A 67745-nucleotide genomic window follows, 5' to 3' on the forward strand; every position below is an offset into this window, starting at 1 on the left:
GTCTGCTAATGTTTCTGCTCCGGAGATGTGTATAGTAATGTTTCTGCTAGCTGGCTATTTTTTTTTTTCAGGGAATACACTTGGATTGTAAAGGGATCCCAGTAATTTTTTTTTTGTAATGTCAGAAACACAAAAGTGTAAAGGTGTTTCCACAGAGGCTGCTGTTCTTCCTCATCCCCTTAGCAGAGAACCCCTCTATTGCCCCTGTGGTGCCTGCATCGGAGACTCGATTATTTGCATCAACACTATAACCTTTCTGTCCTTCGCTAGTATAAGTAATCTCTCATTCAGCTGCAAGTGTGTTGTACTATAACACATTCCTGGAAGGTATTTTATATTCTTGAAAACATATTTAAAACACAGAATATATTACATAAAGAGGTCATGTATTTTGCATGTGTATTGTGAATAATGGTTCTCACCTTGATCTTCATGGTGCTGGGTGCCAGGGCAGTGATCTCCTTCTGCATGCGGTCAGCGATACCAGGGTACATGGTGGTACCACCAGACAGCACGTTGTTGGCGTACAGGTCCTTGCGGATGTCAATGTCGCACTTCATAATGGAGTTGTAGGCGGTCTCATGGATACCAGCGGATTCCATACCTGTTCAACAATGAAGGGGAGGGAGGTGGTTCACTCACAGAGGAATAGAGCTGAAGGACTTGGGGGGGGGGGGGGGGGGCGGCGTAGCGGCTGCCCTGAGGGACAGAGGGAGGAAGGGAGGAGATGTGATCTAGTGGTTAGAGCTGAGGGATTGGGAGGGAGGGAGGCGGTGTGATCAAGTGGTTAGAGCTGAGGGATTGGGAGGGAGGGAGGCGGTGTGATCTAGGTGTTAGAGCTGAGGGATTGGGAGGGAGGCGGTGTGATCTAGTGGTTAGAGCTGAGGGATTGGGAGGGAGGGAAGCGGTGTGTCCTAGAGCTGTGAGGGCGGGCTGAAGGGTGAAGGCTGAAGCTGCTCACCGATGAAGGAAGGCTGGAAGAGGGTCTCGGGGCAGCGGAAACGCTCGTTTCCGATGGTGATGACCTGGCCGTCGGGAAGCTCGTAGCTCTTCTCCAGAGAGGAGGAGGAGGCGGCGGTGGCCATCTCATTCTCGAAGTCCAGAGCCACGTAGCACAGCTTTTCCTTGATGTCACGCACAATCTCACGCTCGGCTGAGGGGGGAGACGCGTTCACAATGAATTCAGCCGACTCGAACAAGAAAAAAGGCATCTGATAGCAAGTAAACCCGCCCTTTTAGGCGAGTGTGAGAGCTGACCCACCGGTGGTGACGAAGGAGTAGCCTCTCTCAGTCAGGATCTTCATCAGGTAGTCAGTCAGGTCTCTGCCGGCCAGATCCAAGCGCATGATGGCGTGGGGCAGGGCGTACCCCTCATAGATGGGCACGTTGTGGGTCACACCATCTCCAGAGTCCAGCACGATACCTGCAGGCACACACACAAGCCAAGTTAGACCATTACTGCCTGGACTGCAGCCGGGTGGCACCGTGGCTTCAAATCCAACGCCATCCCCCGAGCTTGGAGGTCCCAGTCTAATTCTGAGAGAGCGCTCCTTACATCTGCAGCGAGGTAGGGGATTATTATTATTATTATTATTATTATTATTATTAAAAAAACTGTAGCTGTTAATATCGATTCAGTTATATTTCTCATAAAGACTAAATTAAACCCTCTGTTGTGGACAGTGCCCAGTGCAGGGCGTGGTCAGTCTGGCAATCAGAGTGGTCTGGGATACTGACCGGTGGTACGGCCGGAGGCGTAGAGGGACAGCACAGCCTGGATGGCCACGTACATGGCGGGGACGTTGAAGGTCTCAAACATGATCTGAAACCAGAGAAAAAAAAGGCTTGAGAGCTGGGAGAGTGTGGAAGAGACCGCCGTCCTGTCAGAATCTATTCTAGATCTCTCAGATGAATTCTAGATCTCTCAGAAACAATTATAGACATGTCAACATACCTCTAAATGAACTGCAGCTATTACATTTGACTGGAAATAATTACTCAATTAAGTGATTATTAGCTGGCAGTTTCTTTTGTTTGGGAAGGTCTGCAGTGCCTGAGATCTAATCTAGCTTTGCGGCTGCTGTTTTTATTTTCCATTCAATTTGAAGTAAAGCATGACCTGACATGAAAGGACCTTCTAAAGCTGCGGCACCACTGCAAGAAGACGCGGGCTTTCAGCTCGGTGGCATTATTTTACATCTATATTGGTGGGCTTGGACTGGCGTGGAGATTTGAGATCCAGGTCTCGGTTTGTGGCTTTGTTTAGTTTGATTCTTTATTGTCGAAGGCACTTGTTTGGGTTTGGAATTCGTTTTGGTTTGTCCGAATGGAACAGGAGTTCATGACAGTAATGCTGGCATTGACTGCAGAATTGCATTTTGTTAAGAATTCTGGACCCCAAATGTGATCATTACAACATTACACCACGCTGGGAGGTCAGTTGTCATTTTGGGAAACTGTCCAGCTCTGGCCAAGTTTTGCATCGCCTAGAATTTTAGGATGAAGTCATAATTTATATAAAACTACAAAACGATGTCACAAAAGTCTACCGGAAGCTATAATAGCAGTACAATATTTCATGTTCGATTTCAAAATGTCACATTTTTTAATGGTTGTCAGTTTTTCGTGAAGTATCTGGAAAACTACAAAGCGGTGTGTAATTCAGTGTGTTAACGTAACGTTATTCTGCGAGTTTCATTCGACTTCACAAAGCTAAATCAGTTCTATGGGGTGATGCAAAACTTTTGTCCACAGCTGTAGACTGTGAACTAAATATCATCTCTTAATAAACTCCTGATTCCAGTATAATGACTATGATTTTTTTTTTCTAAAACCCATCTGTTCCACTGGTCCCTGAGGCGGAGTGGTCCCTTACCTGGGTCATCTTCTCTCTGTTGGCCTTGGGGTTGAGGGGGGCCTCGGTGAGCAGGGTGGGGTGCTCCTCAGGGGCGACTCTCAGCTCATTGTAGAAGGTGTGGTGCCAGATCTAGGGGAGAGAGAGAGGATTAGTAAAGCGAGCTGAACTCCAGACCCGCAGAGTGAAAAAGCACAGGGGTCCTGTTATTAAACCAGCAGGGGGAGTGAGCGCACTATACTGACCCTGCTACTGGACTGGAGTGAGGGCTCAGAGGGCTGGAGAGTAAGAGAGAGGGGGAGGGAGGGAGAGGACGAGACTCTAGCTCTGCTAACACTGCAGTATCTTGGATTTGGTATTACTGCGCAGTAGTACTGAGAATGACCTCTTCCTCTTGTGCAATGCTATTGCGTCGTGCTGCATTGAGAGAGAGTGCAGCAGAGGCGTGGCGATGCCCACCTTCTCCATGTCGTCCCAGTTGGTGATGATGCCGTGTTCAATGGGGTACTTCAGAGTCAGGATACCCCTCTTGCTCTGGGCCTCGTCTCCTACATAGCTGTCCTTCTGACCCATACCCACCATCACACCCTGTGAGAGAGAGGAGAGAGGGTCAGGATCCAGGAGCAACGACCCACAGCAATGCAATACTGTACAAAGTGTACCTGGTGTTCTATAGCAATGCTGTATAGAGTCTATCCAGTACCTGGTGTTCTATAGCAATGCTGTATAGAGTCTATCCAGTATCTGGTGTTCTATAGCAATGCTGTATAGAGTCTATCCAGTATCTGGTGTTCTATAGCAATGCTGTATAGAGTCTATCCAGTACCTGGTGTTCTATAGCAATGCTGTATAGAGTCTATCCAGTACCTGGTGTTCTATAGCAATGCTGTATAGAGTCTATCCAGTACCTGGTGTTCTATAGCAATGCTGTATAGAGTCTATCCAGTATCTGGTGTTCTATAGCAATGCTGTATAGAGTCTATCCAGTATCTGGTGTTCTATAGCAATGCTGTATAGAGTCTATCCAGTACCTGGTGTTCTATAGCAATGCTGTATAGAGTCTGTCCAGTATCTGGTGTTCTATAGCAATGCTGTATAGAGTCTATCCAGTACCTGGTGTTCTATAGCAATGCTGTATAGAGTCTATCCAGTACCTGGTGTTCTATAGCAATGCTGTATAGAGTCTATCCAGTACCTGGTGTTCTATAGCAATGCTGTATAGAGTCTATCCAGTACCTGGTGTTCTATAGCAATGCTGTATAGAGTCTATCCAGTATCTGGTGTTCTATAGCAATGCTGTATAGAGTCTATCCAGTACCTGGTGTTCTATAGCAATGCTGTATAGAGTTTCTACAGTACCTGGTGTCTGGGTCGGCCCACAATGGATGGGAAGACAGCACGGGGAGCGTCATCCCCAGCGAATCCAGCCTTGACCAATCCGGAGCCGTTGTCACACACAAGGGCGGTAGTCTCGTCTTCGTCGCACATGATTGGTCAGGGGGTGTGGTCTGGAGGAGGGGGGAGAGGCAGAGGGAAGAGTTTACTCCTTGCGTGCCAGCAGAAACGAGACACCTCCCACCCACCCCCGCAAACTGCTTTCTTTCAGCTGTTCTGGCTGACTGCCCCAGCTGTGAGCTTTCTAAATACAGCGCTGGCTTTCTCCGCTCTGTCTCTTCCAGCTCAATTTCAAACAAGGCAGCAAGATACAGTAATTCTCGCCGTCCGGCTCTCTCAGCACTAAAAGGGGGGACGGGAGACCAAATCCAACAGAAACCATGTGCAGATATTCCATCAGCAAACTTTGTAAAATCCCATTGCGATGCTAATGAATTACCCTGAAGAAGCCCTAGCTAGCAGAACCATCAGCAGGCCGCAGCATTCCCAGCCATGGCAACACAATGGAGATGAGATGCTGCACAGTGCAGTGGTCCTGATACAGGAGCCCGCTGCCTGGCTGGTACTGGTACCATGGCACTGCAATGGATCACCAGCTGTGTGGACTGTGTGCTCAAACCACTGTGATCCCCTTGCTATGTCAAAATGGTAGCAGGTCCCTGTTAGGTGGCCAGTCTATTGATGACAGCCTCATGCTGTAACATTGTAGCTGCACTGGTGAGGCCACTACTGCAATTGAAGCTGTAAAGATAACCATCGTTCTATCAAAAGCCATACATTCCACCAACAGTGATGATCCCTATAGAATCACATCAAACGCCGCTCTGTATCGCTCCAGAAGTAATCATTTTTCTTCAGATTTTAATTAGAGGAAACCAAAGTGCTGCCACTCACAAACCTGAAGAGAACTATGTTTCAGAAGCAGATGATCAAGATGAACATGAAAAACATGGACCCGATTCCCAAAGCTCTCTGGTTCACAGCCCGCTGAGGGCAGCAGCTGTTCTGAACTGTTATCGGTTTCATTAAGAAAAGAAGAACTGAACTAGCCTTAAATAACTCAGAGTTAAAGTTGAACAGAACCCAGTATTTCACAATATATATTTAAACTTTAAAAAAAAAAAAAGTTTCTCTTCCAATAAAACAGGCATTACCCCAGCTCCCCCCCCCCCCCCCCTCCTCTCTATCACAAAGACCTCCAGCCCTCTCTAACCCTAAGCATGGTTCATCCAGCCCAAACTCAAAGCACAAGTAGGCAGTCCAGACAGGCAGGCAAGTCAGGCAATCTTACTCCACAGCCAGAGAGACAAGTCACTCACCGAGTAGTATCGCACGAGAGAGAGAGAGAGAGAGAGAGAGATGCTTCAACTGGGGCACAACACAGAGGGCAGGGGTCTTTAAATACCCCCTGGAGCAGGGAGGCAGGGAGGCAGGGAGGCGGGCTCCCACACACCACACAAGCCCCTAAAAAGAGCGACGAGTGCAGCTGTGCGTGCTCCCGAGTCCCAAGTCCTTATAAGGTACCAGGCTGCCTGCCTCTGCCCTTGTGAAGCAGCTACGAAAAGGAGAGGGGGAGAGTTTAAAACATAGCAAAATAAAAGAAGCCAGAGACCGGCGTGCCTTATAAGTTAAACTTTGGATAGGGGAAGGGGGGGGTGTTTAAAACAAACCCTTTTTGGGTCCGAGGGGGTGGGGGTGAGTGTTAGACCTTAGAAATAGGAGTATTGTCGACGGTGGGACTTTGAGATTTTTTTAATGTATTAAGATCAGGGTTTTAAGAACACGTGCACTGCTTTTATTTACCCACATTCTGTACAAATAAGGGCATTTGTCTGTGTCTGACTTTGCAGAGGGTGTAGATCTTACACTCAGAGTGTCAGTGTTAAGACTGTCTCAGCTTTTAAACCACAACACAGTGTTATAAGAGCTTGTTGTTTGTTGTGAGGTTGATTTAATGACTTTTAATGCCTGTACAAGTATTTGGGGGCTTCCTGCCTCTAACTGAGAATGCATCTCTCTTGCAGGCTTTGCTTTGCAGGACACAGTGATTAGAGGTAGCCAAGACTTTTAAACATACAGGAAAATAAAGCATGGGAATGAATATTGCAACATGGAGAAATGACTTATCCTGGTGATATGCTGACTGCAAAAGAATAGTTTGCTGTCTGTGTAAAATATATAACACACACTCTCACACACACACAATCTGTGACGTGACGTGACTTGGGAGTCCAGTTTCCCATCAGGCATTTCAGCAATGGGCTGTTTGGGCCTGAGGCCAGTGCACAGACATACCAAAGAGAGAGGGAGAGGGAGAGACAAAATATCAGATTCCATGGACCAGAGAACACAGTTGGAACTCAAGTAGAGACTTACTGTAGGACAGAGGGATGGATACTCTTCTTCACGCAGACAGTGGTGAGGGGATGGAATGGGTTACCTAGTCATGTTGAAGGAGACTCTTCTTCACACAGAGACAGTGGTGAGGGGGTGGAATGGGTTACCTTGTCATGTTGCTGAAGGAGACTCTTCTTCACACAGAGAGTGGTGAGGGGATGGAATGGGTTACCTAGTCATGTTGCTGAAGGAGACTCTTCTTCACACAGAGAGTGGTGAGGGGATGGAATGGGTTACCTAGTCATGTTGCTGAAGGAGACTGTTCTTCACACAGAGACAGTGGTGAGGGGATGGAATGGGTTACCTAGTCATGTTGCTGAAGGAGACTCTTCTTCACACAGAGAGTGGGGAGGGGGTGGAATGGGTTACCTAGTCATGTTGCTGAAGGAGACTCTTCTTCACACAGAGACAGTGGTGAGGGGATGGAATGGGTTACCTAGTCATGTTGCTGAAGGAGACTCTTCTTCACACAGAGAGTGGTGAGGGGATGGAATGGGTTACCTAGTCATGTTGCTGAAGGAGACTCTTCTTCACACAGAGAGTGGTGAGGGGATGGAATGGGTTACCTAGTCATGTTGCTGAAGGAGACTCTTCTTCACACAGAGAGTGGTGAGGGGATGGAATGGGTTACCTAGTCATGTTGCTGAAGGAGACTCTTCTTCACACAGAGAGTGGTGAGGGGATGGAATGGGTTACCTAGTCATGTTGCTGAAGGAGACTTCTTCACACAGACAGTGTTGAGGGGATGGAATGGGTTACCTAGTCATGTTGTTGAAGGACACTCTTCTTCACACAGAGACAGTGGTGAGGGGATGGAATGGGTTACCTAGTCATGTTGCTGAAGGAGACTCTTCTTCACACAGAGACAGTGGTGAGGGGGTGGAATGGGTTACCTAGTCATGTTGAAGGAGACTCTTCTTCACACAGAGAGTGGTGAGAGGATGGAATGGGTTACCTAGTCATGTTGCTGAAGGACACTCTTCTTCACGCAGAGAGTGGTGAGGGGATGGAATGGGTTACCTAGTCATGTTGTTGATGCTGAATCACTGGGATCCTTTAGGAACTGACTTTGTTCTGAGATTAACCAGCTACTAGGAACTGGACGAGCACTGAATGGCCAAGTGGCCTCCTCTCATTTGTAAACTACGGCCTTCTAAGGGAACTTAAAAAATGCTCCTGTAAGCAAAGAGAGGAGCGGGGATAGAGGGGGAGGGGGGAACTGTTTTCTGAATTAAGAAAGAGATTGAGGGGAGGTGGTCTGACACGTGGTCTTTTGGCACCACCAAGGCATGACTGTGTTTTATTCTGTCGGCCTCATCCTGCTGTATTTGTCCCTTGTGCTGGCATTGGCGTTAGGAATAGTTCCACATGTTTGCCATGATCACACATTCATTCCAACCAGGAAGCCTCTTAATTAAGTGCTAGTGTCAGGGCAGGCTACTTTGTAATTTTTCTTTTTGGATCATTTTCAGCTGGCAAAACGAGCGGCTGCTTTAATGTTCTTTTTAACTTCATTGTTATGATAATTTCCTCCTAATTTTTTCAGGCGCACGTGCCAAATCTAAATGCAACGTATGAAATTACAAGCATACAGCTTTTAAAATTATTTTTCAATTATTTAGTACTTAAAAGGTTACGGTAAAGCCTCAAACATGTAGTTTTGAAAGAAACACGTGTTTTAGGAAACATATTTTCCTATTGATGATTCTTAGATGTTTTCATATTGATATTTCTTATGTATTTTTCATATTGATTATTCTTATGTATTTTTCATATTGAAACATGATATCTGGTTCTGCCTCACCCTTTCTCTGGCTTTCCTGTCAATAACTGATCAACTGCTATTCACACACACACACACACACACACACACACGCATGTTCATTCAGGGTTTTATACATCCAGTATTGAGCTCTTTGGTGTAAAGAGGCGACTGGCTTGCTCGTGGGATCGGAGGACTGACCTTCAGTGCTCCTAAACTGGGATTACTGCAGTGAAAAACAGGGCACAAAGATTAGGCAAAAATAAATAAATCAATAAATCCTGTACTGGAATATTTGAAATGGAGATTTACACCACCTACTGTTCCCAGATGAGGTACTTGAAGCAACCAAGACGAAAAAAAGACAAAGAATATATAATATAGAGAATACAAATCAAATCAGTTATAATATAGAGAATACAAATCAAATCAATTATAATGTAGAGAATACAGATTACAGTCACATTCGAGACCTGTCGCTCTCAGCCAGTATAATTATGTTTAATATGGTTAACAACTGTGTCCACATACTGTCATAAATAAAGCTTCTCTCAACCGGGGGTCAGCTGTACAGAGCATCCAGCATTAGTGTAGCGTCAAGACAGCGCTTTCATTATGTGACTACGAGATGATATAAGCCCATCCGTGCTCATCCGGTTCCTAATGCCTGATTGATCTCCAGACCTTCAAGATGGGTCTTAAAGGATCCCCCAGGATTCTGTGTCAATACGACTAGCTCACTCATTCCACCCCCTCACCACTCTCTGTGTGAAGAAGTGTCTCATAGCCTCTGTCCAAAATCTCCACTTCCAACTGTGTGGTCCTGGTTTCTGACCTGCGCTTAAAGTATTGGCTATGATCCTTTTAAGATTTTAAAGACAGCCAGTTCTTCATTGCTCTGGGCTGAAATAAATAAAGTCCTGATTGTTTTACACACAGTGGTAACACAGGTGTGCTGTTGTGTGTACAGGGAACGGTGAGACAGCTGCGGAACACACACTCGAACACAGAGGCACGCCCATCGCTGCCACTAGGGTCATGCTGGGAAAGGCCAAAGCAAGGACTATGCAAGCTTGCAATCTTTCTTTTTTTAGATCTTGCAGATTCCTTTTGTAATGCCTGCATAACCCTGACTCTGTTTTTTTATGAAAGCATGCATGAAATCCCTCCCTAATCTCATAGTCTTACCATTCAGTAACTTGTAACAGAGATGGTTCCTTTTGTTTTCAGAAAGGTAACGGAATGTGGTAACGCATTGGGAAAAAAATAACTTTGCTACTTTTAAAATTGCATTGGAATTATATCTATTAAATTTAAATTGGAATTATATACATTGGAATATATTGAAATATGTTGAGCTATGGCTGGAATTTAAATACAGGAATTTGCACTGAAAAATAATTATATTAATAATTAATATATTTACAAAATATTATAATATATATATATATATATTATATATATAGTATATAATATATATATATATATATATATATATATATATATCTGAATACTTTACAAGACTATATAAAAAGATATGTTGAAATATACTGTATAATATATTTATATCTTAAATCGACCAATAACTTCTGTATTTTAAAATATATTGTTCTATTTTGCAAGATATCACAATATATTTGCCCAAAATATATTAAAACACATGTCATTTCAATTCAATATCATACCTATTTAATTACCATAAGAGGTCGTGCTTTTTTAATGGGGGTGGTAAGCAGACATTACTTTTAGAAAGGAGACTTATAAGTTTAGCCTCAACTTTCTTAGTAGCGATGACTTATAAAGAGCTCTGGGTATTGAATGTCTGTCTATCGCACCCCCTCCAGGACACCTGTCTGTCTGTGTCACCTTATAAGGAGCCAGCTGGCTGAGCCAATCAGAGCCCTCCTGGACTATCCTAGCAGGCAGTGGGCGGGGGGGCATTCAGCTGGAGGGCTCAGCTGTGTGAAGCGTCTCCACTCGCATTCTTCTCCTCCCCCCGTCACTCCTGTATATTTATCCCTGCGTGCATTTCGAAGTGCACCACGCTAGAATGGGACAGAATCCTCCAGGGGTCTGTGTGCCATACGCTGTCGCAGAAGCGCCTGCTTTTAGACTCCAAATTCTGCTGGAAAGCACACTTCTGCGTTTTGAGGCTTGAGTTAACAGCATTAGTCGGTTTTCATGGACTGTAATTGAAGACCCTCTGAATGTGCCTGTGCTGGTACAGTATGCTCTAACTGGGGCCGCTGAGCAACACCTAAAGGTCCCTGAAGCTTTTCAGTTCTGTCCTGGTCCCCTCTCAAGCACTGACAGCTGCAGCACGCTTGAGACATGTTTAAACTTTAACTCGTGCTTTAACCCCCTCCCCTGTGTTGTTAAGAATGCTTGCCTCTGCTACCCTGTGCTGTGCTTTACTATGCTTTGCTATGCTACCTGGCAGCACAGTTACCCGCTAAAGGTTATTTCATTGCGTGGAGAGGGCTCTGTGATGCTCCAGTGTGTACAGTAAAGACAACAGGAGCTGGCTGGCAGCTGGATGCAGGTTTGAAGGTTTGAAGGTGCCAGGAAACATTCCTGTACCGAAAACATTCCCGGATAGCAAGGGAATGATCCTCTTTCTAAAAAGGCTGAGGAACAAAGTACACCCAAGTGTAAGAGGACTAGAGGGCGCCCTTGAGTCCAACACCGATGTCACAGGATCACTGCCACGCTGGCCAGTTCTCATCCCCAGCTCTGTGGAACCTTTTTGAGATCTTTGCCTTGGTTGTGGCTTCTCAACCTGTACCGGCATTTTGACTCCACGCTGGGAAAGGTCAGTTTCATCTTTGAAGGCATTAGCAGTCCTCGAGTTACCGTCCCGGACAGAAACGTGTCCAACAAACGCTTAGCGCATGCGCGCAAATCCCACTATAACCACAAGAAGCCGATGAAAACAGATTCGCTCTCTGTAGCGCTGGAGAAAACCGGACCAAACACTTAACACGTGATTCAGGCAAGGCTGGATTCATTCGAAACAATTCTGAACTAAACGTCAAATGCAAAACTATACACAGTCAGTACTACCCCAATACCAAACTATGTACCAATTCGAGAAGGGGATACTGGGTTCCTACTGGGTGAGGGTTAGCCCCCCTTCGCCAGAATACCGGGGTTAGGAATAGACTCGGGTGAGGATCTGCAACTCCGGCTCTGGCTGAGAGCTGTGCAGGTCTGGGCGGGACAGCGAGGGGAGGGGATCGACTCCAACTAGCTTTTAAAACAGGCAGGCTGGAACAGGTTTGAACAAACGAAGCAGAGACTTCAGTGTGAGGCATGGGTGATAGAGTGCCCCCTGCTGGCTTTTACACAGAAGTGCCTCTGGATCGAAAAAAAAAATATATATATTTTTCTTTCTTTCTTTCTTTCTTTTCTTTTTCTTTCTTTCTTTCTTTCTTTCTTTCTTTTCAATTCAACGTGGTTCTTAGTTTGGCTGAGTATTTTATTCACTTTTGCCAATATCATTGCTGTTGCACGGAGAATAACTGAGAAGCGAATTTGCAATCTGATAGTGACTCTAAGGTTAGAATTAAATGAAAGGCTTAGGGTAAAAAGATTATTATTATTATTATTATTATTATTATTATTATTTAATTATTATTATTATTATTATTATTATTATTATTATTACTTTGTAAATCTGAGTCTATTTTACAGAACAGAGATAGATCAAATGTCTTGTTTTATGAGTTGATATTTTATTATTATTATTATTATTATTATTATTATTATTATTATTATTATTATTATTATTATTAGCAGTAGTATTCATAGACTACCAATATTCTTCAAGAGGTCATCTGATTGTAGCATTCATCTTTAAAACACAGCTAATAACAACACCCGTTTAGAGATAGGAGGAGCGCATAAAACATTGGGGCAAGGACGCCAAGCGGGGACTGTGCTTGGAGTTAAATAAATAAATAAATAAAGTGTTAGGGCAAATGATTTTATTCACACAGCAGAAATCAGCAAAGTTAGTGTGCTGGAGCCGAGATGCGCGTCGTTAATGGACTGGTTTCCACAGCGTTCTCTGGATGTTTCGACGAGTCCAACACAGTGGATTGCATTTAATATCACCTTCAATTCGGAAGCCTTTATCGTTATCAGAAGCGGTAGAGACCCAGCCCTATACTGCGCCCTGGTAAGCCGAGTTTTTCGATCTCTGCACGCTCCGAGACAGAAACTTGTCTTTCAAACGCCTGTTGGAATATAAAACGACACTGTCTGTATGAATTCAGATAGACTATTGCCTGTGCATTGCTAATCTATACAGGTGCATTGCTGCTTCGTGTTCCTTGTGGGTGAATAGTATTGAATACAAGCGAGCTCCTGCTTAGAGACATATTTGAGACAGGGTCATGTTAAATGATTTGTATAGTGTTGCTGGAGGGTATTTGATTACAGAATACACTATTCTAAAAATTCTCTGTTAATATATAGCCAGGATTTAGATTTTAAAAACCGCATAGCATAGTGCAACAGGAACACAGATCGGCGGAACAGACCCGTTCAAAGAATCTCACCAGCGCAAATAAGGACGATACGAGTTGCAACGTAAAAAGATGCCATTCTGTATGCTGTACTTAAAACACTGACAAAACAAACAAGAATACAAGGGTGTTATAAACCTCGCTGACCGTCTGAGCCAATCGGGTTCCGAATAAATACCCTCTCAAGGGTAGATACCCGCTAAAATCGAACAGGACTTCAGAACCTTGGAACTCGCTTTTTTTTTACAGCTTTTTTCCCAAAAGAAAGAAGAACGACACCTTTCTTGTGGTATTCAAACCACTGAGAGATACTGCAGAGCGCTATGCATAACACATTCTAAATACAGAGAGTCCCGGGATAGTGCAGGAATACCCATGTGCCTACAAAGCGTTCCTTCTGCTGCCCTTGTTTACAGAGGTGCGGAGTATCAATCAATTTTCAACACGCGTATGCAGCTGGAATGTCTGTTCCTTCTGAAACTGATTATGAATGTATTAAATCACACCATTGCACCGAGGGGCTGTGGAATCGCTTTCGTTTCGCCCTACTGTAAACCAACGTTATTCGCTTGATTTTTTTCTTTCGGTTGTCGATTATATTTTGGGTCCCTGTCGGTTGGCTCAGAGAACTTATGAGCGCCTAACTGGGTCATACAGTATAAACAAGCTATTCACATTAGCAGTTAGCAGTTACTTTATACTGGAATTGTGATGCATTAAACACAGAGATCAAGTCAGTGAAATACATGCCCGATTCTATTTTTGTGTTATTTGGTGTTTTTTTTCAGTAGGACCCCAGGCAGGATGCACGTTCCCGGAGTGAATTTGTCAGAGGAGTGGGAGACGAACAAGACCCAGGAGCAGATGAGGAACATCACCCACCTGCCCTATTACCGGTACTCCTTTGCAGCGGCAGCTGGCTTAGCCCTCGCCTACCTGTTCATCTCGGTCCTGTGTTTGGGGGGCAATGGGCTGGTGTGCTACATCGTGCTGAAGAACCACAGGATGCGCTCCGTCACCAACCTCTTCATCCTGAACCTGGCCTTCAGCGACCTGCTGGTGGGAATCTTCTGCGTGCCGACCACGCTGGTGGACAGCCTCGTCACAGGTGGGCAGAGGTGTGCCCACACCTCCTCTTTATTGCTGAACAGCCAGATAATCATTGCTGATCCGTGCAGCTCCGGGGGCTCCGAGGGCTCCCATTGCTCTGCGGTGAGCGGTTTCCAGCGAGAGCAGTGCAAAGCGAGGACGGTGGCTTTCTCATCACCCTGTGCTGTTCTCTCTTTCAGGCTGGCCCTTCAGCCAGACGGTCTGCACCTTGAGCGGCTTCATCCAGGGGGTGTCTGTGTCGGCTTCCGTCTTCACCTTGGTGGCCATCGCGGTGGACAGGTAAGCTGGCTGTCAGATCACCTGCTGCTTCCAATACAATGATGCGCAGTGATCATGATTAATGCCAAACGACTGGGACAAGAGCTGGGACCACAGTGATATGGATCCATCTTATTATCATACAGGGAGAGATGTAGAAAAGACGTGATTGTGTGCGCCCCCTGGGAGCTCCCGTCTATGATCAACATTGGAATAGTGGCCTCCAGGCATCCTGCGCTCCACGCGGCGCGCCTTTACCGGGGCGCCTTTACCGGCGCGCCTTTACCGGTGCGCCGCTCACGAGCCTCAATCATTTCTTCTTGTTTAATTTGAGTTGCATGTGTGGATTTTACAAGTTTTAATATAAATAAATACGATTTATTTTGTAAGTTATATTTGCGTTCGTGTCATTTTAAAAGCGTTTACTGTCAATATCCTTAAAAAAATGTTTAGCACTTCAAATATCATTTATTAAATACAGATTGGTTTTGATAATAATAGCAATCAGTTCTGTGGATTTAAACCACGTTTATGTGCATTTGCACCTCCTCCTTCCATGAGACCAATTATTGCCGCTGACAAAAGCTTAAACTGACAAGACAATCAGCAATCAGCAATCAGAGACACACTTGAAACCTGACTCATCCCTTGAAAAGGTTTCTCTGTCAAGTTGTGATTTTGAAGTGCTTTGGAACTGCAGTTCTGTGTTTTACAGAAAGGAGGCATCAGACCTCTACTTGACTCCTTTTCCATCTGATTGGATTTCATGGCTGGAGAGGCTTTGATTACGGTACTGAAGGAGACTTGTACATGCCCTCATGAGTTCAATTGTGACAGCGTCATTCTGCTTGTGTGTTAAAACGTTTTACGTATTAAGGGCCAGAGGGGCAGCATGGTGATATAGTACCCCGGTAGGAGTAAGGATCACCAATCAAGTCCTAACATTGTGATACCCTTAATATGTGAAAGTGTGACACCACTGTGGTCCCGTTCTTCCAGTGGCCCGCACCGTTGTACCTGCCCTTGCGCAGCCTCTGACCCACAGCACAGAACCATTGCATTGCCAGATCAGTTGTGTAGGGAAGGGTAGGAGTTACTCTGAAATTCTGCTTCTCCTGTCCTACAGGTTCCAATGCATCGTCTATCCCTTTCGGCAGAAACTGAGCCTCCCCAAAGCCCTCGGCATCACCCTGCTGATCTGGGTGCTGGCCGTTGCTATCATGTGCCCAGCGGCAGCCATGCTCAAAGTGGTTCAACTGAACGACACTGACATGGTCCACAAGAACGAGACATACTCGCTGTACACCTGCTACGAGAACTGGCCTGAGCCAGAGATGCGCAAAGCGTACACCACCGTCCTCTTCGTCCACATCTACCTGGCGCCCCTGAGTCTCATCAGCGTGATGTACGGCATCATCGGGGCGAGGCTCTTCAGCTTCCATGGGCCGGAGCGCAGGAGCTCTGGAGAGCTGCAAGGGGACAGGAGCTCCATCTCCAAGAAGAAGATGAAGGTGATTAAGATGCTGGTCACTGTGGCTGTGCTCTTCATGGTGTCCTGGTTGCCTCTGTGGACCCTGATGATGCTGAGTGACTACGAGGACCTGGGAGAGGAGCGCCTCAGTTTCCTCGCCAGCTACGTTTTCCCCTTCGCTCACTGGCTGGCGTTCTTCAACAGCAGTGTCAATCCCATAATCTACGGCTACTTCAACGAGAACTTCAAGAGGGGCTTTCAGGTGGCTTTCAGCTCCTGCCACTGCTCCCGGGAAACCGAGCAGCCGGTGGTGTACTTTGAGAGATCCAGGAACGCCGTCTTCATCGTGAGCAACAAGGTCTCAAGCGGTGAGTCGATGGAACAGAGCCGGGCACGGCAGGGTAATGGGGAGCCAGCCCCAAAGCAAACACAGCCAAGGGTGAGGGGCATTCTCTTGGAAGATATCGACAAGATTACTACTGACAATCGAGTTAGCGTAGCCTGGGAGAAATGAAAGGCAGACCACTGTCTTGACCGCCACTTTGTAAGGTAAAATTATTGTGGAGACCTTACCAGTACCTTGAGCAAACTCCTACAAACAGTGATTGACTATGAACTGGTCATCGTCTAGTTGTGCTTTAACTGTTGCTTGCTTGCCATTGCTGGATGCTGTGAGGATCTCAGTCATTCCTGTCGGCTCCCTCCAGGGTGTTCACAGGGTCCCAGGGACAGGATCCAGTTGATGAATATATGTCACAAGCCCCATACAGGCATGCTTACCACTTGTCTCCCAGTTTGTATTGTAATTGGTGTTGTCGGGGTAGCATCATAATAAAATCATAATAAAGCTGCCTGATGTTTAAAGATAGATACAAACGATGCTCCATCGATAATGAAGATAATAGCCTTAATACAAGTGATGCTGCTAAGCCTGTGTCTCTTAACTGTGTAACTTCTTTCCTCATTTATGACCAGGGATATATTAACACAAATATCAACACAGTTGCAATAATGTTGAAAAAGATATTGATGAAATGCATACAGCACACAGCTGTGGCCACACGTTTTGCATCGCCTAGAATTTCAGGATTGAGACACAATTAAACTACATGAACATAATTTAGATTATACATCGTGCAATCAAAGAAACTACAAAATGATGTCGCAAAAGTCTACTGCAGGAATAGCAGTACGGCAGCATTTCATATTAGATTTTGAAACGTCCTCTGTTTTCAATTTGTGTTTAATTCAAGGGAAAACTCCAAAGCGGTGTGCGATTCAACATGTTAACAAGGTAACATTATTCAGTTGGTTTCATTCGACTTCATGAAGGCAAAATGAGTTCGTTCTATAGGGGGATGCAAACTTCTGCCCGAAGCTGTACAACAAAGGAGGAAACCTGGGAAAGAAACATGTTGTTTTAAACCCTACAGCATTGTTCAGTCACACTTTCTACCTCTCTATTATTGGCCTTGATAAGCGCAGAGCACAAGCAATTAGACTCACCCAGGATGGAGGTCAGAAACCTCACTGTACATTTTAGACCCTTTTAAATGTTTTTGCTGCAATTTCTAGCTCAGCAATGGCACATGTTTTGCAGATGCCAACAATAGAGCAGTATGCCATGCTTATAACAGTAGAGCATAATTATATCACATGGTATCAGAATATGCAGGCGTTTTAGGCTATTAAAACTCATACCAAATGCAGTTATTTAGGTCCAACTTTTTTTGGAATAAATGTATATGTTCTTGTTTCAAATGGGCATTGTGGATTCGGTCTTGAAAGCTTTTCATTGTTTAGTGGTCTGAGCCCTTGTTGTGTGTAACATGTTTTGGATTGTTGACGCTTTTACTTCATTGTACGCTCGCTACTCTATTTGTTTATGCCTATTAAAAAAAAATTGACTTCATGTACCACCTTACAAAGCCTCTTCCAGTTACTGAATACAGCATCCGTGCACAAAGCAATAAGGGAACTTCATTTTACATTTTACAAAGAGCAGTGTCGATGCCAACAAGGAGAGAAACCCCACTGCAGGTGTTGAACCTCTATTCCAAAACTATTCCAGCACGGAGAGTGAAAAGGAAACCGCAGGTCTCCACGTGGGATTCCTCCTGCGGGAATTCTTCTAAATCCTCAGGTGTGGCCGAAGGTTTTGCACCACCCTGAAGAAGGAACTATTTCTGTTTCATAAAGTTGACTTAAACCTGCTGACTAATGCTACATCACATCTAGCGCTACTCATCTCACAACTGTTTAAATAAAATATTTATTTAGCGCCTTTCATAGTGGACCACCACCACGAAGCTCTTTACAGAGGCAGGCTGTGAACTGTGCATTATATGCAGCATCACTTCCAATAGGACACTGATTTAACACCTCATCCACAGGACGGAGCACAAGGAGGTGAAGTGATTTGCTCAGGGTCATACACAGCTAGTCAGTCAGTGGCAGAGCTGGGATTTAAACTGGGGACCTTCTGATTACAAGCCCTAGATTTTAACCCCCGGGACCGCACTGCCTCCTTATATAATGAACCTGTCATTTTTCTTTTTATTGTTCACATCCTTTTACACTTGGAACTAAAGTGTTTCAAAGCTCTTCAGAATCTCCACAGCACCACTGTTATGTCTTTCGGTTAACTTTTGCGATATCTTGCAGCAGCTTTTTATGACATGATGTCAAAAAGAATATCTAAATTTTGTTCATATAGTTTTTTTTTTCTATTATCCTAAAATTCTTCCTTTTATCCTAAAATTCTAGGTGATGCAAAATTTTTGGTCACAGCTGCAACTTAATTTGAAGAAAAATGGAAAACAAAATAAGCTCAACAAGGCGTTAAGTGGGATATTTGATAGAGAGTTGACAGAATTTGTCAGTGGATAATTGAAAGCTGCAAGATCGTAGAGGCTGAGTTTCTTAAAAGGCATCATTACCACCCACACAGTGAACAACAGAGACTACTTAGCCTTCAGTCGAGTAACCGAGACGGGAGATCTCGGGTGCGACATGAACGTCAAAACAAGGCATTCAAGGTTATTAGAGCTTCCTCTCACCTCACCAACAGCGGACAGGATCCAGAACAGCAGTTTCAACACTGCCTGATTCACACGAGCACAACAGGGCATGCAGAAGGGCCTCTTACCTATTTGTTAATTAAATAAAAACCACCGATGTTGAATAAGAAGCGGTACTAATTGCATTAATCAGCAACCATCCATTAATTTAACTCACGCCTGGATAAAATAAAATCAACCTTTAGGTGGTATTTGAAACAAAAACTCAAATGCCACTGGAAGCCTTTGATCTCAAACGGGAGCCGATTGAACGTCACTTGCATCACTTAGACTGAATTGTGTTATTTATCAAATATCCCCTCAAGGCAGCTTTTTTACTCCAGCTAGCTGGCAGGCTGTTATCTACAGAGTCCCCCAGGTCGACGGCTCAAACTCCCCTCTCCCCTCACCGCCTGCTGGAAGACGAGCTTTCCTGGGGCTGGGCTGGCTGTCACTGCAGCTTTGGCACGCCGTCCTTAAGATCTTGTCACTCAGGCCGGGTCTCAAAGGCTAAACGGGAACGAAGAGGCTGCCACTCATCTTGGTCTCAGAGCAATTGCATTTATACAGCGTCCTTAGTGTGCAAGCATCCCTGGGTGCCTTGCAAAAACAAACAGCGAGAAAAACAGCTCCCAGCACCAGCGCACAGAGAGACGTGTCTTGAGATTTAAAAATACTGACAAGATAAAATTCACTGCATTTATGCATATTCATAAATACGTTGCTGTCTGAACCTGTAAGCCAACAGGCAGGGCAGCTAAACCAATCAAAATGCTGAGCTTTGGGAGAAGAGAAACAGGAGCCAAAGAAGTGTCTCTGATTGAAAAGTTAATTTTAGCAGCCAATGTTGTGAATTCAGAAGACATTTTTGGCAGGAAGCATAACCAACGTGAAACGAATAGAACTAGTCAAAACCAATTTATGACCGGTGATATGTTAATAATATCAAAATGTCTGATGTACCGTGATGTCTGATTGGTTGACACACTTTTCGTTCAGCACTTTCACAGCTCAGCTTGCTTGATTAGGTAATTGTGCAGCTTGATGAGGCTGGAGCTCATTATCCTTCTTCCCTTTGATCGGTTTCATTCACTGGTCGCTCTGCTGCAGTCTTCTATAACAGCCTCCCATCTGTTTCCTCTTCCCACCACTCGCAACACACAGTTAACTGAGACAGGCTGATTCCTGCTGAACTCAAGTGGGTCCTTGAGAATAGCAACACCTCCGCCTCGTCAAATCATGCAGCCTTTTACTTTCCCACAAAGCTCTGTGCTCAGTCCTCTGAGGAATGGTTAAATGTCCCCGATCCATTTAAACGCCTTATAGATCCAGTCACTTCAAATTAGTGTCGTCCTGGCTGTCGATGGTGGCTCTGCTCTAACCTCAATCATATACGGTAATAAGCTTAGCAAGATGATTGAATATTTAGCTGAAACACAAATGTGAAAAGGTCAGTATTTTGCTGTCACCAGCCTTGAATCAGAATGACAAAGGATGGTCCAGACCAGTGGGGGCTGGTGACAGAGGGCTTGGGCTCCCAGCAACTGTAGAATCTTATTATTGTATTCAGACACTTTTCATATTATTATTATTATTATTATTATTATTATTTTTATTATTATTATTATTATTATTATTATTATTAGTATTAGTATCACTCGTAGTATATCATAATTATATTATTATTAAAGGTGACTTACAGGTGTCACATGGCAGTACAGGGTTATAATGTAAGATTAATATTTAAATACAGTGTATTGAACTCCTCTAGAAGTGCTTGCTGTGCCCAGACAATGAAAGATGTCTGAAACCTTCAACGTGATAGTTTCAAAAGACGTGCACTTCCCCCTGCTCTCTCTAGATGGCAGCATCTAGCGCCACATGTCCACGCCTAAACGTTAATGAAATGTTAATTGTTGAATTGTGCTGAGTGTTTATAAATGTGATTGTTTCACACAATCGAACTCTGAACCCTGCTTAAACAGTTCCATTCCCTTTACGCTGCAGTGTATGTCGCTCTGCGCCCCTTCAAATCTGACTGGCTTTCTCTGTGAAAGCTATCATTTGAGTTGATTTGTCTGGTCAATTCTTCTCTTCTCTTAGTGGTTGCAAAGGCTTTCCGACAGGCTGCGGTTTGTAAGAGTTAACAGGTCCGACCACGAACCACAGATGCTGTTCTGGACAGTTTTACCTTTTTTTTGACAGGCTGCTATTTTCCTGTTTCACACACTTTGAATGCAAGGCGTTGACAAGGCAAGATGACACGTAGACACGGTTCATTCCAGGTCACAAAGGACTTGATGCCCCAGCTTCGCCAACAGTGGACAAGTCAGTACCTGTGAATCCCAATTGGCATTCTGTGATTGAGAGACGCCCAGGGATGCAGACAGGCAGACAGGGGGTGTTCAGGTCAGGACTGAGGTGTGTTCTCTCTTTCTGAGCTGTGATATACTTACACAGATATGCGATGCTCAACAACAGGATCGAACAGTATTAATGCAAGTGGAGAAATTCTAGTAGTTTGTATTTTCTCATGGTCGAGTGCAAGGGAATGCTGAGACGGGAAAGGCGAAAATATATATATATATTTTTTGTATTGTCCGACCTTCTGCTGGAATTCCTAAACAAATCTCTTGGGAACTCCTGTTGTAGTGCTGATGTAGGGGTGTGTGCTCTGGTGTCTCATCTCTGTGCCTCTGGGCTGTGTGCTCTGGTGTCTCATCGCTGTGTCTCTGGGCTGCGTGCTGGGCTGTGTGCTCTGGTGTCTCATCGCTGTGTCTCTGGGCTGCGTGCTGGGCTGTGTGCTCTGGTGTCTCATCGCTGTGTCTCTGGGCTGCGTGCTGGGCTGTGTGCTCTGGGCTGTGTCCTGGGCTAGGTGCTCTGGTGTCTCAGCACTGTGTCTCTGGGCTGCATGCTAGGCTGTGTGCTCTGGTGTCTCATCGCTGTGTCTCTGGGCTGCGTGCTGGACTGGGTGCTCTGGTGTCTCAGCACTGTGTCTCTGGGCTGCGTGCTGGGCTGTGTGCTCTGGTGTCTCATCGCTGTGTCTCTGGGCTGCGTGCTGGGCTGTGTGCTCTGGTGTCTCATCTCTGTGTCTCTGGGCTGCGTGCTGGGCTGTGTGCTCTGGTGTCTCATCTCTGTGTCTTTGGGCTGCATGCTAGGCTGTGTGCTCTGGTGTCTCATCTCTGTGTCTCTGGGCTGCGTGCTGGGCTGTGTGCTCTGGTGTCTCATCTCTGTGTCTCTGGGCTGCGTGCTGGGCTGTGTGCTCTGGTGTCTCAGCACTGTGTCTTTGGGCTGCGTGCTAGGCTGTGTGCTCTGGTGTCTCATCTGTGTCTGTGTCTCTGGGCTGCTCATCTCTGCTGGGCTGTGTGCTCTGGTGTCTCATCTCTGTGTCTTTGGGCTGCATGCTAGGCTGTGTGCTCTGGTGGCTCATCGCTGTGTCTCTGGGCTGCGTGCTGGGCTGTGTGCTCTGGTGTCTCAGCACTGTGTCTTTGGGCTGCGTGCTAGGCTGTGTGCTCTGGTGTATCAGCACTGTGTTATCATGTTCTCAGGCTGTTTCCTGTTTTTTTCCCCTCCATCGACCTGTTCATGAACCTGTCATTTGGAACAGATTAGGGTCCTTGTCTTGCCAGTTTACAAGCTGCAAGATCTGCGGTTCCTGAGGAAATCTTATTATATATGGGTCAGAGGTTGAAATATTTCCCTTGTTTTAAAATCCCCTGAATCATTCTCCGAGCAGCATATGCGATACCTCAGCGTGTCACCCAAATTTTTAACCGCGTTTGCCTATCTCGTTTCCACTGATAAGAGAGCGCTCTTTCTTAATTACAACCCTCAAACATCACTTCACCCTACGCAGCTGCCTTCGTTGGCGTTTGTCTTTTTTGTGACATGCAGCGACCGGAATCAGGACCCTCGGCAAAAAACACTCTCTCCCACGAAGGCCACAAAAGCATTTCGTACAGGTGAAATAAATATAAAACTATACATAAAAACTAAATTCAGTCCCACAGGGAATTTACCAGAAGGACCGTAGAAAGTCCCGGCTAGGATTATGTTGCCCCGGTAACCTCTTTTGCCACGCAGCTGCGACTGCACTTCATTCATGTATAAAAAAAATAAAAATAACGACGTCACCAAAGTTCACATTGAAAAGAGTATTGTGTGTTGCAAGAAGAAGAAGAAGAAGAAGAAGAAGAAGAAGAAGAAGAAGAAGAAGAAGAAGCCCCGCCGCGTCCAGTCAGCTGTTTGAAAGGTGTTGATGAGTTAATTGTCGCGGACGATTGGAGTCAAACTAGCCGGGAAATGGCTGAGTTTACTGGTTGTTGTTACATTATGTGCATTTGTCCTTTTGCAGCAACATATGATTTACACGGACAGGCGGTTGCCGTTTACCAAACCGCGCAGAACTGCTGTATGCTTTGCTGTAGCGGCTAATAAATCCAGCTTTGAATAAAGGAGAGGATCTCTGCAAAAAAGCGCTGAGGTGGCAGAAATCCGTGACAGCCCGCTCTCTGAGTCTCGGTCAGCTTGCACAGCTGCTTGACTAGAAAAAAAAAACAAAAAAGTTTCCTGACAGTAAAACTATTTGGCATCTTACTTAAGACTATTGTAAAGTTTTAAAACTAAAAAAAAAAAAAAAAAAAAAAAAAAAAAAATCTGTAATGTGAGTGCACTTCTGTACGTCTCCATTGGAAACAGCATAGAATACAACCGCGCCTCGTAATAATTAACTTAATGGATGTAATTAATGAAGCGATAAATTCTCAGCTGCAGCAGACGACTCCTTCAATATACAAACGCGTTATATTTGTTTCTTTTGATGTGAAAATAAAAGCGGTATTTTATTGTGTTTGTGTGTGTGTGTATGCAAGCAAGCAAGCAAGCAAGCGATGGTCTCCGATTCCAAAGGTCTGACTCTCCTGGCCTTGCTCCTGGGATGTAAGCAAATCGGTGTCCCGGGATTAGGCACCATGGAGGGGCAGAGCTCTTACACTAAACCCGCCCTCCGGAGGAATCTCATTTCCCCCCCTCAAACAAAAAAAAAAAAACACCTCCCATTTTTCTCTCCCTCGCATTCGTCCTCTTCTCCTTTCCTCTCCATTTCTCCTCTGTCCCAAGCCTTCCCCGGCGCTAAACCATGGACGTGATGACGAGAAGCCTGCTTCTGCTTTTAAGTCTCCCGGTCGTGGTGGCGTTGGGTCCGGATTTGGACTCGGTGGAACTCGGCTATGAAGTGGAAATCGAAGACAGTTCGGAGGAGATCAATTACAAGGATCCTTGCAAAGCTGGTGAGTGAGAAAAACAAGCACACTTCGGGTATAAGTTATTTTGAAGAAGAAAAACAAAACACCCAGGATGTACAGAGCCGTGACTGCAGTCGAATATGACAGAGAGGTCTTTACTGCCTGGCTGGCATCAGACTGAAAAAAAAAAAAAAATCCCGAACACACACAAAAAGATAAACACTATGTGAAATTTTAGAATGAAAAACTTCAGATCTGCTAGGACAGATGTGGTATCGACACATCTATATATATAGATATATATATATATAATATATATATATAAATATATATACCATAGATATATATATATATATTATATATATATATATATATTTTTTATATATATATATTTATATATATTTTTAAAGTTGTCGATATAAAATTTCACACTGTATATTCAGAGCTAATATATAAGATAAAAAAAATAATAATTACTTTTTTTCTTATTAATTCAAAAAAAAGAAAAGAAAGTCGGCCGGAATGGGGGGGGGGGGGGGGGGGGGGGGGGGGGGGGGGGGGGGGGTGCGACTTGCAGCTGTCAAAACAGCACACAGTGAAGTGTTGTAGTGAAGCAGACTCTTCAGGTTGTTTTGTTGTGAATACTTGAGGTAGTTGTCAGTGTGTGTAACTCGAGTATTTCAGGGCTTAATTAAAGTGCAGTGGATAATTAAATTAATCCCACTCTCCCGGCAAAGTTTATTTCACATCTCAAGTTGTTTTTTTTTTTAGTGGTATAGTTACACAAATGCATCTCAACAATGGAGAATGCCTCTCTATTCTGAGGATGTGATTTGGATCATATATCCCTGCGGCTCTGTAACCGTTTCTGTGCGCGCAGTTACACTAGTTTGATGTTTAACACATGCCCTTCTCTTCCGGGGGTCTTGTGAACTGTGTTTAATAAACTGTACACTAAGCACAGGAGGAGATTGAAAGAGTGCTTTAGAAAAAAAAAAAAGTCCAACAGGAACAGCAGCTCAGAACTGCGTTTTGTTTCCTGGATATATTGTAACTGTTTGCCTATTCAGTGTCTAGTAACTGAATTCTCTCGGATGCCACTGCACCAGTGGATTACAACCCCAGTGGTAACGTTATTAATAATATTTTTAAACGTTGTTACAATGTCGCATTGCTGGTATCAAATTCCATAGAGGCGGAGATTAAATGTTACATAATGTATCAGTTTCTCCTCTATTAATGCTGTACCAGTCCAAGCAGCATTGTGGTCTGCCTGTTTGTGGGATAACGTCGAGAGACCACAGAGAAGATGACAAACCCAGTGGGTCAGGCGTTCTTGCAAGTTTACAATGTGACATTTTGCATTGCCGTCGATGTGCTTTTTCTTTCTATGTTTACCTCCTGGTCCGTGGTCCCCTCTTCAGTGGTCATATTCATCAGTCACCCCCCCCCCCCCCCCCCCCGCCCGTTACTTCAGAGAGCTGATATTTGGGGGTTCTTCCTAAAACCTTTGCAGGTGCTCCCATGTGCGATTATCAAAGGGACCTGAGATAGCGAGGTGGAGAGCATCCCATGATATTGGTGTGGGATGACCCTGTGTTGTGTGCAGAAAACGTCATGATTCATCGATGCCTCCATTGTTACAAGTCTGTTCCCGGTGTGGCACTCTTGGGGACTGGCAGTGGGAGGAGGCTGGAGGTCAGCAGGCTCTTTGGGATGTGGTGTGGAGGAGGCTTGTGACCAAATCAGAAACACAGCCTGCCCCGAGGAGGCTAATGGACAGCCTGTCTGGTAACCTTTGCACTGAGCACCGATTTTAAATCGCTCGTCTTGCTTAAGTCCAAGAACACTTTGTTCACCAGACAAAATGAAGGTGATCTATCGGGATCACAAGAGTGTGGTGGAGAGAGGAAGCATTAAAACAAAATATATAGAGTATTAGAAAAACATAGAGAGTGCTTTAACACTCTCAGCACTGTCATTACCAGCACCTTAGTAATAGTGAGTGCTAGTCTACACACTGCACTCTCAGCTCTGTCATTACCAGCACCTTAATAATAATGAGCGCTAGTCTACACACTGCACTCTCAGCTCTGTCATTACCAGCACCTTAATAATAATGAGCGCTAGTCTACACACTGCACTCTCAGCACTGTCATTACCAGCACCTTAATAATAATGAGCGCTAGTCTACACACTGCACTCTCAGCACTGTCATTACCAGCACCTTAATAATAATGAGCGCTAGTCTACACACTGCACTCTCAGCACTGTCATTACCAGCACCTTAATAATAATGAGCGCTAGTCTACACACTGCACTCTCAGCACTGTCATTACCAGCACCTTAATAACAATGAGCGCTAGTCTACACACTGCACTCTCAGCACTGTCATTACCAGCACCTTAATAATAATGAGCGCTAGTCTACACACTGCACTCTCAGCACTGTCATTACCAGCACCTTAATAATAATGAGCGCTAGTCTACACACTCTCACTCTCAGCACTGTCATTACCAGCACCTTAATAATAATGAGCGCTAGTCTACACACTGCACTCTCAGCACTGTCATTACCAGCACCTTAATAATAATGAGCGCTAGTCTACACACTGCACTCTCAGCACTGTCATTACCAGCACCTTAATAATAATGAGCGCTAGTCTACACACTGCACTCTCAGCTCTGCAGCGCTGGCATTACCAGCACCTTAATAATGATAAGCGCTAGTCTAAACACTGCATTTATAACTGCTCTTATCTGTAGTGTGATACTCTGAAATGTGATGCTTTACACTGTGATAGTTTGTAATGTGATAACTTTGTACTGTGATATTTTGTAACAGTTGTAAGTTGTTAGATAAGGGCATCTGCTAAGAAATAAATAATCATAATGATATTAATAATGATTCTCGGCTCTTTTAAACTGTCATTACATTAACCTTCAAATAGTTGTAGCTAACCTTGCACACCTGTTCATATAGAGGCCTGAAATGTGCAGTTTTGAAAGAAACACACATTATAGCAAATTATATTAATTTTGAAACATGAAAGCTGGTACTATAAAATAAATAAATAAATAAATAAATAAAAAAAACAAAGTGTGTGGAAGGTGCTGGCTTGTCACTGTGTGCAGCTTGGTCCCAAGCTTTTTTTTTTTGTCGTGGTAATCTACAGCCATGGCCAAAGGGAAACAAATAATTTTGCTTCGTAAAGTCGAATGAAAGCTGCTGAATGATGCTCATGTATTGAATTACACACCGCCTTGCAGTTTTCCACATGCTTAACAAAAAACAGACAATTGAAAAATGTGGCATTTCAGCAATCTAACGTGAAATGCTGTATTACTGTTATGGCTTCCAGTAGACTTTTGCAAAATCATTTCTAGTTTCTTTTGATTACATGATGTTAAATAAAAGATCTAAAATTATGTTCATGTAGTTTTTTTTTTTTTTATTATTATTTTTTTAATACATTTTCCAGTATGTCTCAATCCTAAAATTTTAGGGCATGCAAAACGTTTGGCCATAGCTGTATACAGATCTCAGGGCATTAACAGTAATCTGCAGATGGAGATCTGGTAAATCTGACAGCACAAATGAATCCTGCTCCCGGAGAACATTATTGATATGTGGAGATACTAGTTCTCTTCGGTCGTGTCCTGTGATTCGGAACATGCTTCTAGATCATGAATCTCGGCATGGCTGGCGAGTCTAGATTCACATGATGATTGGCTCTTGTATCAAGTGCATCTTAGCCAGTTATTTTAATAGACGATACCAGTGACACGTTTTCTTACCTAGAGGCATCTAGGTCTCAAATATCATATCCAGTTTGCATTAAGCTGGCCATTTATTTGCACATCTTGAGAATGCCAGACGTTATTCCACACACTGTAAATGAGTCATTTCAATGTACACTGGCATGATACCTCATTTGCCAGCAACGTTTTCACCCTCCTTTAATTTAGAATTTCCAGCCGTGCACGGGGGATGTGCTTTACTGGCAGACTTGTTCATTTGTCGTTAATTAGTTTAATTAGCCCAATGCTCACTTCTACAGTGTAGGTATGCCGCACGTCAATGTTTTCCGGTTTCTCCAAGACGTGATCAAAGAGCGATTTCGCACAAGGCCGTACGTGGGGCAGATTTCTAAAAACAAAGCTTTTGCTTTTCATCTGCTGTGCAGATGTCTTCCATGCTGCTTTGTGTTTAAATCATAAGAGACAGAAAGTCTTTTTAACCCCCCCCCCCCCCCCCCCCCCCCCTTTCTGTGCAATTTACAGCTCTGGCCAAAAGTTTTGCATCACCTAGAATTTTAGGATTGAGACAATTAATTAAACAAAAAAAAAAAAAAAAAAACCATCTATATGAACCAACGGCGCTGGAACTAGGGGTGCAGGGGGCTTTGTATGGCTTCCATCATATACAGGGGTTACAGTTTTGTTCAATGGCTTTCAGCACCCCCACTTTAAAAATAGTTCCAGTGCCGATGCTGTGAACAAAATTTTTATATTTTATTTAACATCATGTAATCGAAGAAATTACAAAACAATATCGCAAAAAGTCTACCGGAAGCCATAACAGCAGTGCAGTATTTCATGTTAGATTGTGATTCAGAAATTTGTCAGTTTTTCAGTAAGTATGTGGGGGGAAAACTGCAAAGCGGTGTGTAATTCAATATGTTAACGTTGTTTGGCAGGTTTCATTCGACTTTAGGAAGCAAAATGAGTTAATGCTATCGGGCGATGCTAAACTTTTGGCCAGAGTTGCACTGGTTCTGCGTACATGTAGTTTGTTGGCCAGGATGTACTTTTGGGATCCAGACGCAAGAATAGTTTGTACAAAAAGTCATCTATAGTACACAGTGGGGCAGCTGGGATTGGCAGCCAACGCGGGTCGGCTAAATGAACATGGAACCGCAGAATGAGGGGCAGCAGGGGCTCAGCCCGGGTTGTGGGGTGCTTGGAAACGAGGTACAAGACTGAACAATCTTCCTCAGTCCATCTAAATCACGTGGCACAATGGCTTTTCAAATTTTAAGCAAGGCTGCGTCAATTAACACGTTTTCACATTCCAGCACATTTTAATGGCCACACATTTCTAGACATGCTTTTAGTGGGCGTACAAGCCCACAGCAAGAGACTCATCACCGGGGAGTTTATGACGATGGCCCGTCCTTGTGGCATTCATATTACATTTGCTAATGTTTGATTTTTTTTTTTATCACTTTTTATCTTTATTTTTCTGAGCCCACAATATCAGTCTTCAGTTGCAAGACTCAACACACATGTTGTTGATATCATAAATCCATGAATGTGAGCAAACCAGTGTGGGTTACGTGTTGGTGGTTTTGCCTGTTGGCAGCACCGTTTGCTAACACTTCTTAACTGTCTTCATTTCTGTCATTAACCAGCTAGCAGCTCCCCCTATTGGCTGACTTTTATCCAGAAGACACAGTTGCGATGAAATCACCCAGGAAGCGCGAGGGTAACAGATTCCCTGAGGTTAAGGCTTGGCAACTGAGCACTTTCTTTAACCTAGAAGGGTAGCAGAGATCCTGTTTTTAAAATTAAAATGCATGTTTGCTGTACCATTTGATTCTTTCAAAACTGCACATGGAATTGCAAAGAGATGAATGGAATTGTTTTGTCAGCTACAGTGACTTTTAAAGCAGCTGCCGTACTGCAGGGCTACGTGACTGTGCTTCAGAATTGCTCTTTGAGGTCCTGTAGAAATCACAACCTGTATTGACGGGCAGAATGGATTGAACTTTCTTTGCACATCCCAAAGCTTTTGCACACAAGTTTGGCGTCCGCACAGCTGTCCGCTGATTTCGTATCGGGGTCGTTTATAGTGCGAAGCAAACACTGTTTGCTCCAAAAAAAGTGTTCTCATGTACTGTACACTGTGCACAGTACTGTCTGCTTATCCTGACGAGGTCGGGTGCAACAGTAGAGGTCAGATCACATTGTGTCAGTGTTGCTGACCTTGTGTTCTAAAGATTACAAAATTCTGGGAAGAGGGTAACTGGAAGACAGGGATGCATCACACAGCTTCGATATAAATTAGTGCCTAGAGTAAGAAAACACTCCATACTCTGTTCTCCAGTGCTGGCATTACTAGCACCTTAATAATAATGAGTGCTAGTCTAAAACACTCCACTCTCAGCTCTGTCATTACCAGCCCCTTAATAATAATGAGCGCTAGTCTACACGCTGCACTCTCAGCACTGTCATTACCAGCACCTTAATAATAATGAGCGCTAGTCTACACACTGCACTCTCAGCACTGTCATTACCAGCACCTTAATAATAATGACCACTAGTCTACCCGCTGCACTCTCAGCTCTGCAGCGCTAGCATTATCTTAATAATAAGCACTGATCAGAACACTCCATTCTGGTCTAAACTCTTCCCATCTTTGCTCCAGGATGCTATTGCTGCCACGAGCAAATGGGTAGCTTTCCTGGACCTGAGAAGAGTGGGGAGAGAATTTCCGGTTGCGATGGAAGTGTGAAGGGAGACACTGTGCCCTGCACCCACCGGGCCTGTTGTAGTGTCGTCCTTCCCAGGTTTTCCTAATGCAATGAACTCCTGGCTGCTCCCTGGCTCGGCGCCCTGCACACTGGAGATCATTCACTCCCTGCCAGCAGAGAATTCCACTGGTGAGGTGTCGAGGCAGAGAGCCAGGGTGTGAACCAGCCAGGCAGGGAGCGAGGGGGGGGCACGGTCGCAGCTGATCACGGGGCATGTTTCGGATTGGGAGTGGGTTGTCCCTAGGCTTGCCTTGGTTTAAGAAGTTAAGAGTAACTATTTAATGACTGGTTTGGGAGTCACGTTATTTAAGAATAAATGACGGAGGGAGACTACTGCCGGTACTGGACTGGACATTAGGGGAAATCTAGGGTAATATTAAAGTGCACAAGGAATTGAGCTATTTGTTCCAAAGATTTTTTCTTGCAATACATTTGAGAGCGACTCAAGCATCACAAGGAGGAAACTGACAATTTGGATGAGCAGATCCAACCTGTCAGTAAATTTTAAACCCTGTTTCGTGCCCCTCGTTGCAAACAATAAGAATGTTAGTGTCATTTTTTTTATTTTTTATTTGTGTGACTCAGCTGTCTAATGATATCTCATCTTCTCAAACTTGGAGTTCAGGGAAGCATGCTGATGGTTCCGGTGAATCTCCTGGATCGGCTCTTTGGAATTCAGTTTTAATTGAGTCCTTTATGTTGCATTGTGCTCGTTATGTGCAGTGGCATGCACAGATGAGTGTTTTAACTTGCAGTGGATGCAGTCCTTGGCAGGGCTGTGCTGTTATCCTGCAGAAACAATTCCGTGTGTGCACATGTATTACAACACCTCAAGATGTGTCATTTAGTATCCTTTATGTTCCTCCCTGCATGAACACCTCTCGGTGTGAGAATTTCAATTTCCGCTCAGTAATCAGGGATATAGAAACACACTCGTGTGTGAAGATGTCAGACAGCTTTGTGCTTCAATCTTCTTGAAACAACTTCTGCATTTTACTGTGCGTGGCTCTATTCTTCTCCTTTTTTCTATTTTAAATCAATTGCATGTGGGCTGTATTAGTCAACTGTTAAATTGACTATCAATAGTGTGCCTATTTTGACAATTTTCCAAGGTTTTCAGTTACAGCTGTTTTGCTTTCTTGCGCCCAACAAATCAACACTACAGAAGCAATGGAGTGTTCTTTCAAATCTTTTCTTTTGATTTTGAATTCACTGGGAAAGCAAAGGTGTAATTTGTACCATATTAATAAAACCCATTAAATGACCTGTTAAACAAATTATTTCAGATGTCACTCTCAGATCCCCAGTACAGCACTGAGTTCTCTATACTAGACTGTATTGAATTAGCTGCTCTCAGATCCCCAGTACAGCATTGAGTTCTCTATACTAGACTGTATTGAATTAGCTGCTCTCAGATCCCCAGTACAGCGCTGAGTTCTCTATACTAGACTGTATTGAATCAGCTGGCTCTCAGATCCCCAGTACAGCACTGAGTTCTCTATACTAGACTGTATTGAATTAGCTGCTCTCAGATCCCCAGTACAGCACTGAGTTCTCTATACTAGACTGTATTGAATTAGCTGCTCTCAGATCTGTTCTTTGCTTAGTTGTTCTCTTGAGTACAGTCGATGGTCACATTGCTAAACTCTTCGAACTCTATTTGAAATTTGTTATTTTTTGTTATTTTTTTGGATCCGAAAGCAAAGTTGAATTAGATTTTTAATGGCAGTTTATTTGAAGTCGTTGGTCAAGAAATGTATTGATCGCTCCTTGCAGGTACATGAAGGAAATAATTTTAAATTAAAATGTACCGGAATATTTTCGTTAGCTCCGTGGTCCTCCTGACGTTACTACATTGCCAAAAATAAAACCTCCACATTCGTGTCTTTCACAGATTTCAAAACCCAAAAACCAACAGCTGTATTGAGACTCGGCACTGGAGCGTTGCTCACTTGGGTGGGGTAACGGATTAATGAAGTTGTCTTGCTGATTAGCTGGACTGTGTGTCACTTTGACCCGTTGCAACATCATGCAAGTACAATGCAGTCCAACAACTCCTCCACAAACAGAGTCCTGCTGAGCGGTGCAGCTTCTTAGAATCGCTCTGTTGCTGAGGGTTTGTAAAACCTTTCTTTGTCTCGGAGAGTAAGTTCTTGACTCAAAGGAGGTCGCTGTAAGGGCGCTCGGCAGTACATTGACTGCCAGGGTTTGATTCCAATCCATTACAAGGGGAAGGATTGTTTTGTTAAAAGTCTGCCTATCACAAAAAAAAAAAAAAAAGTCTGCTTCAGCCATAATAGTAGTACAGTATTTCATGTTAGATTTCAAAATGTCACATTTTTCAATCTGTCCATTTTTCGTTAAGTATGTGGAGCGGTGTGTAATTCAATATGTTAACGCCACATTATCCGACCAGGTTTCATTCGACTTTATGAAGCAGGATGAGTTCATTCTATAGGGAGAGAGTGTAGCTGTAGATTTCTCATCTCATTTCTCATCAGAGTTACTGGGGTCTGGAGAGTGGAGTTGGATTCTCGCTGGTCTGCTCCCACCACAGACAGCCCCAGAGACCAATTAGATGTCTGGAGCAGCCTGTGTGTTTTTAGGAAGAGACTGCAAGTAAGCAGAGTGAAGATGGAGGCTGTGTTCTCAGAGGTTTGTGAAGCGTTCAGGCAATAGTGGCAATGATCTGCTTGAGGAAGTACGTGTCTCCCCGGACTGGCTTCCTCTACATCCAGCCCCATTCGCTACACACTGGACAGGCTTTCCACCTCCCCTCCTCCTGGTCTCCACTCTATAGACAGGGGTTCAAATGAGTGGTGCATCACTCTGCAGAATAATCTGATTTTGCTTCACAAAGTCGAATGAATGCTGCTGAATAATCTTGTAACATTTTGACTGCTTTGTAGTTTTCCAGACAATTCACGAAAAACTGAAAATGAAAAATGTGACTTCTCAAAATCTAACACGAAATACTGTACTGCTACTAAGGCAGAGATGTGAAAGACAAAACAAAGTTAAAAAAAAAAAGGCAAGTTTGTTTAATTGTCATTTTCCAGGCTCGTCTGCCTTTTGTGATTTATAGAGCTTTTAATCTCAGCTCACCGACAGAGAAGAGAATTTGTAACGGGTGTGTTGTGTGGTAACATTGAGGCAGGTGTAAAAAGCTTTTCCTGTTACGCGTGTCATCAAAAATATCACCTCTCGCTCTCGGCCAGTCTCTGGTGCTTCTTGCCCATCATTGGCATGACATCTTGGATCTTTTTAGCTTGAATATACTTTCCAAAACCCAATCGTTTTTTTGGAGCCAGTGTTGGATCGCATTCACTGCAAACATGATCCAAGACGCAATGGGAGAGCTGTTCTTCAGAAGAGCTCTGTGTTGGTTAGTTAAACAGAAATATCGTCGGCAGAGTCCTGTGAGATTATACAGGGCCAGCGAGGGAATGTGGAGCCAGCTGGGGGAGAGCAAACAGCCACTGGTTCAGAGAGGAGTCATAACCTGGAATCCAGACCCTGCCTCAGAAATGACTGGATAGCGACGCCCTAGCTTTCTGTGAGCAAAAGCACGCTCCCCAATTTCGTTCCTTGGGGAGTGCAAACTGTTTTTTATTCATCTCAATCACCTCGTAGTGTTAGCGTTCAGCGTTTCTGAGTTGCTGGGTCCTGTGTTGTCTGTATCACTTATGTTTTCATTGCCAAGCCTCTTTTTTTACATTTTGAAGGAGTCGGTGTGCAATGCATTTCTCAATAAGGATCTCTTAGAAGGGGCACGCTGTGTCCTGTTTATGCTGCCTCGTGTAACAGCTTTTCTGTTCTCACAGTGTGCCATTTTAATTGGAGCGTGATCGGAAGTAAAATGATCTTGCCGAACGTTCTAGTGTAAAGAGAAAAAAGTCGCTTCCCTATGATGTGTGAAATAAAAATATCAAAGCCAGCTAACGTCAAGTCTGATCTGGTCAAACCCGACACCAATCCACAAGGGGCTAGAAGTGGTCTCGAGAGATCAGTTGAGCCATTCATATTTCACACAAAAGATTTTGGTAGAGGAATGTGTTTTCCAAGTTCATCCCACGCATGCTCAGTCAGACTGAGATTGGGAGCTCGCGCTCCTCAAACCGTTCATGCACAGTAGTTCTGGCAGACCTCAGAACAGCGTGATTGCTTGGTGTTGTAAAATGGCATGCTGACAGACAGAAATACTCTGCAGCTGCATTAAAGCACTGGCCACTTGCCTCGCCTGCTTTCTCTCTAATTAGGTGTGTGGTGTAAACTAACAAGGCGATGACTCAACAAGGTTCAGAGCAAGTGCGCAAACCTCCCAGCTTGAGGGCTATGTTCATCCATGGTTTAAAACTCACGCTGCCCTCTCTCTCTCTCTCTCCTGGGATTCAGAACTACTTTCATACAGTCTGCTATTTAAAGTGACTAGAAAAAAACCCAAACAAACATTAATCTTGCCTGTTTGCAGTTCCATTCGCTATAAATACTGAGGGCTCAAGTGTGCAGTTTTGAAAGAAACACATATCTTTTCATTTTTAAAACATAATTGGTATTTCAGGTTAAAGAAAGTTCTTGGTTTCTTTGCTTCATTCTCGGGTACTGTGTTGCACTTCCCGGATCACAGACATGGTTCTTCTGGGTCAAAGCCTGGCAGAAAGCATGTGGGTCAAATAGGGGAAGCAGCTTATGGGCGAATAACAGAAAAGAAGCAGTTGAAGGGGACAACACTCTTCGAAAGCATGTCTGGCAAACAAATTTGTCTTTTAACAGAGCCTAGTAAAAATTTTAAAATCACAATTTTAACACATGTTCCTTTTATAACTGGCCAGTGGAGACCTCTACAGTCAATGAAAGTGCAGAAGAGAGAATCATCTTCTGTGATTAGGAGCCAGGAGTTTGATGGGAAACACAGAGGTGGTAGTCCCAAGTCATTTATGTTTCTACTCAAGGATTGCTTATTTTTTGAGTTGCCTGTGAAGACCCATTCTGTTTCCTGTTTGTACCACACTGAGGAGACTTTTTCTTATCCATTTCCTCAAAAATATTTGTGTTAAACTTGTGTGCAAGATGAACAGCAAGCAAGCCACAGTACAGAAACCCAGGGGTCAGCGGTCAATGGACAAACACTTTTAACGGTGAAGAAGCGTTTTTTAAAAGGTTTTTTCAAGCTCATTCAGTTTCACAAATGACCCATTTGAAATTGCCTTGTGATCTAAGAATGCCGCGCAAAACTAATTTCACAATTGAATAGAGGAAAACTTCTAGTGAAATTGTTCGTCAAAGAATGGCATTTTTCTTCTTTTCGGTATTGTTCTGTGCCATTGAGCGGAGGGACTAGCGACCGCAGAGTACTGATCACTGACCTGGATTAACCTCCTCCTCGCAAGGGGAGAAGGTATCAGGAACAGGGTAGGGATGTGAAAAAGCAGCAGAGGGGTACCGTAATTCTGGGAAGATGCGGTGCAAACGCTGTGAGAATGAAGTTTATTTAAGATAATTTGCAAACCGCACTCCTCTCCTATTGCTCTAGCAAATTAAGTAATACTTTTATAAACTGCATTGATACATGCATGTACTATATCATCAAATAAGCATAAACCATGCACTTGTTACAAAGTCAGACCATTTCAATACACGTTTTCCGGTTTTTGGTATTTTCTGTCAAACGGCAGGAAAAAAACGGAACGTAACATCGGTTTTGCCGACAGCGGTAAGGAGAACAGGGTTAGTATTCGTCCTGGTTGTGACTTCATGATGCACATGTAGAACTTGTGTGTGTGTGTGTGTGCGTGTGGGTAGCCTCCAAAGCGGAGTGTAATTCAATATGCTAACGTGACATTGTTCAGCGGGTTTCATTCGACTTTATGAAGCAATATTGATTTGTTCTATGGGGGATGCAAAAGCCCTGTCTGTGTGCGATGACAGAATGTATGGAATCGTGCACAGAGGTGCTTTGTCCTCACCCTCCGTTTTGCTTTGCAGTAGTTCTCTTTCCAGACTTGATAGTTTAATGGGGGGGGGGGGGGGGGGGGGGGGGGTCTCGTTGTTTAGAATGCCTTGTGTGCCCCCCCGCCCTGCTACACTTTTATTACAGCCCTTAGTCTTCAGACAGAAGCTAGCAGCAGTCCACTGTCTGCTGACGGCTTCTCTCGGCCAGACAGCTTTCTGTCTTTGTTTGGGTTAGGAGTCATAAACCTGTCGCGCAGCGCAGTCAGTTACAAATATTCAAATATTTGGACAACCGCAGCTTGAAATATATTCAGTGGCAAAAAACAAATGACCGTGCTTGTGGTCCTTGATATGACAGAATTTATAAATATCTGTATCAAATTGGTCCAAAGGAATCCATAAACAAGGTCTGAGAAAAGATAAAAGGACTGCTTGTCTCTGTTCATTTTAATGAGGGGTGCCATCGGACCACATAGCATATCAATGACATCATTGGTTCCATCTAGTTTCATATTCAAGAATATTCGCATTCATGTGTGTCTCTCTTGCATTAGAACTGAGGTGCCATCCATTAAGCCCATTGCAAACAAAATGCAAGTCATAATTCTAAGCTTAAGAACTTTTTATTTAAAAAAAAAAAAAAAAAAAAAAAAAAAAAAAAAGCAGTTTGATGTAAGCAGTCCAGGGGTGCAGGTGCATCTTCTGGATCCGTTTCACTCGCTGATGTGCTTTTTTGTGTTTTTTCAATTCCAGCTGCCTTTCTGGGGGACATTGCCCTCGACGAGGAGGATCTGAGAATGTTCCGCGTGGAGAGGATTGCAGATCTCTCGCAACGCGCCAGGGTACACAACTCCAGCGGTGAGTGTGATGCCAAGGGAACTCGGAGATGAGTTCGGCGCAGTCTTGAAATATGCCGCCTGCGGTGGTATGTGGTGCCGCCCCTCGGAAGACCCCTGTTAACCCATTTGAAGAGCCATCGGTTAACGAATCTGCAGTGCTTGGTTGCGTCAGCCCGTTGAGTTGCTGTCGCTCATGGTTTGAGCCCTGATGGAGTATACAGTGCAGCCACTCTCTTCCTGCTCCAGGACCAGTGCTCTGCTGGTTGTGTCGGACTGGGGCTGCTTTATCTGGTCATTGCTGCTAATTCTTTTGAATTCTGTGGTTGTTTTGTGGTGTGGACTAATTTGATTCTCCGCTGGATCATATCAGCTTGTCTTGAAGTTATTTTCATTTATTCACTGCGTGGCTCACCAGGTAGTCAGGGGAGCACTGGTTTTCATGTTGGTTCTTGCTGGAGATCCAATGATGGGATGGGGGGTGTCCCACAAATTCCATCAAAGTAAAATCACCTCGTTTCCCAATTTTATTATTTTTTACAGTTAGCCAAGTCTATTTTTTCTTAACTATGAAACCAGTCTAAAAAGTTATTTCATGTACGGTGTAGGACTGGTTTCACAGATCCCCACATTGTGTAAGATAAGGGAGTCCAAGATTAGTTTATGAAACCAAAGCGATGATTAGTTTTGAAGCTGCTGGGAGTCCTGTGTGTTAGTTAAGCATCAATCTGGAATTTCTGTGTGTGTGTGTGTGTGTGTGTGTGTGTGTGTGTGTGTCTTTTTAAACCCTAGTTATAGAACAGTAATGTTGGACTCTGAGTTCTATTCTTCTTCGCAGTGGAGTTTGAGCCCCGGTCCCCCAGGCTCTCCTCCCAGCTCCATGCGGTGGGAGAGTGGAACCTCCGTGGGTAATTAAACAGCAATAACGCCTGCCGGAGGGCTGGCTGTGACAGCCGAGGGTTATGGGAAGCACAGGGCTCCTTGGCAGCCAGCCAGCAGCCAGTGAGTCGTGCAGCAGAGTCATACACGATGAAGCAATTTGATGTGAAAACCTTTTTTTTTTTTTTTTAAGGATTATATGTATTGGCTTGGTGTGCAGAGCGCTAAAACAAGACAATAAAACCCTGAAGGGAGAGCTTCGGCAGAGTTATGTTGTCAGAGACTCGGGTTGAAGTCAAGCCAAGTGTTTTTGCCTCCTTCCTTTACAGTGTTGCACAAGTATTTGTTTTGATCCTGTATTGAGCAGCTCTTGCAATCCTCTTTTAGAAACGTATATAAAACCGAGATAAAACTAACGAACCAAAAGTAAAATATTAGGGATTCTGACCAAAACGACATCTCTGCTGTTGTCTGTAGCACTCTTTCAGGAAGACGAGTGAACATTTCAAGCTCTGTAAAAGTATAATTCTTTTTATAAAAGAAAAGGTGCTCTTACCCCAACCCCCTGCCCCCCCCCAGGGTATGCTGTGTACACTTTGTGTGCTCATAATGGAGGACGTGTCGCCAAAGACAGCTGCACTGATGGTCCCTCCTCCTTCCCCTGTCGGATTGGTTCTCTATCTCTAGACTTTAGATTGAAAGTCGTCACTGCCCTATTGGAGCCCTGTTACATAGCAAAATGACTCCCTCCTTGGGAGGGGGAATTGACCATAATCGTTACGGATATTCATTTGTGCTTGTTGCTCGGCACGGGCCTTCTCTCTATATATGTATTTATGCATGTATGTATTAAGCATGGTGCCTGCCTAAGCATCACGTGTGACAGGGTGGAAGTCCTGCATGTGTAAATAGTGTGTTTTAAAAAATGTATTTATTATTATTATTATTTAAGTTTGGCAGGGATTGGGTTAATTCCAGCCCTGCCAAGCCATGTGGAAAGTGGCTGTGTCTTGCTTGTGTAAGCATTAAATTCCATTCACTAAATAAATATCAATGAATAGATAGGCTTGTTGCACAACCGGCTGTGTTTTATAATGATCTAAACCAGTTAAAAAAAAACTAAAAATAAACCTGGTCCTCTTGCCCCGCAAATAATTGGCAGAGAAACTACTGTTACCCTACACAGGACCGAACACATTCAACTACTCTGCTGTTCTGACTGTTTGAATGCCACTCTGCAGATCAAGGTGTTTTAACTGTACGGGACATGAAGACTCACGCATTTAAATAGCGGGGAAACTAGAGACTTCTTGGAGGAAAAAAACAGAGCAAATGTACTGTGGATTGCAGGTCATTTGTCCCCAGTTCAGACTGTACTCTCTTCAGTACCACTGTGGCCACACTGTGGTGTCATCGAATCACATTGGATAAACTGAAATCTGGGACGTCAACCTGGCTGAGCAGGCAAGCCCAACTGAGCTTCAAAGAGAAGCGATGTCGGTCCGAAAACTTTTCGAAAAAAAGTCAGAATAAAGTTTATGTGACCAGGATCACTTTGTTACTTGTGTGTAGTTTTATATCCCTAAAGAACCAGACTCGCCACTGTCTCAGCTGTCATTTGCAGGGGATCACCAGTACAGATTTGTGCTCTGGTTAGAGTAGCGGGTTTGAGCTTTGAGGCTTAGAGTCCTGATGGCAGGACTGAGCAGACTTCCTCAATCCACAGTCTGACATTTTTAAACCCCCCTTCCTACTCTCTGTCTTTATGAAGTAGGTGGGGGTCACCAGAGTTTGAAAGGTCCAACTGTGGTTTGTGAAAATCTGGCAGAATTGAAAGGTCATGTCAGCACCTGGTTCGAGGGGAATGAGGGAGGCTGTTTCCCGAGAAAAACTCAAAGCGGCTCAAAACCAAGCAGATTTAGAGATCATTAAATATTGGAGCAGCAAAACCTAGAAGTGCTCCGAATGCTAGCAGTGAAATAACGCATGGAGTACTACAGAATTGATTTGAGATCTCAAGAGCACCTGGGAAGGGTGGGAGGGTTCAGTGCCCCCCCCCCCCCCCCCATCACCTGTCTCTGTCATTCACAGGGCCTGGAGCCAATGAAACCAAACGCTACCTCATACGGGAGAGGCGGAGCCTGAGCAGAGCCTTGGGACGTATGAAGAGGGCAGCGACCTCCCGCCCAGAAAGGGTGTGGCCAGAGGGAGTCATCCCTTACGTCATCAGTGGCAACTTCAGCGGTGAGGTTTTTATTACAGATAGCTGATGTCACCCCATGGTCTTGAAAGGGCCAGCCGGCATATAAGGTCACATGGTCTCTATATACACTATTGACTTTGGAAAGTGCTATCGCTGCCCTGTTTTAAATCGTGATGCGTTGTCAGCTCCTGAATCAACAGTGGCGAAACCTGTTTGTGTGATGAACCGGTTTCATGGTGTTCAGTGAGGGGGTGTATGGGAGCCCTGGTCTCGTCTGACCTGAGCCTATCCCTTCTGTCTCCAGGCAATCAGAGAGCCATCTTCAGACAGGCCATGCGACACTGGGAAAAACACACCTGCGTGACTTTCATTGAGAGAACGGATGAGGAGAGCTACATTGTCTTCACATACCGACCTTGTGGGTGAGTTTGAAAAGCTGGTAGGGAAGCAGGAGTCGCATGAAAAAAACAAATGGGATTTGAAATGCAGGATCGCAAGGTTTTATTTCTAATCCAATAAGAGAAAAGGTAATATTGCGAAATATTTGAATGCACAAGGCATCTTACGAAATTGCATATGCAAAATCTCTTGCATAATTTTAAAGACGATTTTAACTGCAAGATGTTTAAGTAAAGGTGAGGAGAAATGGGCATTACAGCGCCCACACCATCTTGCTGTAAATCAGTTGCATATTGCACCCATTCAGAGGGTATAACTCATGTAACTTGGAGGCTGATGTGTCTCTCTTCTGTGGCCTCAGCGCAGTGAGGCAGCCGGAATGGGACGGCTGAAAGGCTTGGGATGTGGTTTTTTTTTTTCTGTTGCTCTTTCCGCAGAGCTGGCACAGGGCTTTAAAAAGTAAATGGTAGAGGAACAGATTTGTATCGTGAGCCCTGGAGGTGAAAGTGATTCTAGCTAGGGCTGTGTGCAGGTTTAAGTGCCACTGACCTCATTTGAGGACAGCCTTTTTTTTTTTTTTTTTTTTTTGGAGCATTTTGAAGTGGCATCTCCCTGTCATTTGAAATGCTCTCTTTGGCTTTTATAATAACTAACTCTAATTTTGTTACCCACAAAAGTTTACATGCATAAAACTGGAGGTGTGATTTTTTTTATTTTTTCCCCAAAGCAAAATTTATTTGGTACTTTAATGGGTTAATCGTAGCCGCCACAATGATTTTGTAAAGCTGTTCTCGAATCCCACTGGCTGCGTACAGTCGACCATATGTAGGGGAAGTGACCGTGGACGTGCAATTAAAAAGAGCTTAAAATAGAGATTTGTTTACCCGGGTCATTGTGATCTTGATTTAAAATGAAGGAATTAATAGAATTGTTTTGTTGTTTAACACAGGAGGTGAAAGCCAGCTCCACTAACTATACTATTAAAGTATTCGCCTGCAGGGAGACACTAGCAACGCAGTGGGGAAAACACTGAATATCTGCATCAAATCTGAAGCAATTTCTTAGTCTGATAGACAGTAAATATAGCAGCATTGCTGAGTGTTATGATGGCGTGTTAAGTGTATATTACTTCGCTCAAAACCAAAAAAGCAAACCCCAGACGCATCCTCTCCAGGTGAAGTTTTCCCCCCCATTTTAAATAAATGGTCCCGATTTGGTTCTGGTTTTGTAAAGATGCTTTGACCTCAGTGAGCTCTGGTTGAGTGAAGAGTAGTGGCAATGTTCTTGCAGCACGGCTGCGGTTTTGAAGTCGTTTCTGTCCGGGTTCTCCAGGTGCTGTTCCTACGTCGGTCGAAGAGGGGGCGGCCCCCAGGCCATCTCTATCGGGAAGAACTGTGACAAGTTCGGGATCGTCGTGCATGAGCTGGGTCACGTGATCGGCTTCTGGCACGAGCACACGCGCCCGGACCGCGACGACCACGTGAGCATCGTGCGAGAGAACATCCAGCCAGGTACGGGGCACGTATGCGCAAGCAGGGAGGTTGTGTTATTGACAGACAATGCAGGTTGCTTTTTATATAGTGCTCTTCATGCATAGCATCCCAGAGAGCTTTACAGGACTCTAGAAAATCAAATAACCCACTCAATCCAGCTCAAGAATAAGCTTTCATTTTAAAGAATCGACTGTAACCAGCATTCACTTGGGAGGTTAATCCGCTTCATTAGAGCCGAGGTGTGCTGTCATGAAGGAAACACACCTCGCGGCAGTGATTTGTTTGACAGAACGTGTGCACAATGGCAGTGCAGAAGCGGTAATGTTTCTAGAGGGTGCAGCATGATGGGTCGTTATTCCCGTGGGATGTGGAGAGCAGAGTAACCCACAAAGGGGGCGGGCGGTCTTGTCTGTGGAAGGCGCGATGTCAGTGTGATGCTGTCTTTTTAGGACAGGAGTATAACTTCTTGAAGATGGAGCCGGAGGAAGTGGACTCGCGCGGGGAGGGTTATGATTTCGACAGCATCATGCATTACGCCAGGAATACCTTCTCCAGGTAAGCATGCAGCTGCAGGGAGCGGTTCCGGGTCCCGCAGGAACGGCCAGGTGCAGCTTTCCTGGCCGTGCAAATGGCAGAGCTGTGTTCCTGCTCGGCCAGCTTTTTCATTAAGGATAAGGACGGGCAGATAAGTTCAGAAAATTCTCTAAAAGTAGGTATTCATTCAACTTGAAAAAACAAACAAACTGTTGAACATTTCAATTGCTTATTTTATTTGTGATGAAAATGACAATAAGTCTCTCAGCAAGTACAATTAATCTAAAGTGATCTATTAGCCAATCCATTAAACCCACTCATTTCCTCTGCAGGAGCAATGGAGTGTATAGGCTTGTGCTTCTTATCCTTCACTGGGGATGCAAGCCATTGCGAAGGGCATAGTGGAGGGAGTCCTGTCATAAATCTGTATCCAACAAACAAAATGACAAATATCGCCATAAAAACCCACAAGAATGCGGAATCCTATTGCCAAAAAAATATTCATTGTGAGTCGCGTCTGACATGTGATGTCTCGGGACATATTTGTGTTAGTTGTTTTTTTTAATGAAGTTCACTCCTAGCCTCTGTACTCTCTCAGTACTCCAGGGCGTGCGTCGTTGTGAGATATCGTTACTCGGGCAGGTGAAGGAGCTTTGCTTCTCCTCGGGCCTCGCAGAGCTGTACTGCTTGGTTATCCACGAGCACATGGCTTGATCCTCTGATCCATGTTCTCAGTACGGTAAACGATCTGTCACACCTTTTCTAAAGCACCAGCTCTTACTTTCCATTTAATTTAAGATGAAGCCATCTCTTCTTTGCGTTGCTACCTCTTGTAGTTTTGCTGTAGCTTTTGTTGGATGTTAATGGCAAATTTATTCCAATTATTTTACTTTGGTTAATTTTCATTCAATCGCATATATTTACATTTTCTGATCAAGCCTACAGATATCTATAGTAGGCAACAAACAGTTTACATGGCTGTTACTTTATTATTTTAAAAAATGAATTGATTTACACTGTACATTTACTACTATGGAAACACTAAGGCTAACATGTATGTTTTACCCGAGTGTTTCTGACAACAGCTCGAAATTCTAAATGTTCAACACTTAGCTGATGTTGAAATGTATAGGGCTGGTTTCGCTGATCCTGATTAACCCTAGCCTTGGACTTCCTTACCTAAAGTAACATTAGGTATTCCAGGATTAGAGCTAATTGAGGGGGTCTGGCAAACCGGTCGTGAAACTCAAAACTGCAAACATGATAAAAAGCAAGAAGAGTGTTTCAATCTAGAGGGGAGCATGTGGATTCACCATTATCAGTGCGGGACGACAGCCCTGCATGGATTCTGTTTAAATAAGTGTCCCTCTTTGGACAACAGGAGCAGGAGATTTGGGGGTCTGCCCCTGGGCGAGGCGGGGAGCCAGGGGGAATCTTTGACCCATCGGCAGAGACTGCAGAGCTCAGAAGGGTGATAGCCGAGACCTCTGTTGCTGTGACCTGGCTTGATTTGTATGGCAGGCTCTCTTGTTGGCTTGGACTCTCTACAGCCATCTGGTTTCAGACTCAATGCTGGCTTCAGAACCTCCTCGGCAGCTTCCAATAGATTAGAATACTGGACATCGTCCCATCCAGCGCTGTGTGGAAAAGCAAGAGATGGGACGTCCCCTCCTGCCCTGTCTCATCCCCTCTCACTCTCTCACTCACTCACTGTCTACTATTTATTTTTTTAAATTTCTTCTTCTGTATATATATTTTTTTTCTGGCTGCCTTTCACCTTATTTATTGATGTCATTTCTCTGAACTTGCAAGGGCTGGATGAAATAATAGAGCAGACGCGTCTGTATAAACAGGCTGTCCTTCACATGACTTAATGGGCCACACATGCAATTCATTTAAACTAGTAAGAGAAAAGGAAACACAGAGCCGTGCAATGGTGAAATGCGTGAGACTCTCTTTATTTTTTTTGAAGTTATTTGAGAAGCCTAATGCACAAAGTGGTCTAACATTTTCACACACGAGTGTTTATTGTTTCTACTGATTACTGAGTGGAAATTGAAATTCTCGCACCCTGCGGTTTTCATGCAGGCAGGTAGATAAAGGATTTCGTGACACATCTGGAGGTGTTCTAGTACATTTGCACACTGCTGGATGTTCTGGTTTTCCACATGGTTTCCCTGGGCTGTACTGTGCTTTGCTCCCATACCTTGCTTTGTTTTTGCGATTGTGTTTAAGTACTTGGCTGTGATGCATTCATTTACGCGCGGCCTTGCTCTGCAATTCTCTTACCAGCCTCCTCCTCCTCCACGCTGCTCCTTGTTCTATCACTGCAATGTTATTGGAACCTTTCACCGTGCCGCTGTCCCCCAAGGTAATGTCGCAGTGAACGCTGCTGAAGCATTCTCCCTTCCCTTCCCCCTTCCCTTCCCCTCTGTGATTGTGGAGCTGAAACCGGCGCTGGGTTCAGGGCAGAGAAAGCCAGCTCGTGCCAGTTACCAGGTCCTGGCAAAATGTGAGCCAGTTGTGTGTGTGTTTTTTACTCCCTTTTTTTCAATCAGTTTTACATGTTTGTAGGTGTGTCCGTCAGTATGTCTGTCTGCATGGGGAATACTTCCAGCAATTTGCACCCATCTGCCTCAAAAGTTAACCCAAGTTGCTGCTTCAGATTTAGCACCGAGAGCTCTGAAACACAGGGAACATTAAAACAAATTAAACACTAGATTTACCATTTATTAGACAACATTGCCTTTGTGTGTCAATTCAGCCATTTCGCTGTTTGAATGGATTGTTACTAGTTAGCTAATTGCCTTCCCAACACAATTTCTATTTGTTACCTTAAGCAATGAAACCCTAAGGGATTTATCATCTTGTAACTGACCACTCCAGACAGGGTGCTACGTACTACTGTAACCACAAGGGACCTGTACAGTTATGGCCATCACCTAGAATTTTAGGATTGATTTAATAAGAAATATATATATGAATATAATTGTGATCTTTTTTGTTTTTTTTTAACATCATGTAATCGAAGAAACTACAAAATGGTATCTCAAAAGTCTGCATTCTATAGGGTGATGCAAAGCTTTTGGCCACGGCTGTAAACCATAGCATGGCAGGTTGTATAATCTTTTTTTTTTTTTCAGTCTGCTGCTTTCCCTTCCGCTTCTCTGTCTGCGTGATCCATATCTCTCACTAGATATGTGGAGAACTTCACAGCTCTGTTTTTGGGAAGCCAAGTCAAGCCAAATAAAGAACTGCCAAGGTGGCATTGTCTCTGTTGGCACTGATTGGTTACTCTTGTTGCCCAGCGGCCAATGGGAAGTCCGCTGAGGGCCAGCAGAGGCACGGTGTTGGCAGCAAAGTTAGTGTGTGCATCTCCATGGCAACATAGTGGGACCAAGTCCTCCTTCTTAAATTGAGAAACTTCAGATTGTCAAGAGGATGGAAAGAGTGGAATTCATGAGCGCTGCTCACAAGGACGGTTGTTCTGAATGATTTGAAAGTCTTCATCAGTCTATTCTTCTAATCCAGAGTAGAACGAGTGACTCTTTCAACACATTATCTCTTATTTTGCCATCATGGGTTTTTGTTATTTAGTGTAGAATTTTGAATGAGCATTTGAATGAGCTGTGCAGGATAAACAGACTGCCCCAACGTAGCACAGTGCCAGATACCATTAAAATATAAATCTATGTTTGCTTGAATGCATGATCTCTCTCATTACTACATGCACAAGACCCTACAAAAGAAAGTATTTAATTCTCTACAACCACCAAACCAGTTACTGCTTTCTCTCCTTCCATCATATAAAGTATGTCATCAGTTTAATATCAGCTATCATGAATGATATCTCAACGGCTGTTCTCTAAATGCGATCAAGCCATGAGTCTCCAATTTTCCGCAGCTGATCGAGCTTGCTCGCAATCTACATCTAGTGTCTGAGTTATTGTGTGCACCCAAAGGATGAACAGAATTCTCTCAGAAAACACCATGCACCCAAGCATAAGCCCACATGCCTGTTTGCATGATTGACACGGTGCTAGTTTTGCCCTGAACGGGTCCAGAGTGATGTGTACGGGCAGGAATGGTCCCGTCTCCCTCCAGAAGAAACGGCTTGCAGTTGCGTTGTGTGGAAGAGGAGCTGTCCTGCTCCGGCACCCTGTTGACCGCTTGCTTGCTTTCTTCTCTTCTGATTTTAGAGGCATCTTCCTGGACACCATCCTGCCCCGCTATGATATCAACGGCGTCCGACCTCCCATTGGCCAGAGAACAAGGCTGAGCAAGGGGGACATCGCCCAAGCAAGAAAGCTCTACAAGTGCTCAGGTACGCTCCTTTAAATCTCTAGTCAAGCCAGGAAGTCTTGAGGCTTCCAAGATGGGCAGGACAGCACTAGATATATCCACACGTTTGACCACGCTGGCAAACAATATGACCACATACAGGAAGGCTGTAAAACCAGGCGAGGATTAAACTGTGGTGGAGGTTTTAGTTGCCAAACAGTTTTACCGTTTTTAAAACTAAGACGCCCTTTTAAGATTGCAACGTTTCAGACAGTAGTGGTAGACCGGAGACACTGATGGTCTCAACAGGAACCCGTTTCAGGGTAGAAGCTTGCCAGAGCCAGAGTTCTTCCAGAACAGTCGACGTTTCAACTCTGCGAAGCTACAATGTGTCTGCTTTTTTTTTTTTTTTTTTTTTAATTCGCTCGTTCAGAACAATCAGAGAACGACAGAAACGGGCCTGGAAAACGCCTGCTTTTATACACGCAAGCCATATCTCTCCCGCGGTCTCGTGCGATTTCGTTATTGAATGAAATGCTGCCGTAAGAGTCAAAGATCACCTGGCTGTGTACTGTGCTGATGAAACTGTTTAGCAAGAATCAACAGATGCTCAAGCATTGTGACGGTTTGAGCTTTCAACTGGGTTATTTTAAGCGCCTGCTTTTTTATTTCATTAAGCGTTGACAAACGTTTATTTTGATCTTGGGGGTTTACACGTGAAGTGTCTCTCTCCCTTCTTTATTAGGTAATGTAATATCGGGTTTATTTTACTGGAATATGGTACGAAATATATTTTTGGTTTCCTGTTAATTTGAAATTGAAGAGAATTTGTATTTAAATATATGTTAAAAAATGTTCGTCCCAGCACTACAATCACGGGCAACTGCTGGCGTTTATTTCGAAGCTCTGGCTGGATTGAAGGCAGTGTATTTTCAGCCACTAACAAGAGAGTAATCTTCCTGAAGGAATATTTAGGGCGATACAATTCCAGTCCACACAAAAAGGCTTCCTTCAGAGTTATTTGGAAGTGTAAATAAATTCTTTGTTGGGGTAGGATTAGGCTGGAGTTTGCACAGTTGGACTACGTATCCCGTTGCCAGCGGTTCGAGTGATAGCGGCTCTCGATTTGTGGTCTCCTAGGTTACCGTGCCCCGGTCTCCTTGGGGAAAGCTGTGGAATGTATACACAGTGCTGTGACAGGAAGTGTACCAGCCTGTTCCCAGAAGGAGATGGATGTAAATAGCGATATTAATCCGAGGCCAGGGTGACCTCACTGTGCTGTTCTGTTTCCGGGCAGATTTTAGAAGTGTTAAATACAATGAGCTTGAGTCCAGGTTACATTTCTATCACAACCTGCATGAATACAGTCAAGCCTTTATTTAAACTAAACAAACCTGTCTAGAGAATCAAAGTGCTCAGCCATGCGCTCAGGGCACAGGAAGCGTATTATAATCCCTGCATTACGATATACAATGAAGAAAGCTGCAGCCGTCGCACCTGCTACTGCCAGCGTAGCTTTTCTTAATAAACAACACCAATCTCAAAACCATTTTTGAAAGCATTTCTGCAGAGATACTGAGAGGGAGAGTCAGGAGTTCTGGGGTTTTGTCAGAGGAGATGTGAAATGTTTTTTTTTTTTTTTTTTTTTTTCTGATTGTTTTAGTTGCTAGGTTAGTGATACAGTTCAGTCTCCACGCCTCAAGCCTGTCTTGAACTGGAGGGAACGTTTATAAGGACCTTTTTATTTTATTGTTACAGGTTTCCATGTGTTGCTACACCTAAGGTGTGTGTGTTGTTACATCTTGGGCACTATTTTTAACTTTTAAATTGCATTCCCTGCCTCAAGATGGCTTTCCATGTACCCGCGTGGACCTCTCAGAACTACATTTCCCATCATCCTCCTGCTCACATATGTAACAGAGATGGCTTTACCAGTGAGGTGGAGTCTCCCCTGACCAATGGCGTGTCTCCCTGGAGTCTCCTGACCAATGGCGTGTCTCCCTGGAGTCTCCTGACCAATGCCGTGCTCTGTGTTTGCTTGTGTTTTTGCAGCTTGCGGTGACAGCCTCCAGAACAGCAATGGGAACTTCTCCTCCCCTGGCTTCCCCAACGGGTATTCCGCCTACATGCACTGCATCTGGAGGATCTCTGTCACCCCTGGAGAGAAGGTGTGCTCCAGAACACAGCCAGCTGCTTGCAGACTCTTCTACCCGCTGTGAAACAACGCTAGAGAAGGGTTGCTTTTCCATTGCAGCTGTAGATGGTTCCCAGTTCAATGAGCCCCACCCCCGTTAATTCTAGCCTTCTCCTCCTTGTCTTCAGATCATTCTGAACTTTACCTCGATGGACCTCTATCGGAGCCACCTGTGCTGGTATGACCATGTGGAGATCAGGGATGGCTTTTGGCGGAAGGCTCCACTGAAAGGTAAATCTCTACTACAAAGACCAGAAATGTTTAGATTTAATCATCGTTACGCAATTCATCCGCTCAAACACAGAGCACTGAACGTTTACTCGAAGGACTCTTGAAGGCCGAAGCAGAGCTGAGGATATCTGTCAGTGTTTGAGTGTCGGCTCAGGTTTTGGGCATTTCCTTCTAGCCCAGAGCGGTCATGCTTCATTTCATCCTGACTCAATCCCTTTTCTATTACATTTCTTGGATTGGTGGAGGTCAGCTGTTTTATTTTTCATGCCGTTCTTGGCTGGTAAGCATTGCATTTCTATCTGTTTCCAATCAGCGTGAACTGCAGCAAACGTGACGCATGCAAATTGGATTTGGACTCCTGAGCGCTCTGAGGAGTGTGATGTTATAGTAGCTCCCAGCTGGTTTAGTTAGCTGTGTCTGTATATCAAAATATATTCTACACCCACACACACACACACACACACACACATATACAGTATGTCTCTGACAAGATGCTGTTTGGGTTACAGGACGATTCTGTGGAGACAAGCTCCCTGAACCCATCATCTCGACAGACAGCCAGCTGTGGATCGAGTTTCGGAGCAGCAGCAACTGGGTGGGAAAGGGATTCTCCGCAGTGTACGAAGGTGAGAACCGGGATCCTTCCTTCACGTGCAGATCAGATTCAGCCCCACTCCTTTTTGTATTATTAATAAGTCATTTAGCAGACGCGTTTATCCAAAGAGACTTGCATAGTTCACCCCCTAGTCTCTGTATCGTCATCAACAACTGCTGCTGCAGAGTCCCTTCCAATAGGAACTCGTTTTGTTTTACGTCTCATCTGGAGGTCAAGTGAGTTGCTCAGGGTCCCACACAGAACCGGGGAGGCATCAAGCACTTTTCTGGATCAGGGGGTCACAAAATGATTTGAATAGAATATAATCCAACAGGGTAAGCAGATGAAACTCGAGAAAGGAAGACATGGAAGGTGTGGGCACAGTTTCATGCAATCCTGTTACTTGAAATGCATTTTGCACAGCAAGTTGTGGAGTTTGTCTTTTTTTTTTTTTTTAATCGTTTTCTCGTTGCTGTCCTGAAGCGATCTGCGGCGGGGAGGTGAAGAGAGACAATGGACAGATCCAGTCTCCGAACTACCCTGACGACTACCGTCCCAGCAAGGTGTGCGTGTGGAAGATCTCTGTGTCGGAGGGCTTCCATGTGGGCCTGACCTTCCAGTCTTTCGAGGTAAATCCGGCCTCTGTGTCTCCAAATCCTTCAGTGACGCAGTCAGCCATTGCTCCTGCACCAGGGCGGAGGCTAGGGGCAAACCATCGCCCCCACGCCCCGCCAGTGAGCGCCTTAACCACTATGCAAAAGAGCCGGGCTCTAGTTTAGACTGTAACGGCAGTGTATTGCACAACACTGCCTGTACACACACACACACCCCTTGGGGTTGATGCAGTGTATGAGGTTAAACCAAGTCTATTCTGTGAGCATTAAAGAAGCACTAATGACGGCTTTTCAAATACCCAAAATTCGCAGTATACATCCTGCCCTGCTGTGAGATGAATTAGCTGCGAGATGACAATGTGCATTCATCAGTTTTTCCATCTGTACCATTCGGCTGATAGCAGCATGTGTAAATGACACAAGCCAGAGGCTACTGTCTGCTTCCTGTGTTTAATGAGTTCTGTATCCAATTGCATGTCCTCCCCTGTTTCCTGCTGATTTTAATGCTGGTGCATTAATTTGAAACGGAGTTTGTGGGGACATAAAACCAACCTTGTTGCAGGAGGGAAGAGGACACGTACAGCCTGATTAATTTATTTTTTTATTTTGTGCTCCCCTCTCCCGGATGTTTCGTTTTCAGATCGAGAGGCACGACAGCTGCGCGTACGACTACCTGGAGATCCGGGATGGCATCTCGGAGAGCAGCCCTCTGCTGGGCAGGTTCTGTGGCTACGACAAGCCCGATGACATCAAGACCAGCTCGAACCAGCTGTGGATGAAGTTTGTGTCAGACGGCTCTGTGAACAAAGCGGGCTTCGCCGCAAACTTCTTCAAAGGTGAAAGATTCAGACAGGGCCAAGCGTCGTCCGTCTACTCAGAGAACCTTTTTTACTATGGAATTTGTTTCGCCTTTTAGTGGACCCTAGGAGCGTTTTGGACTTAGTTTTATAAAACTTTAAGAATAAACACGTTTACACTTAAAACCACTCAGATAACTCGTGACAAGAAAACAGTTAAAAATAAAGGACTGTAGTGAGACTACTGTACATGTGCAAATGTGGATATGCAATAGACTTAACGCATACTCTATTTTAATACTACACATGCATATTACTTTTTAAATGTTTAGACAGCATTACTGCTTGGAAATACAATCTGGTTTTTATGTTAGTTTTTTCTGCTTTGCATCCAAATTCGAGACGCGAGTGCATCGTTTTAATGGGTTTGAAGAGCCTGCAAGGGCAGTAGTCTGGGCGGAAGCAAGGACAGTAGTCTGGGCGGAAGCAAGGACAGTGAAAGCTCAGCGGAGCTGATGATGCGTTTTCATTCCAGAGGTGGACGAGTGTTCCAGAGCCAGCAACGGGGGCTGCGAGCAGCGCTGTGTCAACACTCTGGGGAGCTACAAGTGTGCCTGTGACCCAGGGTACGAGCTGGCCTCCAACAAGCGCAGCTGCGAGGGTGAGTGAGTGAGAGAGAGAGGAGGGGGAGGCTGAGATGGGTTGGGAGAGGGGGGTGAGAGAGGTGACATTTGAACTTGCTTTCAAGCAGATTTCTAAAGACCGTGTTCTAAAGGGCTGTGATTGTGTGTGTGCCTATGTGATTGTGTGTACCTGTGTGATTGTGTGTGTCTGTGTGTTTCTGTGCAGCTGCCTGCGGAGGATTCATCACCAAGCTCAACGGCTCCATCACCAGTCCAGGCTGGCCGAAGGAGTACCCCCCAAACAAGAACTGCATCTGGCAGCTGGTCGCGCCCACCCAATACCGAATCTCCCTGCAGTTCGACTTCTTTGAGACAGAGGGCAACGACGTGAGTGTAGTGATACCTTAATTCACATTATTAAAACTGCATCCCAGTACACGCTGCTTGGTTTTCAATCTGTCACACATTGCCTGTGCAACACCTCGCAGTGTAGAAATGAAGCTATGTTGTGCTGCCCTATTGGGAGCATTTCAGTGTTGCACAACCCCTTGCTGGTCCAGTGGCTAAAGAAAGGGCTTGTTACCAGGAGGTTCCCAGTTCAATCGCAGCTCCTCGGCCACTGATGCGCTGCGTTTTTGACCCTGAGCAAGTCACTTATCCTCCTTGTGCTCCGTTCTCTGGATTGAGATGTAAAACTGAGGTCCTTTTGGAAGTGACTCGGCAGCAGCAGCAGTTGTTGACGAAGCATAGTTCACCCCCCTGGTCTCTGTAAGTCACTTTGAATAAAAGCATCTGCTAAATGACTAATAATAATAATGTGAACATACTAACCCTATGCATTCATTTCCCCATTGGCTCTCATTATATTTTCGCCGGGACATTTTAAGGTGGTGATAAGAAGCGACAGTTTCTCATTCACAGGAGTGATTTTAGAAGTGGGTTTGACTGTAATTGCGTCTGAACCAGTGTTTCTCTGCACATCCCCGCCGCTGTGTGCTGGCCCTGCGTATCTCAAACACACACACAATCCCATTTAGTTTTAGATTTTGTAAGCAGTTTCCGGCAAGCTTCCTGGCTGCATTGAGTTAGTTTGACCGTTTCTAACCCCCCTTACCTTTTTATGTCATTTGCAATCGTTCCTCTCGCAGTATTTGGAGTCTTGCTGGGAGCCGCTCTTCATTTCTGCTATAGACGTAATGAAGGCTAGATTAGTTGAAGTTGACTTTTTATATCCGTAAGGACCACTGCCATCTAGTGCACAGCCATGTATTACCAGCAAAGGAAACTTAAAAGCGGGTGACCACTAACTGGTGCTGGCTGGTGCAGAAGCTCCTGAAATCAAAGGTTGAAAAAAAATAAATAAAAAATCTCAACACAGACTTTATCAAACAATAAGGAAAAGTGAATCAACTGCCTCCGAGGATGATTGGAAACATTGTGCTCAAGTCACAAAGGTTAAGAAAATGTATTTGCTTGCTTATTAAACACGAGGAATCTGGGGATGAACCATGATGCATCGAAGCGTTTCTTCTGCGTCGCTCTGTGGTAATCATTCCAGCTCATTTTCTCCTGGCATGCCTTCTGAACACTTTGTATTGAGTGGCGTTGAAGGAATGCTGTCTACCCCCCCCCTCAGGTGTGCAAGTATGACTACGTGGAGGTGCGCAGCGGGCTCTCGGCCGACTCCAGGCTCCACGGGAAATTCTGCGGGGCGGAGAAGCCGGAGGTCATCACCTCCCAGTACAACAACATGCGTCTGGAGTTCAAGTCGGACAACACCGTCTCCAAGAAGGGCTTCAAGGCTCACTTCTTCTCAGGTGAGTCTGAGAGAGATCCTGGCGCGCAAAAACCGTTTCGCAAAGCCTTTTCACGATCTGTCTTTCCATAAGGCGTCGTTCTTGTTTTGTTTAGTTCTAAACAAAGCTCCCTTGGCTGTTTCTCTTCTCTGCTGTTGACGGCTCTCCTCGGGTGCCTTTCAGACAAGGATGAGTGCTCGAAGGACAACGGGGGCTGTCAGCACGAGTGTGTGAACACCTTCGGCAGCTACTCCTGCCAGTGCCGCAGTGGCTTCATGCTTCATGACAACAAGCACGACTGCAAAGAAGGTACTGGGCTCTTTATACGGAGAGTAACAGCAGAGCAACGGTAATGCCAGGAACCGTACCTCCTTTCCACATCCATTAGCCAGAGCTGTGTCCCAAAGGTTTTGCATCACCTAGAATTTTAGGATTGAGACATAATTAAAAAAAAAAAAAAAAAAAAAAAAAAAGATATGAACCATTGTTTTATTTAACATTGTGTAATCCAAGAAACTACAAAACTATATAGTCTACCGGAAGCCATAAATAGTAGTCCTGTATTTTCTAAATACCTAAATGTCAGTTTTTTGTTATGAGAAACTGCAAAGCATTCATTCGATATGTTGACGTAACATTGATTCAGCAGGATTGGTTGGACTTTATGACCAAAATGAATTGATTCTGAAGGGTGATGCAAAAGTTTTGGCCGCAGCTGTACTTTACTGGGTATTTTGTAAATGTAAATAATGCTGATTTGTAAGTTTGGAGTGTTTTTTGAGGTTTTGTAGTGTTTGGTGACCGAGTGTAAAAGCTTCTCGATTTTTACAGCAGGCTGCGATCACAAAGTCACCAGCTTCTCTGGGATCATTACCAGCCCCAACTGGCCAGACAAGTACCCCAGCAAGAAAGAGTGCACCTGGGCTATCACGAGCACCCCGGGACACCGTGTCAAAATTGTACGTACTGACGCTTGCATCTCGCGAATCGGGGGGGGGGGGGGGGGGGTCAAGATAATGGATAATCTAGTAAGTAGATTTCTGCTAACTTGGGCTAAAGAATGTCATTTTTAACATGTATGGCATTGTCCACCTCTTTCAACAGCCCCGCTTTTGCCTGCAAGGATAGTGCATGCTGTTTTTTTTGAGCTGGTCGCTCATTTCTGTGGATCATGCTAATGGCATTGATGCAACCAATAAGTTACAAAAATAAGTTTCAAGGATGTAATCCAGAACTGGATTAATTTTGCATTTTTAACTCTTCGTCGCCCTCCTGCAGGCCTTCAATGAGGTGGACATGGAGCCGCACCAGGAGTGTGCGTACGACCACGTCGAGCTGTATGACGGCCGGGACGCCAAGGCCCCTGTGCTGGGGCGCTTCTGCGGCAGCAAGAAACCCGAGCCGGTCATCTCCACCACAAACAGGATGTTCATCAAGTTCTTTTCAGATAACTCTGTGCAGAAGAAAGGCTTTGAGGCATCGCACACGGCAGGTAGCACCGTGAAACTGAGAGCGCCCCCTTTACACCTGCACTGAGAGCGCCCCCTTTACACCTGCACTGAGAGCGCCCCCTTTACACCTGCACTGAGAGCACCCCCTTTACACCTGCACTGAGAGCGCCCCCTTTACACCTGCACTGAGAGCGCCCCCTTTACACCTGCACTGAGAGCGCCCCCTTTACACCTGCACTGAGAGCGCCCCCTTTACACCTGCACTGAGAGCGCCCCCTTTACACCTGCACTGAGAGCGCCCCCTTTACACCTGCACTGAGAGCGCCCCCTTTACACCTGCACTGAGAGCTCCCCCTTTACACCTGCACTGAGAGCGCCCCCTTTACACCTGCACTGAGAGCGCCCCCTTTACACCTGCACTGAGAGCGCCCCCTTTACACCTGCACTGAGAGCTCCCCCTTTACACCTGCACTGAGAGCACCCCCTTTACACCTGCACTGAGAGCTCCCCCTTTACACCTGCACTGAGAGCGCCCCCTTTACACCTGCACTGAGAGCACCCCCTTTACACCTGCACTGAGAGCTCCCCCTTTACACCTGCACTGAGAGCTCCCTTTACACCTGCACTGAGAGCTCCCTTTACACCTGCACTGAGAGCTCCCCCTTTACACCTGCACTGAGAGCCCCCCCTTTACACCTGCACTGAGAGCTCCCCCTTTACACCTGCACTGAGAGCGCCCCTTTTACACCTGCACTGAGAGCTCCCCCTTTACACCTGCACTGAGAGCTCCCCCTTTACACCTGCACTGAGAGCTCCCCCTTTACACCTGCACTGAGAGCGCCCCCTTTACACCTGCACTGAGAGCTCCCCCTTTACACCTGCACTGAGAGCGCCCCCTTTACACCTGCACTGAGAGCGCCCCCTTTACACCTGCACTGAGAGCTCCCCCTTTACACCTGCACTGAGAGCTCCCCCTTTACACCTGCACTGAGAGCACCCCCTTTACACCTGCACTGAGAGCGCCCCCTTTACACCTGCACTGAGAGCTCCCCCTTTACACCTGCACTGAGAGCGCCCCCTTTACACCTGCACTGAGAGCTCCCTTTACACCTGCACTGAGAGCGCCCCCTTTACACCTGCACTGAGAGCTCCCTTTACACCTGCACTGAGAGCGCCCCCTTTACAGCCCTACTGGCTTCTGTTCATGTCTCTCTCTCTCTCTCTCTCTCTCTCCTTTCTCTGGCCACTTGGATGGAAAAGCAGCTTCTGAACTCTGTTTTAAAGCACCTTAAACACAGACTCGTCAAATAAAAGTATTTGAAACTTATACAAAATCAGCGTTGTTGTTTTCTCTCCCCCAGTGTATTCATTGCCCTTTTTCGACTAGAAGTCTTCAGACCGAGAAAGACTTCAAGGTCAAACGTTGGCTGTTGAATTTGTGAAGTTTTTTATTTTAGTGTTAGTGACGATCTAATAGCAATTGATAGCGCTTATTGATTCTTTAACAGTTCAGTCAGATCATAACAAGGGACATTATGTTATTATTATGTTTTAAACTATGAAAAAGAACTGGAAGAATAACCCAGTGAATTGATTTTAAAGCCTTGCTCAGCACGTTTTTTTTTCTGTTCCACTCTATCTGTTGTCCAGAGTGTGGTGGGCGAATGAAAGCCGAGGTGAAGACCAAGGACCTGTACTCACACGCCCAGTTCGGAGATAACAACTACCCTGGCGCCTCAGACTGCCAGTGGGTGATCTCGGCTGAGGAGGGCTACGGAGTGGAGCTCATCTTCCAGACCTTCGAGATCGAGGAGGAGGCGGACTGCGGCTATGACTACATGGAGCTCTTCGACGGCGTTGACAGCAATGCTTCAAGGCTTGGCCGCTACTGCGGATCAGGGGTAAGCCATCTTATATTTCAAACTGTCAACACTGCTGAGCTGTATAGAGAGGGAGCAGAAAACTGCACACCACTCGTGCAATCTAGGAAAGAGAACTTGACTCAACACTGCAGAGTGCTCTAGTGGTATAGGAAAAAGAACTGCACTCAACACTGCAGAGCCCTCTAGTGGTATAGGAAAGAGAACTGCACTCAACACTGCAGAGCCCTCTAGTGGTATAGGAAAGAGAACTGCACTCAACACTGCAGAGCCCTCTAGTGGTATAGGAAAGAGAACTGCACTCAACACTGCAGAGCCCTCTAGTGGTATAGGAAAGAGAACTGCACTCAACACTGCAGAGCCCTCTAGTGGTATAGGAAAGGGAACTGCACTCAGAGCAGCCCTCTCTTCTAGTCTCACAGCAAGACCATGTTTGATTTGTTTGTGTCTCTTCCAGCCTCCAGAAGAGATCTACTCCACAGGACACTCCATCATGGTCAAGTTCCACTCGGACGACACCATCAACAAGAAGGGTTTCCACGTGCGTTTCACCAGCACCAAGTTCCAGGAGACTCTGAACTTGAGGAAGTGACCCTTGGGGGCCGGGCAGGCGGGCGGGAGGGGCAAGGATGGGTCTCGAAGCAGGGCGGGGCAGCGCCGGGTGCCAGCGAGACGAGGGACGAGGCGCGTGCCCGCGGCCCGGAAACCTCCAGTCACAAGGCAGAGGATCAAAACCAACATCAAGAACCAGGGGAAGAGTAAAACACACACCACGACAGGCACGGCCGGGCCACACCCGGACACTGTGAGGAGCAAAGCCATGCGCTAGTGGATCTAGTCTTTACAGTATTATTAGTTTTCAGTGTTGGGGTGGGCTGGGGGAGGGTGTTCCTCTGTCCGTGGGGGTGGGGGTGGGATTTCATCAGATTTTATGATTTTTATTTCTTTAAACATGAAGATCGCCGTGGATCAATAAGACACAAGATGACTGATTTTGTTTTATTTTTTTTTCTCGTGGGGAGGGAAGGCTAACATCCTCATACTTACTCTGTTGTAGGAAGATTTGGTAAATGTATACAGCTCTGGCCAAAAGCACAGCATCACCTAGAATTTTATGATTGAAACATAATAAAAAATAAAACTATAATTTAGATTTTTTTTTTTTTTAATTTAACATCATGTAAACAAAGAAATTGCAAAATGATATCGCAAAAGTCTACCGGAAGCCATAACAGCAGTGCAGTATTTCATGTTAGATTTCGAAATGTCACATCTTTCAGTTTTTCGTTCAGTATATGGAAAACTACAAAGCAGGTGTGCAATTCAATATGTTAGCGTCACATTATTCAGCAGGTTTAGTTTGACTTAATGAAGCAAAATGAGTTTATTCTATATGGTGATGAAATGCTTTTGTCCACAGCTGCAGCTCGCAATACAGATTCCACGCAATGATTCAGCCAATGGGCTGGAATTACAACCACTGTGTGTGGGGTGGGGGTGTGTGGGGGTGGGGGTGGGGGGGGGGGGCAGAAACAAATCCGTTCCTTTGCGTGATACTATAATAACAGTAGGCGACCACTAGGTGGCGCCAGTGCTGATTGTGCAAGACAGAAGTCAAGCTGCTGTGCCCCGGAATGGTATTCCTGTCAGCTAGATTATTTATCGAAACATTCTCCCCACTTCGTTTTTCTGCAGTTTTTAGATGTTTATGATGTTTTTAAAGATGATATTAATAGCCCCGCCCCACCCCGCCCCTCCCCGCACCCTGGTATCGTTTCTTTACAGATAGCAAGCCTTGTTTTTACTGGCCTGCCAGTCAGTTATATTCATTCTTGAATAGTAATACAAAAATATTAATAATTATTTATCTTTTTTTCTATTTTTAGTATTTTTTTTCCTTCTAAAATTTGAATTTCATTTCGGGTTGGGGTCGGAAATGACTTGTCGTATACCGAGCATCGAAAAAAACTTAGCACTGTTATAACACATTTGTTTTCAAAAGAAATTAAGATATGCAAGTTAAATGTTTTTGGTTTCTTTTTTTTAAATCACTCGATCGCTCATCCTTGCCCATGACACGCTTGAGTGACTGTGACTGAAGCTCTTAATCACCTAATTAGTGAGTCAGTTGATTGGAGCTGGATGGGGAGCGATTTCAGCTGTTGAATTGCAAGCTTGAATAAAAGCAATAAAGAAAATCACAGAAAAAATATATATATACATGCTACGTCTGTCAAGAAAGCAGAGCCTTCGTGCGACCGGCATGTGGGAGGCTGGACTGGGGCAGCGGGCTGTGCCTCGCCGTCTTGGGCGCTCACAGCCAGCGATTTCAAACCTGGCGAGACGGTATAACCAGACCCCCTCTGTCAATGACAGGCCACCAACCGGGAGACCAAGAGTCACAACACCTGCCCGAGAGCGACAGATCATTCTGCAGCATCTTCGTGATATCAATTGTTAATCAGCACAATAAAAACTCGCCATTCCTGCTCTAAAACAGAGTAGTTTTAGTTAATTTTATCCAGATATAAGTGATGTTTCTTTTGATGCTCTGTATATAATGAACAGGCTTTGTGGTGTTTCCCAATGGAGAGCCCCAGTCAAATGCTGCGTGATTTTGTTACAGTATTTCGTGAACTCCTGAAAGGTAAACTTCAAAGAAAAGCCGATCCATAGTGAACGGTTTAATCGAGGGACACTGCAGCTTTGAAAAACCTGTCATGAATCCGTGACAGCAGGGAAGAATTCTCCAGCAGCATCAAATGCAGCTGTTCTTACTTCAGGGTTTGTAACACAACGGTGCTAAGTTGCAGGAGGGGGGTATATTTTGTTCAACACGTTGCATGGTGGTGATATTTTGGGTAGACTGACCCATCTGTTTAACGTGAATTTTATCTCGTACAGTAAAATGTAAACTTTTAAGGGCTTTTGTTGAAGGAGTATTTATCAAGATTAAACCGTGCTTTTCAAAAGTGAGAATAAAATAATTTGTGAACTTCAAAATCAAAAGGGTTTAAAAAAAAAAAAAAAAGGCCATAGCAATATATTTCTTCGAACAGTCCTCCAGTCTGTGAAGCAGGACCTAATGAAACTAAACAAAGAAACCCAGGGAAGTTGGGAAGAGACTTCAGCACGGTTATCTGGTACGTGTTTCTGGACAGGCTCTTATTATCACTTCCATAACACAGTGGGGAGCAAGATACGCAATCTGGCATTATATATATTTTGTATTATTTTATATGTGAAACTTGATAGTTGTTCCAAATGGGTGAGTATACAACCCCAGAATAAATACATACAAATAAAAAATGTAAACACTTGATATTTTGTGTTTTTTCTTCAATTTTATTCAGGCGATCGACCCATTGATATTATTAGATTTGTCAGCCTATATTATTTGTGAATGCACTTTGCAATAAATGACCATCTGATTATGCAGCAGCCCATCTGTACCATCACATGTGCTGTGATCCAGTACAGCTCACATGTGCTGTGATCCAGTACAGCTCACATGTGCTGTGATCCAGTACAGCTCACATCGCCACCTGCAAATCGTACTGGGGCTTAAGTGTATATAGTTACACCTTTAGATGTTGGGACTGGGAGGGAAGCAGTGTGGCTCTACTAGAAGTTCAAATCTGTTAGTGTTGAGCTGAAGAAAATTGGCAGACATCCAGGCATCGATGTCTGGGATGCAAGCCGAGAGCTGGCCCATCCAGGGTCTAGTTTTAGGTAGAGCTGGGTGTCATCAGCATAGGAGTAAAACATGAGGCTGTGCTTGGCAGATGAGGTGACCGAAGGGAAGCATGTTGATGTTGAAGAGAAGAGGCCCAAGAACAGACCCCTGAGGTACAGCACAAGTGACCGGGTTTGCATCGGCACTGCGATGTCTGCCTTGTTCTTTAATAGGAACCGAAACCCTCACAAGTGATTTACCATTAAAAACAAATACAAAACACACAGTACAGAACATATGCATCTTTATTTTATAACATGCTATCTGGTACAACATTTAGGTTTAAACAAAGTTCTCAGTTTCTATGTTCTGTTCTCAGGATATCAGTTACACATCCTGGGTCCTTTTACCTCAGCAGTGTCTTCTGGGTTAAAGCATGGAACTGTCAGTCAAGAGCCAAAGCAGCTGGTTGGAAAAATGACAGGAAAGAAGCCTTTGAACAGACAGGGACAATTTTACCCTCTACATGAAATGACCGAGGAAGCGCGGCACTAACTGAAAGCACGTCTTGCAAACAGGAATTCCTTTAAGCAAGTACCATGAGTCGTGTTTAAGAAAAATGTGCACAGTTTTAAAAGCGCCTTTCACAAGACAATGGTGATCGATAATAAGAACAATATTATTTCTGCACAGCTGAAAAACAGTAGCGGGACCCCAGACTGGATCAAACAAGCATTTCCTCCCATGAATGAATCCCATTAATAAGCCACCCTTGAATTTAACACACTGATGCGTTCATTTAAAGCTTTACAGCATTAGCAGTTTGGTTTTCTTTCTAGATCAAAAAGGTGCAAACGCAACACTAGAGTGAATTTGGACCAAAGTGTTTCAACTCAAAGCTGTACCATATATACAGCTGTGGCCAAACGTTTTGCATCGCCCTATAGAATTACACCTGTTGAACTGCTTTGTAGTTTTCCATATGCTTCGCAAAAGACGGACAAAAATGGAAAAACTGTGACATTTCCAAGTCTAACATGAAATACTGTACAACTATTATATTTTTAAATTCTCAATGAATACTTAAATAGTTTAGTATATATTTATATTTCTCAATCTATAATATATATATATATATATATATATATATATATATATATTATATATAATTTGAATTGACTTTGCATGCATGCTCCCCCTAGTGGTGTTCATGGCGCTGCTGCAGACAGGGTGAGCGGGTCGGTGACGCTCAGCATTAGGGGTGCGCTGTACTGTTTGGGGGTGGCTCGGAAGAGGTGGACCGGAGGAAAGGACGTGGAGGTCTGTGGCTCCCAGGCAGTGCGACTGGAGAGACGCCCTGCTCCCAGCATGCTCGTCTCCATCTGCTCCCCCAGACGCGGCGACTCCACTGTGGAGATGCCCACGCGGGCCCCCGGGCCGCCCAGCCTGCCCTCCCGCCGCCCCTCCGCCCCTCGCTGCAGCAGCAGGCACAGCACCCTCTTCTTGAAGTTCTCGTTGAGGGCGGCGTACACCACCGGGTTGCAGACGGAGTTGCTGAACCCCAGGAGCTGCACCGCTGTGAAGAGGAGGAGTTCCTGTTCTGGGGTCAGCCACAGCTTTCCTGGGAACCAAACAGAAAAAGAGGCAGCTTTCAGGTGAGGACGGACTGCTGCTATTCCCTGTAAAAACGATGCTGCTGCTGCGCCATCAATAACAACACAGCGCTAACTCAAAACATTTAAGGATTTCGCAATATTTCTTTTAATATGCTCTCTGCAGTCTCTCTCTCTTCCGCACCACTGCTACCGAGAAAGGCTACCGAGTATACTGTAGGTCTAACAGCTAATCTTGCACAGTGACTTCTAAACGGTTCTGCTGAGTACTCCTCTTTCCTAAGGGACTGTGCGTCTCACCTCGGCTCGCTTTTGCTGCTTGCAAGAACGTTGTTTTGGAGCGTTCTTTTGCACGTGAAGCCCTGGAGAATGGGCAGTGTGTGAAGGTGTGAGTTACCGTAGTCTATGAGGACCGACACCAGGTGAAAGGGAGTCCAGCAGAGAACGAAGAGCAGCACCACCACGACCATCATCTTCACCGCGCGCCTCTTCTTCCTGCATCACAGCAAGCACAAAACACCATCAGGGGAGGTGGGCTGATTCGACGTGCTAAGGCAACGTCGTTCGACTCTATGAAGCACAGTGAGCTCGTCCTGTAGGGCGATGCACAGCTGCACACAGCACAGCTTTACCTGGTGATCTTGTTGATCTCGGAGCACGGCAGGGTCTGGAGCATGACATCGTGGACGTGGTGTTTACCCCAGAGCTCAGAGATGATCTTCCCATACAGCACGCCCATGGTCGCCATGGGAACCAGGAACACCAGAACCAATAGGACGGTGGTGTAGGCCTGTCGCTGCTGGGGGCGGGGCCACACTTCCTGACAGCAGGTGTAACGCACGTCAAAGAGGAAGTCATACTTCACCTGCGCGGCAACAAACAAGGGTGCCAGCGATCACTCATCTACAACTGGAAAGGGGGCGGGACAGAGGAACACGGGAGAACGCGAGGCGGCCATTCGGCCTATCTGTGCTCACCCGGTTCCTAGTAGCTGAGTGATCTCCGGTATTAGTTAATAAAACACTCCAGTGATTCTGCCTCAACAATGTGACTAGGGAGCCCATCCCCTCACCACTCTCTGTGTGAAGAACAGTCTCTCCCAAGCTACCTCCACTTCATGCCCAGCTGTGTCCTCTGGTCCTGGTTTCTGTACTGCGTTTAGGGCTAACTTTACCTCCTGCCCTAGACTAAACAGATTCAGTTCTGTCAGCCTAACTGGGCTGATCACAATCAGACACAGTACTGTCTCACCAGCGCCCTGTACAACCTCGTCACGACCCCCATAGATTTCTACACTTCTGGCGACTGTATAATTCCGTTTTCCCTTTTTGATTTCTTCCCTACCCTGACTGGTTGCCATCAGCAACGAGTCTCTTACTGCACAGCCAGCTCTGTCCCCTTGAGTCTGTTCGACCCATTCGGTATTGCCAACATCTGCTGTCGAGCTCCTGGGTGGAAAGAGATCTCTGCCCTGAAAAAACAAATCTACATGAGAAATCATTTGTCTTTCACTCTTACCTCCACTTTGTGTGCGTACCACATGGGGGATGCTATAGCCAACCCAGCCAACCACACAACAGCTGTATAAAAAAGACAGAGAGAGAGAGAGAGAGAGAGAGAGAGAGAGAGAGAGAGAGAGAGAGAGAGAGAGAGAGAGAGAGAGAGAGAGAGAGAGAGAGAGAGAGAGAGAGAGAGAGAGAGAGAGAGAGAGAGAGAGAGAGAGAGAGAGAGAGAGAGAGAGAGAGAGAGAGAGAGAGAGAGAGGAGAAGCAATGGGAATAGCACAGCCGGTAATCCTGACTGTAACCCACACTGGTGTACAAAGGACGCAATGCAACAGGTTATTTCAATACAAAGCTGCAAGTTTTTGAGTTGGTGAGAAGCAACTGATCTGAAAAAGATTTCACCCAACAGAAGAAACAGAATTCTGTGTGCAGACCAAGACGAAATCCTCTCTAGAATCTACAGCATTCTAATAGATTTCAAAATGATTTGAAGATCCGTCTCTGCAGTTATAGTTATATACATTTCATTGAATTGGTTCTAGGGGCCCATCGGATATGTGAAAGCCTTGTGCCTAAGAGCCAGTTGTTATACTGCATTGTAGATGCTTTATTAAAGTCAGGGCATTTACAATGCCAGCTACACCACTGTGTCTGGAGCATCACTAGTGTACTGTGTGTATGCTATATAAAGAAATGCAGCAAAAGCTATTGCAAGTCAAAAACAAGTTACTCTACAGCAGCTTATCCAAAAGATTTGTTTTGTGTTTTTAAATGTCGTTCGTTCAGATGCATTGCTGCTGTTTATAGAGCAGACATGGGCAGCTGGTTCGAATTATTAAAGCATTCTAGTTTTATTATCTTTTCGTTGAATCTTTAAAAAAAAAAGACAAGTTTACTGCATATTAATGAGTTCCATTATCTAATCCTTCCAAATCTACAAAATGCACCATTAACACATTCAAATGTAGAAATTATCCAGCACAGAAGAGCCAGGGGTCAATTAGCAAATCTAACAAATCAGACGTCAATAACTTCAGTCGATGTTCAAGGAAAAAGATTGTTTGAAAGCACTCTGAATTAAAAAAAATGATATGTTCTCTTAGCTAAGTGGAAACAGCAAGGCTCTGACAGCCACTCAATTTGCTAGGCAACAGACAGTACAAAAAACCAATTTAGGGTTACTATAGTAACTTCTGGGAATAGTTTAGCGCTCTATCTACTGCTGTCAGGCTAAATTGGTAAACTCAAGTTAATTAAGGACAGTAGGACATTAATGGCCTGTATAATATTCTATTTATAACTATAAAAGCTACATGTTTTTCATATCTGGTTTTTATTAATATTTTTAACCCATGTTGAAGCTGTTGGTGTGATGCACATTTTGTTTTGTGGCTTAGTTCTGTACAAATTTCAGGACATTAAATCGTTAACAGATTAAGCAGATAATATAAAATGCTACAACATGACAGTGTTTAAGTTTCTTGACACTTATATCCAGGGACAGATTTGGTTTTTCTCCAGCTAATAAAAGAGCCTTCTTTAAGAAATAAATAACTATTGACCATGCCACCAGCAGTAAGGGGCAAGCTGTCAAGTTTTTGGGGGGTCTCAAATCCAAATTTCAAAACGGGCCACTGCTCTGCCCCCCCTCCCCCCCGGGCTGCAGCTTCCTTACCCAAGATCTTGGCATCCCTGCTCAGGGAGTAGCCGCTCCGTAGCTGCAAGGGGTACAGGATGCCTTGGAAACGCTCGCCCGCGATGCACATCATGGTGAAGATGCTCGTGGACACGGCCGTCACCTGGACAAATGGAACCAGCTTAACATCGACAACCCCATGTCCTACCGAATGACACCTTTGCGAGTGGACTACGTGAGTACCACTTCTACGAGACTGCTTGACGGCAGTGGACCTTGTTTACCTTGTGTCGATGGACAGTTGTCTCTCTTGACAGGACTGGAGAGAGAGAGAGAGAGAGAGAGAGAGAGAGAGAGAGAGAGAGAGAAAGGGACACGAATGTGGTCCTTGACAGGACGTCACTGCTCATCTTCCCTCTCCCTGACAGGTCGAGAAGGGTGGTTCATTGACAGGCAGCGAGAAAGATGCTCCCTCGTCCTATTTAACCTCTTGTTGTCCCGAAAAAAAATTACACAGGAACTGTCCTGTCAGAGAGAGGGAGAGAGAGGGACACACAGCTTACACAGGAACTGTCCTGCCAGTGAGAGAGAGGGAGAGGGACACACAGGGCTTACACAGGAACTGTCCTGTCAGAGAGAGAGAGGGAGAGGGACACACAGGGCTTACACAGGAACTGTCCTGTCAAAGAGAGAGAGAGAGAGGGAGGGAGGGACTATGGCTTCTGGTAGACTTTTGCAATATCATTTTGTAGTTTCTTTGATTACACGATTTTGAATAAATAAATTATGTTCACATATAGTTTATTATTATTATTATGATGATGTCTCAATCCTACAATTCTAGTGACGTTAATCTTTAGGCCAAAGCAAAGTTGTATTCTTCATTTTAAAACATGATATGCAATACTGCTTTAGGGGAAACCTGTTTAGAATTCTAATAAATGCACTGAAAGCTATTTCAGCAAGGAGAATGAATTTCTTTACTTTGTAAAAATGATTGGACCCAAACTGGGAGGTTCTGTTCCAGGAGGGCCATTAACAGAAGGTATAATTCAATTTCCAGAGACTCTTCTAAACATGATAACAGTACACAACGTAGGGGTAATCTCATCTCATTACAAACGATGACTTGCTTTTATACAATGGGCAAAGTCTAGTGATTGGTAGTATACTATACACTGTACCACAAACAATGACTTTCCATATTGATTGTACTCATCTCTCATTCCCTAGACAAAAGGGTCCTTCAAACCCCCTCTTCTGTTGTATATAACACCACGTGCCATTAGTGTGGGCATTGGAAACTGAGTTTCCAAATTTACAAGGAGACGAAGTCAAGGCAGTAAGTGATGGATTCAAAATGCCCCCGAGCCCCTACAGCGTGATGAGCATTGCTTTACTGTGCCCCCCCCCCACTCTCCCTGCCCTCCCTGCCCTCCCTGCGGGCCCTCCCTGCACTTGCGCCACCTAGTCTAAGTAACAATCCAACTAGACGATACGCACCGGCCAGCCAGTTGGTGGAGAAGTGTTGCAGCAGGGTGGCGGGGATGCAGAAGAGCGAGAGGAGCAGGTCGCTGAGCGCCAGGGAGCACACGAAAAACGCACTGTTGGACTTGAGGGCCTTCTCGCGGCGCAGGAGGATCGGGACACTCGCGTTGCCAGCCAGCGCCAGGACGAAAATCAACCCGTACAGGACTCCGAGCGCGGGCTGCAGGGCGGCGGGCAGCCGGGGAATGAACACCAGCGGCTCTAACCCAAACTTCCTGATGAACTGCTGCCGGGAGAGATTCGACTCCTGCAGCCAGAACTCCAGCACTTCTGGTGTGATGTTCATCTCGGGAGCCTTCATTCTGGTCAGGAACTCGTCCTTTGGTGAGGCTGTCAGGTCCTCGATTTCTAGTTTCACTGCCCGCTCTTGGGTGCTTGTCCTGCCAGCTGCTGTCGT

General features: G+C 44.9%; 4 protein-coding genes across 5 annotated transcripts in view; 2 read left to right on the forward strand and 2 right to left on the reverse strand.

The window, feature by feature from the left end:
• The window catches only part of LOC121302969 (actin, alpha skeletal muscle 2), a 6069-nt gene extending 413 nt beyond the window's left edge, over nucleotides 1-5656 (reverse strand). Inside the window, exons 1-8 of the mRNA XM_041233337.1 lie at nucleotides 5569-5656; nucleotides 4214-4362; nucleotides 3314-3442; nucleotides 2876-2986; nucleotides 1738-1822; nucleotides 1262-1423; nucleotides 962-1153; nucleotides 423-604 (exon numbers count right to left, since the gene is read on the reverse strand). Of these exons, the coding sequence (XP_041089271.1) occupies nucleotides 423-604; nucleotides 962-1153; nucleotides 1262-1423; nucleotides 1738-1822; nucleotides 2876-2986; nucleotides 3314-3442; nucleotides 4214-4342 (990 nt within the window). The 5' untranslated portion in view covers nucleotides 4343-4362; nucleotides 5569-5656. The remainder of the gene's footprint in view (nucleotides 1-422; nucleotides 605-961; nucleotides 1154-1261; nucleotides 1424-1737; nucleotides 1823-2875; nucleotides 2987-3313; nucleotides 3443-4213; nucleotides 4363-5568) is intronic.
• Nucleotides 5657-6549: 893 nt separating this feature from the next.
• LOC121302967 (neuropeptide FF receptor 2-like) lies at nucleotides 6550-18004 on the forward strand. The gene is made up of 4 exons (XM_041233329.1): nucleotides 6550-6667; nucleotides 13726-14045; nucleotides 14227-14326; nucleotides 15432-18004. Exons 2-4 carry the CDS (start codon nucleotides 13742-13744, stop codon nucleotides 16288-16290), a joined length of 1263 nt encoding a protein of 420 aa, XP_041089263.1. The 5' UTR covers nucleotides 6550-6667; nucleotides 13726-13741; the 3' UTR covers nucleotides 16291-18004.
• Nucleotides 18005-22226: 4222 nt separating this feature from the next.
• On the forward strand, nucleotides 22227-58135 carry LOC121303148 (bone morphogenetic protein 1-like). 2 transcript variants are annotated; one of them, XM_041233644.1, is made up of 20 exons: nucleotides 22227-24123; nucleotides 37319-37423; nucleotides 40372-40524; nucleotides 40788-40905; nucleotides 42215-42393; nucleotides 42825-42930; nucleotides 47109-47233; nucleotides 49243-49358; nucleotides 49513-49615; nucleotides 50125-50241; nucleotides 50694-50839; nucleotides 51465-51660; nucleotides 52157-52282; nucleotides 52471-52631; nucleotides 53881-54061; nucleotides 54224-54349; nucleotides 54875-54999; nucleotides 55319-55532; nucleotides 57142-57392; nucleotides 57829-58135. In XM_041233644.1, exons 1-20 carry the CDS (start codon nucleotides 23973-23975, stop codon nucleotides 57961-57963), a joined length of 2934 nt encoding a protein of 977 aa, XP_041089578.1. In that variant the 5' UTR covers nucleotides 22227-23972; the 3' UTR covers nucleotides 57964-58135. The 2 variants fall into 2 exon arrangements, with proteins under 2 accessions (XP_041089578.1, XP_041089577.1); XM_041233643.1 differs by having other exon boundaries at nucleotides 22520-24123; nucleotides 54872-54999.
• Nucleotides 58136-62220: 4085 nt separating this feature from the next.
• LOC121303058 (pyroglutamylated RF-amide peptide receptor) overlaps nucleotides 62221-67745 on the reverse strand; it is a 6221-nt gene continuing 696 nt past the window's right edge. The window contains exons 1-7 of the mRNA XM_041233459.1: nucleotides 67304-67745; nucleotides 66457-66479; nucleotides 65840-65981; nucleotides 64179-64240; nucleotides 63293-63525; nucleotides 63058-63155; nucleotides 62221-62668 (exon numbers count right to left, since the gene is read on the reverse strand). The exon at nucleotides 67304-67745 is cut by the window's right edge and continues 696 nt beyond it. Of these exons, the coding sequence (XP_041089393.1) occupies nucleotides 62256-62668; nucleotides 63058-63155; nucleotides 63293-63525; nucleotides 64179-64240; nucleotides 65840-65981; nucleotides 66457-66479; nucleotides 67304-67649 (1317 nt within the window). The 5' untranslated portion in view covers nucleotides 67650-67745 and the 3' untranslated portion in view covers nucleotides 62221-62255. The remainder of the gene's footprint in view (nucleotides 62669-63057; nucleotides 63156-63292; nucleotides 63526-64178; nucleotides 64241-65839; nucleotides 65982-66456; nucleotides 66480-67303) is intronic.

Source organism: Polyodon spathula, chromosome 31 (genome assembly GCF_017654505.1).
Source record: "Polyodon spathula isolate WHYD16114869_AA chromosome 31, ASM1765450v1, whole genome shotgun sequence".
Lineage (NCBI taxonomy): Eukaryota > Metazoa > Chordata > Actinopteri > Acipenseriformes > Polyodontidae > Polyodon > Polyodon spathula.

Excerpts from the sequence above, each read along its gene's own strand:
- LOC121302967 (XM_041233329.1), top strand. The coding sequence starts at position 13,742 with ATGCACGTTCCCGGAGTGAATTTGTCAGAGGAGTGGGAGACGAACAAG. Across the intron at positions 14,046-14,226 it reads GGTGGACAGCCTCGTCACAG|GCTGGCCCTTCAGCCAGACG; the intron begins GTGGGCAGAGGT and ends TCTCTCTTTCAG. Across the intron at positions 14,327-15,431 it reads GTGGCCATCGCGGTGGACAG|GTTCCAATGCATCGTCTATC; the intron begins GTAAGCTGGCTG and ends CCTGTCCTACAG.
- LOC121303148 (XM_041233643.1), top strand. The coding sequence starts at position 23,973 with ATGGACGTGATGACGAGAAGCCTGCTTCTGCTTTTAAGTCTCCCGGTC. Across the intron at positions 54,350-54,871 it reads CAAGCACGACTGCAAAGAAG|CAGGCTGCGATCACAAAGTC; the intron begins GTACTGGGCTCT and ends CGATTTTTACAG. Across the intron at positions 55,000-55,318 it reads CGGGACACCGTGTCAAAATT|GCCTTCAATGAGGTGGACAT; the intron begins GTACGTACTGAC and ends GCCCTCCTGCAG.